Source organism: Humulus lupulus, chromosome 4 (assembly GCF_963169125.1).
Source record: "Humulus lupulus chromosome 4, drHumLupu1.1, whole genome shotgun sequence".
Classification (NCBI taxonomy): Eukaryota; Viridiplantae; Streptophyta; class Magnoliopsida; order Rosales; family Cannabaceae; genus Humulus; species Humulus lupulus.
Genome location: NC_084796.1, coordinates 249,083,766 through 249,155,854, shown reverse-complemented (window position 1 = coordinate 249,155,854; position 72,089 = coordinate 249,083,766). Strand labels below are relative to the sequence as shown.

The 72,089-nt window shown below is 32.1% G+C and overlaps 4 protein-coding genes and 1 pseudogene across 5 annotated transcripts; 2 read left to right on the top strand and 3 right to left on the bottom strand.

Annotated features, from left to right (window-relative positions):
* The first annotated feature begins 34,983 nt into the window (after positions 1-34,983).
* On the top strand, positions 34,984-35,906 carry LOC133831663 (phenylacetaldehyde reductase-like). Its single transcript, XM_062262037.1, has 3 exons — positions 34,984-35,140; positions 35,318-35,487; positions 35,611-35,906. The coding sequence occupies exons 1-3, from the start codon at positions 35,023-35,025 to the stop codon at positions 35,851-35,853; spliced, it is 531 nt and encodes a 176-aa protein (XP_062118021.1). The 5' UTR covers positions 34,984-35,022; the 3' UTR covers positions 35,854-35,906.
* A 12,051-nt stretch (positions 35,907-47,957) lies between these two features.
* LOC133831661 (DEAD-box ATP-dependent RNA helicase 38-like) lies at positions 47,958-52,395 on the bottom strand. 2 transcript variants are annotated; one of them, XM_062262034.1, is made up of 9 exons: positions 52,260-52,395; positions 50,341-50,596; positions 49,902-50,195; positions 49,324-49,551; positions 49,167-49,232; positions 48,624-49,025; positions 48,421-48,529; positions 48,232-48,317; positions 47,958-48,142 (listed from the first exon to the last, which is right to left on the bottom strand). In XM_062262034.1, the coding sequence occupies exons 2-9, from the start codon at positions 50,584-50,586 to the stop codon at positions 48,086-48,088; spliced, it is 1,488 nt and encodes a 495-aa protein (XP_062118018.1). In that variant the 5' UTR covers positions 50,587-50,596; positions 52,260-52,395; the 3' UTR covers positions 47,958-48,085. The 2 variants fall into 2 exon arrangements, with proteins under 2 accessions (XP_062118018.1, XP_062118019.1); XM_062262035.1 differs by lacking the exon at positions 52,260-52,395 and adding an exon at positions 51,015-51,033.
* A 39-nt stretch (positions 52,396-52,434) lies between these two features.
* Positions 52,435-55,396, top strand: LOC133831662 (lipoyl synthase 2, mitochondrial-like). The gene is made up of 4 exons (XM_062262036.1): positions 52,435-53,011; positions 53,119-53,330; positions 53,721-54,100; positions 55,054-55,396. The coding sequence occupies exons 1-4, from the start codon at positions 52,584-52,586 to the stop codon at positions 55,159-55,161; spliced, it is 1,128 nt and encodes a 375-aa protein (XP_062118020.1). The 5' UTR covers positions 52,435-52,583; the 3' UTR covers positions 55,162-55,396.
* Positions 55,397-56,889: 1,493 nt separating this feature from the next.
* Positions 56,890-57,508, bottom strand: LOC133833168 (uncharacterized). The gene is made up of 2 exons (XM_062263420.1): positions 57,165-57,508; positions 56,890-57,073 (listed from the first exon to the last, which is right to left on the bottom strand). Exons 1-2 carry the CDS (start codon positions 57,506-57,508, stop codon positions 56,890-56,892), a joined length of 528 nt encoding a protein of 175 aa, XP_062119404.1.
* Positions 57,509-57,701: 193 nt separating this feature from the next.
* Positions 57,702-60,040, bottom strand: LOC133833167 (phenylacetaldehyde reductase-like; annotated as a pseudogene).
* Positions 60,041-72,089: the final 12,049 nt, after the last annotated feature.

Sequence of the window (72,089 nt, the reverse complement as noted above, 5' to 3'; positions counted from 1 at the left end):
ACATGCCTCAACAACAACCATGCATGTCATATACACAGGGTGCAGTTTTCTTACCTCTGGTTCGAGCAAGAATGAATAAAAGAATGACCCTTGAGAACGATCGACCTTTTGATTCCTTAGCAGTTACCTAATCATAACCAATTATAACCTCCATTAATGAAAATCAACAATAATAGGATCTTAACCCAAACCCCATTTTTGGAACCTCGAAATGTACCCACACGGTGAGTAGATTCGATCCCGGGCCTTAAGGATTGAAACTCCGAGCCAAAAACCCTTTAAAGCACTCAAAACAGGATTCTGAAGAAACAGAGTAGCGCCCCAGCGCTCTACTCAGAACCAAAAATGCCCAAAGCCAACCCTGGGTAGTGCTATAGCGCCCCCTTGTGGGCGCTATAGCGCTACACCCAGCCTGATTTGCCCCTGAATCCTCTCCCTTTGACTCCTCCATTTCAAACTTGATTCAAATGCTTCCAAACCTCAAATTAAGTGTCAAATGAACCCAAAAACCACCCCCACATGTCCTAGGCATCACAACCCCAAGAACCCTAGCCAAAACCAATCAACCAACCTAGAAATCTCAACTGAAATCCATAACAAATACAGAGCAAACCAGAGATTTAATGGCTAGAATCTTACCTCAAGTTTAGATTATGATGCTCTTCTATGGTGGAACACAAACCCAAGCCCTCAAGACTTACTTCCCAAGCTTGAATCCTCAAGTTAGGCTCAAAAATCCAAAGAGAAATAGGTACGAGAGGAAATTTTCTATACTCTGTTTTCTTCAAGTTTCTACAGCCTTCATGACTTAAATCAATCATAGGGGTGAAAAGACTAAAATACCCCTAGGTCAAATAAAGGTTTCTAAAGGCTCCCAAGGGTAAAATCGACATTTTCCACCTATTTTGTTAATCATAATTAACACCCTCCAATTCCCGCTATTCTCGATATTCTTAAATACCAATAATTCATATCCCGTTACCCTTTAATTCCCAACAACGCTCAAATCTCCAAATTATCCCGAGACTCGCCCCGAGCCCCGAACTTAATCCCGTTATGACTAAACCGCTAATTTTCACTCAAAGATCATCTCATGTCGAATGGCTCGAACAAATCCACATTATAATGTGGCCTCAACAATATGTTACCGACATGCATACAAATATACAATTACGCCATCAACGTGTCATATTACCAAAACACCCCTGTAATGAAATGTGGATCCACATGCATGCATTTAACATCATATTATAATATAATTCACATAAACATGCATATAATCATTTAATGACATAATAAAACAATTATGGCCCTCCCGGCCTACTAATCCAGCCATTAAACTGCATTAGGGATTTCGAAGCATTACAACTATCCCATCCTTACAGAAATTTCGGGATACTGACTCTGCATATCTGACTCCAGCTCCCAGGTCGCTTCCTCAACCTTGCTGTTCTTCCACAATACCTTAACCAAAGGTATCGACTTATTTCTGAGGACCTTGTCCTTTCTGTCAAGTATATGAATTGGCTGCTCTTCAAAGGAGAGATCTGCCTCAAGCTCCAGATCTTCATAGCTCAAAATATGACTCACATTAAAAACATACCTCCGAAGATCTGAAACGTGAAACACGTTATGCACGGCCGAAAACGCCGGATGCAAGGCCAACTTGTAAGCCACTTAACCAATCCTCTCCAGGTTCTCAAATAGACCTACAAATATTGGGCTTAGCTTGCCCTTCTTCCCAAACCTCCTCACCCCTTTCCATGGTGGGACTCTAAGGAAGACATAGCCTCCAACTTGGAACTCTACGTTCCTACGCTTGGGATCTGCATAACTCTTCTGCCTACTCTGAGAAGCGAGCATCCGAGCTCTAATCTTCTCAATGGCCTCACTGGTCCTCTGAATTGCCTCAGGACCCAAGTATCTCATTTCACCTGTCTCATCCCAATGAATGGGAAATCTGCACTTCCTACCATACAACATCTCATAAGGTGCAACTTTAATGGTAGACTGATAACTGTTGTTATAGGAAAACTCTATCAAAGGTAGATACTTACTCCAAGATCCACCAAAGTCCAGCACACATGCTCGCAGTATGTCTTCTAATATCTAAATCGTCCTCTCAGATTGCCCATTTGTCTGAGGATGATAAGCAGTACTGAACTTCAACTGTGTTCTCATGGCCTTCTGTAGACTCCCCCAGAACTTGGAAGTAAAAGTGGGGTCCTGATCTGACACAATCGACCTCGGCGCTTCATGGAGGCGCATGATCTCTCTCACATAGAGATCTGCATACTGATCAACTGTATATGTAGTCCTCACTAGCAAGAAGTGAGCTGACTTGGTGTAGCGATCCATTATAACCCAAATAGAATCATGCTGACCAACAGTCTTGGGTAACCCCACCACGAAATCCATCGTGATGTCCTCCCATTTCCACTCTGGGATATCCAGAGGCTGCAATAACCCTGCCGACCTCTGATGCTCAGCCTTGATCTGCTGACATATCAAGCACTTAGCCACATATTCCACTACATCCCCGGCCACCAATACAACGACCTCACATCTTGATACATCTTCGTGGTGCCTGGATGCAAATTAGTGTAGTAGGTTCTAGAAAATTTGCGTGTTGCACTGGTATAAGGATGAAATTATGCATGTTGATTGTTGTGTTTCTTTGAATTGAAATTGAGATATGTTATAGAAAGATAGGAAACTCTGTCCAATTTTTTTTAGGATTTATTAATTGAACATGTTTTTTAATATGTAATATTTATTTATAGAGTTATAATTTAAACTTTTTAGGTTTGACGATAGGTTTTGAATAGGATATCGGGAATTTGTGTGTTGCGGTAATAACCATAAGCCCCTAGTTTGAAGTAACCTTATCATGCATTTTGACTGGATAAGGTTACTTTGAACTACATGGCTTATGGATACCATCAAAATTCAAGGCAAGCATTCAAGATGGAAAATGTACTAGCATGAGTTCTACTGTAATTGGAGACTAAGCTTTGCTTTTTGGTAGGAGGTATCCCTTCAATTTCTGATAAACTTGACATGATTATATGCTTATTTGTTCTGTGAACTGTTGCAAATTTTAGTTGTACATTGAATGTCAACAGGTTTGGGTAACCCTATTTATAGGGGAAATTTTACTAATTTTTTTTAAAATATTTAATATTAAAGAAATTTCAATATTTTAAATAATTACTTAGGTGAACTTCACGTGTTTAGTTGTATAAACACTTTAAATGTTTATGTGGTACTTAGTTTTTATTTATGTATGAATGTGTATATATATGTATATTAAGTCTATATAGTTTGTGAATTTTATTTAATTTTAAGTTTATTGGAATGTTCAAATATATTTATTAACATTAAAATAATTGCAAATTAGAATTAAAAAAATATTTATTAAAATATTTTATAAAAACCAAAATAATATTACAAATAAAATAAATATATATTTTTTAAGAGAAAATACCTTTAACTTCGGTTATTATGTAATAACTAAAGTTAAAGGGTAACTTTTAACTTCGGTTTTTACATAATAATCCAGAAGTTTGTGATCACCTCCATAAGCGAACAACCCCATCACTTCTCTACTTTTCTCGCTCTCTCTCTCTCTCATTTTTTCAGAAACCCAGTTGATGAGGTTTGAGGAGTGAAGGGAGAATGCAGGGAAATAGAAGAAAGAGGAGAGAGAAAATAAAAATAAATATAGGTTTTTATTTTATTTTTTAATTGTAATAATTAATTTTTAAAATTTCTTTTAATTAAATAATATATTTTAATTTGGGTTGTTAGTTATTTTTATTTTGAATAAATAGCACTTTTACTCCCCGAACTATGATCGTTGTATGACTATGCCCCCTGAATGATTCGCGATGTTAAAAATTTCCTCCGCACTATGCACGTTATTGAAATATGATACTTTTGTTAGATTTCGTCCTATGTGGCTAACAGATTGATGATGTAGCATTTTGTATGTTGATGTGGCAGTATTATGTGTAGAATAATTATCAATTTTGTCCCCCGAACTTTGACCACTAGCAAATAATACCCCTTTTATAAAAGATATATATATAAATTCTTAAAAATAATAATTAAATCTTTAAAAAATTAAAATTTTATTTTTCAACAAATAATTATTTTTTACTTTTTTCTCTTACAATGAACATTTAAAATAAATACTAATACAAAGAAGAAACTTTTAATTAAAGAGTAGGAAGAAATACTTAAATAAATAAATAAAACTTTTAATTTAAGAGGAGGAAGACAAAGAGGAAAAAACTTTGTTTTAGGATTTATTTTTATTTTAAGATATATTTATTTTATATTGTAAAAAAAAAGTTATTTGTTATTAATTAGATTTTTAATTTTTAGTATTGTTTATTTTCTTAATCTTTAAAAATGATTTTTTTAATTTTTTTATTATTTTTAAAAAGAAAAAAAATTAAATTACTTTTAATAAAAATGATACAATTTGGTGGTTGTCAAAGTTCGGGAGCAAAGTTGCTAATTATTCTACACATGACATTGTCACATCAACTAACAAAATACTACATCATCAATTCGTTAGCCACCTAGAACGAAATCTAACAGAAGTCTCATATTTCAGTAAAGTGCATAATTTGGGGAGAATTTTTAACATCGCGAATTATTCATGGGGCACAATCATACAGTGGTCATAATTCGGGGGGCAAACATGCTATTTATTCTTTTATTTTTATTTAAATAACTAATTTATAAAACTAAGAGTATTTTGTTCATATTAAAAATATTTTGACCAAAATTATATCCAGGACACTATTTTAATCAATTTTACAAAATATAGGATTTGAAATGTGATTTAACTAAACCAGAGAATCCAAACAAATAATTAAGCAAAATACAAATACAAATTGGTAATTTTTTCCTTGATATATTAGATATTTTGATGGATTTTTTTAATTCTAACATGGTGAATAAAAATATGTCATATGAAAATATAACACATGGTCTCAAGTTTTAACTGAAAATTGATTTCCTCATCATGACACTTTGCTTCCAACCCTAATAAAGAAAGTATTTGTATGATTTTGAGATATATTCCATGTTTAACCCGTATTTATGATTTAAAACCTTACTATTGTCAAAATTAACATTAGTTTTATTTAATTTAAACAAAATTACACAATATAATTAAATAAATACAATTGGAAGAAGATCACAAACAAACAAAAAACGCAGCAAAATTAATAAACACTACAAAACTTAATATATGGGAATACATATATTAAGTTAACACCTACGGTGACACTTCAAAAATAACTTTTAATTTAATTAATTAAAATTTTGATAATTAAACATAAAATGTATTTGGTAATTCTATTTTTATTTTTTATTTTTTTAATTTTAATTAAAATTCATTAAATTTTGAAAATAGAATTTTTTCACTTTTCAAAAAAAAAATTAAACCGTTTTCAACTTTTTTTTCTTTCATTTTCTTCTCTAAATTAACACATCATATTGTTAAACAAAAAATAAAAATAAAAATTATCAAACACGTTTATTATTTTTTGTTTTTAAAAACAAAAAACAAAAAACAAAAATAAAATAATATTTCTATTTTTGTTCAAAAGCAAAATTTTACCAAACATAACCATAATTAAGGGTTGTATTATGTAATTTCCTAAGCATTATTGTAATAATATTTTGTTGCCACGTTTGACATGAAAGAGTAATAAATTAAGTGGATCTTTTACCAGCTCACTGTTTTTTTTTAGTTATTATCTCTCAAATCTTATTTATAGAGTTGATTAATAATAATATTCTTACATGAAAAAAATGAATTACAACACTACAATTAAATTTAAAATTGTAATAATAACTAAACTAATTCTTTTATATAGAATTATTAGTGTTAAATGAGATTAATTTATGCTTCAATATTAGGCATGAATGAAATAGTTACTTACCAACCAAAATAAAACTGACACGTAGTTCTCAAAGAGAATATATATATCCTAAAATTTGCCCTAAAAATCTCATTACAATTGTCCAAAATAGGTACATATAGTTGTTATATATGAACAACAATGTAGCGACTAGCCTTTGTGTATTCCTAGAACATAAAATCCATTTAATTAAAACAATCAACACTACTATATATACACAAGTGGCACAAATTGAAAAGAGACGAATATATGGTGGAAATTATATATATTCATTCTTCTAGGGAGAAGAAATCTTACCATTACCATGCACATGAAACTATATGGGCTATAACGAAATCAAAAGTAGACAAGGACAAACGCATGAGAAGCAAAATGATATAAATATATATATAGATAATTAAGATCATATATACACATATATATATGTGTGTGTGGTACTATTATTTCACGTGGACACTATAACATCGTTCATTGGCACTTCCAAGAACTTAGTGCCAATGTTATTAGGTGGAAAATGGAGCCCATGCATGCAATTCCCAACATTATCACTCACTCACTCACTCACATATTCTAGAGAGGTCAAATCGTGCATATGTATAGGAAAATTTTATAGTAGTTGTCTCGATCGATAGGGACGGTTTTATTTTTAGCACGTAAAGAAAAAATAACTTAATTTTTTTTATACAAGTCTACGTTGTAGTTATCGTAAGCATTCCATTATTAGTTTTTAGGAAATTCCGAACAGTGTACGATGTTGAAAACATACTTCAAAACCATATGTTTCACGCGTGCATAAAACAAGCTTCAAAACAACATGTTTTTGTGTTTTCGTCATATGAATAGGTTACAATCTAATTTTTATTTTTTTTATTTTACGGTGTACAATATATTTATTTAGAATCTCCCACAAATTTTTGTGAAATTCCACATAATTTATTAAACCGATCGAAAACATGAAACATGTTGTTTTAAAGCATGTTTCATACACGTGTGAAATAATTTATTTTGAAACATGTTTTGGGTACTGTAAATTATTCAAATTTTTCTGAAAACTAATAGGATCGGAGGTCCTAAATAACTATATTGTACACCATCATATAAAAAAATTTGAATTATAATTTTTTTAACGTGCAAAAAATAGAAACATCCAAACTGATGAGGGACAGAAGTGATGTCGACACTAACTTCCATATATGTATATCCATAAATGATATATATATATATATATATATATATTGAACTGTTGGCTCAACCGAAAGCTATAGCAATTATGTAACAAGGTTTTCTATACACGTTGATTTTTATCTTTATAAAGTTGGTATAAACATTATTAGATGCTGCAAAAGATCAATAATATATCTCCTACATTTTCCTCAACATTCTCTTGGAAATGTATTGCCCAACACCTGCCTCTTATGTTATGAATGATGTGACATATATATATATATGTATAAATCATAAAAACCTATATATATATAGATGTGTATATAGTTACTCATTTTATACCTCTTCGTATATAATATAAGTAAATTTGACAAGATATACATATATATATATATATATTTACATATTATATGTTGTTCAAATCATTGATTCCATGCCATGATTAGTTTCATATTTTGCGATTCAATTTGCGTAAACAACAACAAAACAAGATTAGTTATCAAACAATTTAATTAATTATAATTTTTTAATGTGTAAATAATGAATAAATATGATATATATTATGAGAATTTAGTGAAAATGACATTTTTTTTCAGTGATTTTATACTCTGGTCTATTTTTAATAATATTTTACAAAATGATATCTGTCTAAAATTAATTAGTTGTCTAAATTTTTCGACCAGCTGTCTAATTTTGACCGACTGTTTGAATTTTTCGAACACCTATCTAAATTTTTGACTAACTGTCTAAATTATGAGAGATCATTTTGCAAATAATTATTAAAACTAAGTTAGAGTGCAAAATAACTTTAAAAAATAAACTATTTTGACAAAGCAACCCTATAAATTATTGACTATATAAATATATATTAAAAATATATTTTCAAGAGTACATATAATATTTGTGCTTACTCACTTTTTGCATCATATATAAACAAATTAAGATGTTAGCAATGACAATTAATATGACACCAATTATAATTAATTAATCAAAGAGTTTAATTTAAATTGATGAATTAATATACTAACAGCATTATTCTACATGGTTGGAATCTGAACCCTACACTACACTGTATATATACGCATATTCAAAGTGGAGTACTACTTTGGATCTTCTAAGATATGATTCTGCACCACATTTGATGAACCACAATATCTTCCAGTTTTATATTAAAAGATTCCATGGTTCCTATAAAATCCATATTTTTGATCAAATTTTCATATAAAATATTTATATATATATTAATATATGCTATAAAATAAAAATAACTTTCACCAACAAACAGAGAGTAAAATTAGCAAGTACCCAGGCTCCAAGTGCATGGTTTACTCTTTTTTAATGGCACTGAAAGGTTAACCTTTTTGGTGTCTTAAAGTCTACTTAAAAGGGAGTTAAAAAAAAAAAAAAAATTAGCCCAAAAAAGGGAAGAAAAACAAAACAATAAAGAGAGTAGCATCTCTTGTAATCACACACTATAACTAATATATATATATATATATAATTTTATTAGAGCATGTAATAATAATAATAAAAAAAATACATAGTTAAAAAGTTATAATGAAACAAGCAAAAAAAGTTAAGTGAGTTTATGCTATTTTTAACTATCGTTTCTTAAAGGGTTTATAATAAATTAATTAGCAGATGACAATGTTAACACACGTCAGAGTATCAGCCTTTACAAATTACGATATAGCTAGTTGATATAAGAGAATAAAATAAATAAAAAGATAGGGTATTTCTACGTGCGACTCACTTTTTTTTATTATTTTTTTGCACTCTGGGTATAGTTTTCAATGCAAATTTTTTATGACTGTATATATTATAATTATTTAGTGCATTCTACGAAGTTTTAGAAAATTCTGAATGATTTAGAATACCGAAAATAATGTTCAAACGTATTATTTTTCACGTGCATAAAAAAATAGTCACGAGTGCAACAATATATTTGAATATTATTTTCGGTATTGTAAATTATTCAAAATTTTCTAAAATCTTGCAAGATGCTCTAAATAACTACAATATATACCGTCATAAAAAAAAATTCTCGCCAAAAACCATTCACGAGTTGCAAACAAACAAAAAAGTGCGAAATATGTACATTAATATATAAATTTATATAGTCCACTGATCTTATAGAAAAAGTAATAATAGAATAGAAAGAAAAAAAACAAAAGCTTTCCGTCCATTCATTTCTTTCAAGAGTTGAAGATAATTTTATATATTGATTATGTGTAATTAATACTGACATTCTCACATATGATTGGTTTAGAATTAAAAAGGGTTTAATATTAGTAAATAACATAGATAAAAGTAGGGTTTCCTAGAAGTGATGAAAACGCACGCAGAGAAGAGAAGGCATGCTTTGAAGTTAATGATGGGATTAATTAGAGAAAGAGCTAATTAAGTTTTTTTGGTATTTGAAAAGAATGAAAGGGCAAAGGGAACACATGTTGGCGTGTCAGTGCCACAACTCACCTTGAAATTCAAAACCCTAACATGCACCAAACACCATGCTCATATTTGCACGCTCTGCTATGGGTATGTATGGGATGAGTGAGAGCTCTTTTATGCTTTCTAAGTGTGTAAATTAGGGCTCATTTTTCTTTTTTAATCTAAATTATTTGCACTTGGTGGAGAACTTGTGTGAATTCCATACAAGTAGGATAGAAATATTGAAATCTAGATTTGGTAATGTATTCCACTCACTCTGCAATTGTTGAATCAATAATTAGGGTTGGTGTAGCGGTTTTTCGTGGTGGGGTTTGGTTGAATTTCAAATTCAAGTACTCGAAGAGTTTGAGATTATTATTTTTTTAAAATAAACTAAAAATGGGACACGTACAAACATAAACCGTTTAGTAAAATCATACCAATAATAAACATAAGTTTGGTTTCACATTCTCATTCCTAAGAACCACCCGAACTCCAATAATAAACAATCTTTTAGATTAATCGGACGATTAATAATCATTAAAAGCTTAAATGTGTACATTAAGCTAAGCTTAGAAGAGTACACCGAATCATATAATCAACAAATAGATCTGATGATTAATAATCATTAAAATGTTAAGTGGTACTCTAAACTGAGTCTTGAGTACATCAAATCTTAATCAACAAATAGATTATTCGAACGATTAATAATCATTAAAAGCTTAAGTACATTAAACTAAGTCTAGAGTACATCAAATCTCAATCTAAGTACATGAAACAAATTTTTCAATACATAAGATGTTTTTTTTATTTTATTTTTTTTTTGCAAAAAGGGAACAAAATTTATTGCCAATAAGAGATTGTTAAAAAATATATATAATTTATAGTAAAAAAATATAAAATATATTATTATTTTTAATTATTATTTATTTAAAATATATTTAAAGTTATAGGTTGCCATTTATATTCGATACATTTGGAAAAAAAAAAGGCTTTTGAGGTTATTTTCTCTATGTTTTATAAGGTAGAAATTAGATCTAATAGCCACATTTATAAGGATTATAATTTTTACAAAAAAAATTCATTTTTACACACTAACAAAGGTTTTTTTTTTTCAATTTTTAGTTTTGAAGGAAATTTTTATATTTTTTACGGTTTTGCCTGTTTTTCTTATTTTATGTTATTTATTAGTTGTTTTGCAGTTGTACTATATATGTATAGTTATTTTTTAGTTGTCGATTAGTTGTTTAGGTATATATTTAGTTGTTCAGTTGTTGTATTGATATTTAATTGTTATTTAGTTGTTTTAAATTATATTTTGATTTTTTTTAAACGTGTTAGTATGTAATGAGTTGAGTTTAAGTTGTTGTTTAATGATTATTTTTTAGTTGTTTTTTAATGTGTTAGTATATAATAGGTGATGTGTAGTTGTTTTTTTTTACACCATAATTTTGTAAATAAAAAATTTTAAAAGTCCTATTTTTGAAAACCTAATGTAGTATTTTTTAATGAAAAAAATTAGAAATCTTAAAAAAGTGAAAAACGCGACAAAAGAAAAGTATATTTATAAAAAAATTCATATAATTTATTTTTGTTTGCTCGATTTATATCATTCTCCTTTAATAAAAGAAAGGGATAAAATGAAAGAAGGAAAAATATAAAAGATAGAAAGAAAAAAAAAAGGATATAAAATAAAATATTTAAAAAGCAGTTTTTAGTACGCAGGAAGGAAAAAAATTATTTATTATAAAATTTTAAGTTGTTCTTATATTATTAATCTAAAATTTGTGTGAAAATAATTTTATTTATATTTGCTTTTATAAAAAAAAAAAATATCTTAAATTTAGTGGACTCTACTCAATATTATTCCCTTTATTTTTCTCTTCTCTCTTTTTTATTTCCTACTAAATAATTTATTTTCTTCTTTTAATTTCATTCAGTTTTTCTCTCTAATACTTTATTTCGTCATCCTTGATAATCTTTTCTACCAAACATAGGTTAGTATTTGGCTACTTATGTTTGCCACTATTATATGTTTTTTTGTTGTTGTTTGAAATTCACTATTGTATGGTGGATTTGGCATGTGAGGAGTATATTGATTTTTTTTAGATATTAAAAGAGTCTTTTGGAAAAATAACTTATTTTTTAAAGTCATTTTACACTTTAACTTAGCTTTAATAATTTTTTGCAAAATAGTCTCTCACAATTTAAACAGCTAGTCGAAAATTTAGATAAGTAATCTAAAAATTCAAACAGTGAATCGAAAATTTTAAATAGTTAGTCAAAAAATTTAGACAACTGGTCAAATTTTAGACAGAGGTCATTTTGCAAAAAAATTCAAAAGTAGGTCAGAGTACAAAATCACTTAAAGAAAAAGATCATTTTCACCGATTTCTCATATTCTAATTCATTTTTATGTGAGGTCAACCAATATATATTTTTTGTTTAAAAGATACATTGTTCATGATCATTTTGAGATAGGTATTTTATAGGAAGTTTCTACTATGGGAACATACCTTTTGTCCTAGTATACAACACGAATTTCTTATTTAAAGAAGTTGACCTAGTAATTATATTTAGTTGAAAGTAATAGAATGAAAATCATTAATTTTTTTGTTTGGTTACTTTATAAAATATTGGAAAGACCATTTTAATACACAAATAAAACTCATATTAAATTTTATTCAAATTCATTCTTATTCTCATTGCTTACTCCCAACCAAACGTATCATAAGTAGTTAAAAGTGTTCATTGGCATCCTCTAATTTCTTAGTAGGTATGATGTCTTTTAAAATACAAGAGTATCTGATCGGAGTTATTTTTTTGGATTGGTTTGGGAAATCACGTTGGTTGAAAAAAATGAAAATAGAAGAATAAGAATGAGAATAGAAAAAGAAATAGAGTAAAAATAATATCTCCTTCAATTTTTAAATAAAATAGAAATTTTATCAAAATTGTAGAAAAATTATCTTATTAAAATAATATTTAAATACTTTAAAATCCAACTAGACAAAAAAATATAATAAAAATTGATTCATTTTCATTCCATTCCATATTGTTCAGAAACTATATATCTTTGGTTATCATTTCTATGGTGCTTCGATCAATGTATTTGTTGAACTGTTGGCCCCATTAATTATTGTCTCCATCTTTTGAAGAAGGGCAATAAACTTTGAGGTTTCACATATTTATTTTGAGGGTAAACAAACAGTGTATTCGTCGAACTTCGTTTCAGTAAACTCTTCTCCTTTTGTTTTTAAATAATTTTTTTCTTCGTGGTTATTATTTTTGCTTTAGGTGAGATATATATACATTTTTTTTAGGAAAAATATCAATTTGGTCCCTATATTTTTCCCGAATACTTGATTGATCTATGTATTTTGTTTAATGACAATTCATATCTTGTGTTTTACAAAATTGATCAAAACAGTACTCTAAACCCGATTTTGGACAATATATTTTCAAATATAATCATTCATTCTCATCTCCTCGACCACCTTCTCCGTTTCTACGAACCCATCACATCTTCAACGATCGAATAATTGATTTTATTATTAAAAATATTTTAATAAGAATCGGGTCAATGGCTAATAAAACACATAATATAAATTATCATTTAATAAAACACAATAACAAATCGTGTATTTAGAAGAAAAAAAATATAGAAGTCAAAAAAGCATTTTTCCTAAATATTTTTTTTATGGTTTAGGTGAGATATATATACTTTTTATTATTACTATTATTTTGAAAGAAAGTGAGACATATATACTTTGCATGACTAGTTATATTTTTCCGTCAATTTATGTTTTCTATTGGATTATTCACTTTTGGAAAAAAAACCATGAATATTACTCTTTGTTTTGGCATAATAAGTATATGCATCCTTATATAGTTTAGCATTCTCTTTAATTTATTTTTTTGGATAATTTTTGTACTTTGACCTTTGTTGACTTTATATTTATTTATATATTGGGTAAAAGAATATAGTTTTTATAATCTATGGTACATCATTTAATCATTTACTAATTACATGGTGAGTTATACTTACACCCAAATTCATATGAAAGTACACCTTACTTATTAGTTTTCATTATAAGCTATTTGAAGTTTAATAATTCTATTTTATAAAAGGGAAAAATATCATTTTAGCTTCTGTGTTTTTCTTGATTACGCAATCGGCTCATGTGTTTTGTTAAATGACAATTTGGATACTGTGTTTTACAAAATGAATCAAAATAGTACCCTAGACTCGATTTGAGTCAAAATATTTTTAATTATAAGATTAATTCTTGGGTCGTTAGTGATGTTATGGGTTCAGAGAAGTGAAGAAAGTGGTCAATGAGCTCAGAATAAAATATTATATTTGAAATTTTTTTTGTCCAAAATTAAGTATAAAGTACTATTTTGATCTATTTTGTAAAACACAATATTCGAATTGTCATTTAACAAAATACTTAAACCGATTACGTATTTATGAAAAGCACATAAGCCAAACTAGTATTTTCAATTATATATGTATTTAGATGGGTTATAGTATAACTAACACTATTTTTTTTCGTGAAGAAATTTAATCATTGAAAGAATCATATATTATTATAATTATTTTATTTTATTCATTAAATTTATAATTAAGATTGTATGACATTTATGTTTTTTTTTAAATAATTATTTTATTACTATTTTGATTTATAAAATAGAATAATTTTAGATTGGAGTGTATTCACCAAATTAATAGAGTATAGCTAGCCTTGTATGCCATATGTTCAAATCATATAATTAACAAAAACACCCTTCTATATACTTAGACATATCAATTTAATTACTCCTAACTAAATATATGAACATAACATAACATAATATCCTTTCTATTTATATATATTTTCTTAAAACAAAACATTTCATTTTATAATTTCTTTTTTTTTTTTTTTTTTTTTTTAAATCTAAGATCCTTTCTCGTTCTCATTCTATGTTTTTAATCACAAAATGTTTCAATTTCGATCACAAGTTAATTGCCACCAAACAAATAATTAGAAAATAAATAAGAGTATTCACATGCCAAATAAGAGTGAGTGCATATATAATAATAATAATTAGTGTTTTTGGCAATAACTTTATTGTAATAATTACTTTGCATAATAGTCCTTTTTTACATAATTCTTTATAAAATAACATTCCAAACACATTTGACAACTTATATAACACACTTAACTTCCTATTGAATATACACAACTTATCACTGAAAGATTATTTTGTAAAGAATTATCAAAATAAGGGGCCATTTTGTAAAATATGTAACTTAAGAAAAAAATCACTCATTATAATAAATGTTTCACTTTGCAATGAATAGCCAACATATAATTAATTTGATATTTTCAATGATTGTTTTTGAGTAATTGTTGAAAATAGATTAATTATTATTATTTTATAAAATAATTTTTTTTAAAAGTATTTTTTCACAAAATGGTATTCTAAATAGATGTCAAGTATTTTCTATAAAATGTCAACTATGTTAGATGGAAGAATATTAACTTTGCAAAAGAAATTCAACAAAGATATTATTGTACAAAATGACTATAAGAAAGGAAAAAAAATATATTTAGTCAAACAAAGCTAATGTTTTACTCAATTGTGCTTATTTGTCTCCCAGATAATTAACCTAATTATAATCAAAAGAAACATTTGAAAAATGGGTGGCACAGTCTTCACCATTATATTGGTTTTATATTAGGTAGAGTGATGAGATTAAGAGGGTAAAAGGCACAAGAAACTTTACGCACCAAATATAGGGACAAATAGTTTCTATCCAAATTCTATATTATTATTATTATTATTATTATTAGAGATATTAGTGGTGAAAGTATCCAATTTATTATGTTTGTAATACTTAAGTACCTAAGTTATTTTTTTAGCGGCGAAAGTGTGACAGTTAGTATCCCGTGATCCGTACGGAGAAAGATCGGGTAAAGCTGTGCAATCCCACACTGCCTGGGAAATGTTAAGTGTGATGATTCTAAGACTGTGTAGGTATGGGACTACACAGTTGAAGATGACTTAAATTGATTGATGGGTACTACCTATGCCAACAAGATGCATTTTCTTTTCGGTAGCACATCACTTGAGAACTCCAAAATTAAGCGTGCTTGACCTGAAGTAATCTCAAGATGGGTGACCTCCTGGGAAGTTTTCCCAGGAAGTGTGCGAGTGAGGACAAAGCACGCTGGAAAGACTCGATCGTGTTGGTTTGTAGGGCCAGTCATCATTCCAAAAAGCAGCCATAGTGACGTGGGGCATTACAGAAAGTACATTCCATCCATGTTTTGGTGCAATTTAGTACATCCGTCAATTTTCACCGTTAAGTTCGATTGTGACACGTAGGCAAAAGTACCTAATTAAATTGATATTTGCGGCAAAAGTACCTGATTTAAGATATATTTGCGGCGAATGTATTCAAGTTATAAGTAAATTTCATGTCATGGTGGCAGACTTAACGGTGAAACAAACAGATGCACTAAACTACACTCAAACATGGACGGAAGATACTTTCGCAAAAAAAAAAACAACTTAGGTACTTAAGTGCTACAAATACATAATTTATATACTTTCGCCACAAATATCCCTTATTATTATTCTCTTTTTCCTCACAAAGTGGGTGTTATTTCCTTCTATTCTAGGACGAAATCAAGGAATAAATTAGGGAGACAAATGATCGTAATTCATATTCAAGTGGAGAGTTAAAATAATCACTCTGAAATGTGTGAGTGTTCATAGGCTTTGGATATGTAATCATGCTCTTTATTGGTTTGCATTGGTTCCTTTTTATATTACAAGTAATTTAAGAATTATTTAAGTAGAGAATTACATGAATGATATATAGGAATGGCAATGGTGCGGACCGGGGACGGTTTTTCAATTACTATTCTCATCCTCATAGGTTAACTATCTAATCATACCCGCACCTTGTATTTTACCCGAATACTCGATCGACCCTTTGTTTTGTTAAATGACAATTTGAAGCTTGTATTTTACAAAATGGATTAAAATAGTACCCTAGACCCGATTTCGGTTAAAATATTTTCAAATATATATTTCATTCTCAGCCCCTCGATTACCTTCTCTGCTACAGTGAACGCATCTCATCTCCAATGACACAAGAATCAATCTTATAATTAAAAATATTTTAACAAAAATCGGGTCTAGGGTACTATTTTAACTCATTTTGTAAAATACAAGAACTGAATTGTCATTTAATAAAACACAAGAGTCGATCGCGTCTTCGGAAAAAACATAAGGGCCAAAATAGTATTTTCCACGTGTTGGAGAGTAGTGCTAGCTATTTTTTCATATTGTTCCACATGTCATTTTATTTATTTTTAGCTAGTGAATACATTGAAAATTAGTGGCGAATATCACTTCTTAATTATAATTCTTTCCTCCACTTTATTTAAATTCAGTCATATCATTTACCTCCAACATTTATTTCAATCTCATCCTCATCCTCATCCTCAGTTCCATAAATTTCAGCTATGCCTACTACTAAACTAATAATATAAACATTTTTTTTATTCTTGAATGGCTCCAATGTTTGTTCTTACATGGTTGTCGTCGGAATTGATCTTAACCATGATGATATCGCGAACAATCATTCTCTTAAATGACAGTATAAAACTAGTAAAATAAGTAAATAAAATTATTTTTTAAAAGTATGAAAACAAAAATAAAATTAATTATAATTAAATAATAATATAAATACGTGAAAATGACAACAGTAGCATTCAAATAATTTAAAATCTTAAAGACTATAAATCTTCCAAACAAAAAAATGAGAAATAATTTCCATATGCTAATACCATAAAAAAAAAAAAAGTAGACAAACTACCGATTCTCATTTTGTTAACACTTTTAAAAAAAATCTGTATGTATAATAAAAATGATCGACAACTTGCTTGAACAACTCTCAATGAATAATTGTACTTAGCATTGTAAATTTTAAAAAAAAAAAATTTAAATACTGATAATATAGTTACAAACTTGTAAACTTTGGTTACAAACTTTGTTCTAAAAAAATCTGTATTTACAATTATGTTCCTCTGTCTGTATTGTTGTAATTTATTTCCAAATTTTATATTTTTAATATTTTATTTAAAATCTTAGGTATTTTTGCAACCTGAGTCACATTACAGCAGGCCCATTTCAGCAAACAAACAGGCCACTTTCATTCAGCAGCTCTTCTGGCCCATATTTTGAGAAATGGGCCCATGACCACTTCAGCAAATACCAGCCCAACTGTTTTTACATCTTCTTCTCATTCTCATACAACCAAAAGTGAACAAGTCAACCTTCACTAATTATTACTTAAACTCAGTTCCATTCCATTATTTCAGCTATTTTCCATGAATCCACCAAGTGTTGATTTAATTAATTTATTTTGTTTAAAATCTAATAATATTATTTAAGAAATTAATTTACAAGAACTAAATAATTAATTTATTTTGACTAAATTTGAACTTAGAGGGTCATTTTTACTGAATTACAAAACATAAGGGTATTTCAATATTTTTTTAAATAGAAAGTTCAAACTGAAATTTTACTTAAATATAGTGGATCAAAGTGGTACATACCTTAGAACTAATAGTACTAAAATTATAAGTAGATAGATAAAATGACTTTTGACATAACTCTAATCATCAATAATGTGGATGGTCAAATCATATACAATAAGCAATTACATGGAGATTAATGAATATATTGTATTGTTCTAAATAAATATTTATAAAATTTTGAGAGTTCATAAATGAATATTTATTGAAATTAATTCTAGTAATTAAATTAATGGGGCATAAAATCATGGGTTCATTTAGTCCTCGTACTACCTTAAATAACACAAAAGGATGGACATATATAGCTAGTTTGGAATAAAATTGGTATAAGTGTAAATATTTACACAAAATGGTATTTTTCAAATGCCCAAATCGCTTTAAATCCAAAATAAAACAAATAGGCTGAATTTTTGTGTGGAAATTAGATTGTGTGCCCAGTTTTATAGTGTGTTATAAAATTTTACCCATGTTTCAACTTTTTTTTATTTGTATCCAGTTTTTTAATCAGGTTTCCCATAATACCCTTTTATATTATAAGTTAAGTTCTCTCCATTTTTTCCCACGTTCCCTCTCCTTCATTCTGTTTTCAAAGTGTTCATTCCGAGGCCCCCCCGATCACCATTGCTTTCTCTCTGCCGAGCCCTCCCCCGATCACCATCTTTCCCCCCATTCTAACGGCAACGCCAGAGGCCATTGCTTGAAGTTCTTGTCCAAGTACAGACCCGTTCTTCTTTTTTCAAGTACAGAGTCGTTCTTCCTAACGGCAACATTCATCTGTCTTGATTTTGTGGATCGTTTGAAGTTCTTCTCCAAGTACAGAGCCGTTCTTCCTTTTTCAAGTGATTATTGAAGCTTGTTTCTCTTGAGGTTTGTTTGATTCTTTCCTCCCCATTGGTTTGATGAAAGTTTCATTAATTTTTGTATGAATAATTTATGTTCTTATATAGTGTTTTTATTGTTTGTTTTGATGAAAGTCATCATTGTCTGAGCCGCTCACCCTGTGCAATTGATTGTTGAAGCTTGATTTTCTTTAGGTATGCAAATGAGTTTTGTTTAATTCTTTGATGAAAGTTCTATTAAATTTTGTATGTATATTTCATGCTCTTATATAGTTTATCTTGTAGTTAGGTATGTAAAATAAGTTGTTTAATATGTGGCACTCCATTTGTTTGATGAAATTCCTCATTAAACATCAAATGAAAAATTTCCCTTCTTATCTAGTGTTTTCATTGCTTGTGTTTATTTTGATGAAATACTCATTGATGTTCATTTTTTTTAATAAATTTTCTCTTGGTTTTGTATTATGTATACACATTTATGTGTATGGGAATGTATAGGAGTAGTACTACTCATTTGTGTCTTTGATGAAAAAGCAAAATATCAATAGATAAATTGATGTTTCTATCGTAAAAATTAGACGGAGTACCCATTGTTAGAGGACATCTTTAATTTTTAACCAGATTTTAAAATTCTTTCATTTATCCTCAATTGTGGCAATAAATGAGATGGAGTTGAACTAGAATTGGACAATGAAGGTTGTTATCAGGTAATAATGTGAAATTAAGGCACCATCTAATGGAGAGAGAAGATAGGCAGTTTAGGCTATTTAGTAGTGAGAAAGATTCCAGATTATTACAATCATGAACTTCGACCTTTTTAATATTGGGGAAGGATTCTAGAGGAAGCACTTTGAAAGAGCTAGATATATATTCAACTGGAAGCTTTTGGAGGGATTTACAATCACAGAGCGGTAGAAAGTCTAGATTGTTGCATTAGCTGAGATACAGGTTTTCCAAATTGATAGGAACACACCTTTCATCAAAATTTTGCAAATTACTACATGATTTGAATCCTGCAGTCTTCCCACACTGGTCAATTCTTACACTAGTGACAGTTGGCATCACTGGGAGTGAGGAAGCAAGCTCTGAACAGCGAAAAATATGAAGCTGTGTTAGAGATGGTAGGAGGTGAGGTAACTCTCCATTGAGTCTCCAACAACTGCCTATAGTAAGTGATGTTAGCTTTGGGAAAACTTCAACATTTGCTTTTGTCATGGACCATTCCCTCCATTTTGACATTTATTGCCAATTATAGTAATAAAGTAAATCAAAATGGTCAGCTTCTTCTTCAAATCTGAAACATTTGTTTCCCATAGAGTAGTCAGCATCTTTAAATAAACAAGACCAGTACATCGTCAACTTAAATACAATGTAGGTAATGCACCCCAAAAATTGCTCAAACTCATGGCCTTTGTACTACTAAGATGATACTAAGAGTTATACATACTTAGTTTTGAAAGTAAAATTCTCTGGAAAAGTCCAGGAAATGCACACCAGATACCATCTGTACCATCTAAATCAAGTGGCTTTCCAATCTTTTCAACCAATATGCAAGCATTCTGAATAATTTTCTCCCCAGTTTATGTAAGCACTCCAGCCATTTCCATATAGTACCATATTGCACTTCTATAAGACCAAGAAAATCACTAGCAAAAAGTATATATATTTTGTAGTTGGGAAACAAAGAAAATCGCTAAAACTCCCTTACTCATGACATATCCATAAAAGGAATTAAGAATGCATTTTCGAGTGAGTTGTAAAGAATGACATATCCGATGTAGCTAGCGTTAGAAATTGATTTAAAGTGAGGAGTTTTTTTTTTTTTTACGCTAAACTCCTAAGTAGTGTTTTTAAGGGTAGAATGAGAAATGTGACTAATAACCCGAATAATATTGAGCTAAATAGAATTATTAGCTAAGTTTGATTAACTATCCTACAAGTAGGTATTTTTCAAGTTATATTAAAAAATTTGTTTCTGAAATTTTTTAAGGACCATATTACCTGTTGAGATTATGTAAATAGATTTATTTAGGCGAGGCCTAGTTGAGTAAAGTTGAATGTATAAACATTTTAAATGTTTGTTAGCATTTCAATAAGGAATAGTTTGAGGGGGAAAAAAGCGAGCATTCTCTAGAAAATCGTAAGGATGAATACCAATTTTTAAAAGAAAAAAATTTGCAAATCGAAATGAAGGGAAACAAATTGAATGTCAAGTAGAAAATCATACCAGATTTGAGTAAAGGATTTGAAAGGCATTATAGAAGGTCTGATATGTCCATCAATATGGTTAGATACATGGTGGGATGAGATTTTGGACCATAAAAGTCCATTGCTTTTTGCTAGTTCCTTCCAGCAACAGATGCATACTACTTGCCCCGTACGAGAGTGTTGCCTTCACATTTACCAAAGTTACTTTTCTTGTGACCTGTCTCTATAAACTTCAAACTACAATCCCTCTGGTAGCAGGCTAGCTAAAAATAAGCATATGCAGCCTCTTGTTTGTCTAATTCTCCTAGTGATTCATACACAGACAATGCCTCCCTAATGGCATCATTAGCTAGCCTTGTAAAATAAAGATTGAACTTCTAAATTGGGCAATGAGTTTCAAAATAAAGAAATTGAAATTCTGAAAATCTCATTGACTTGTAAAAGGGCATGCAAAGTTGAGTGGCTAAAAAGTTAAGCGGTTAATATGAGATAGAGTTTTTAAACCTTTATGCTTTATAGGTCGTGTTTTAGATTTTTAGCCAAGTGTTTTTCATTTTAAGTTTTGTAGTTTACATTTTGAAGAGTTGTAGTTTAGATTTTAAGCGTTGCAGTTTACATTTTTAAAGGGACATGATTTGGACTTTAAGTCTTATACTTTAAATTTTAAGCATTATTTTAAATTTAAACCACTAAGCTTTAAATTTAAACAATAAGGCTTAAAATTTAAATCACTTGCCTTAAAATTTAAACCGCAAGCCTTAAATGACTTAAAATATGATCAACTAAACTTAAATGGCATCAAAATTTAATCCACAAGGTTTAAGTTTTAATCCTTTAGGCTTATATCATAAAAATACTCTTTTAATCTATATATTGTAATGTGTGTATCTAATACAAAATTTTTATAATTTTAAAACAAATGGCTTAAAATTTAAACCGCAATTTATAAATTTGAACCATAAGGCTTAAATGGCATCAAATTTAAACTACAATATATAAATTTTTATCCATTTAGGCTTAAATTATAGATCAAGTATATTTAAACCTCTAGTTTTGAAATTTTAACCACTAAGCTTTAAATTTAAACCACAAGGCTTAAAATTTAAACCACTTGCCTTAAAATTTAAACCGCAAGTCTTAAATAGCTTAAAATATGAACCACTCAACTTAAATGGCATTAAAATTTAATTCCCAAGGTTTAAGTTTTAATCCTTTAAGTCTCAAGAGATGATGCGTTCAACAAACAAGTTCTAAACAGGAAGAAGTGAGGTCAAAAGCAAGGAATGATCATCCTTTCTTCTTTATAATTGACAGAATAAAGAATAAAATAACTCATCCAATCAAAATAAAGAATATAGCCAACTAGATTCAAGGTTTAAAATACAAAAAATATCATATTAAACTAAAGTCACTAGTTCTTAATTCTTTCCTAATTTTTTCTGTTCTCCTCTGGTATACACATAGGACATTTTTATAATTATGGTTCCTGCCATAAGCTGTTGAGTGCACATATCCATTTCTGTTGCTTGCACTGCTTCTACTGCTTGCCCTATCACTCTTGCAGCAGCAGTTTACCAGAGAACATGAACTACAGTTCTTCATATACTGCCTGAGCTTCTTTTTGAGCCTTTTAACTTCTTTAACAACCTCAGATGCTACTTTCAACTCTCTAGTAGAAGATTTTGACTTAGAGTTTTGTCCCACCAACAATGTGTCTGTTGGTTCCTTAAAAATTTGCAGTCCTTAGGATAAAAATTTATATAGAGAAAGATGATAAAAATGAAAAGAAAAGGAAACTTACAATCCTTAGGATAGGCTGGCAAAGGTGTTTCTTTAGTAATATGGTTTCTTTCATAGAACTAGAAAGAACACCAAGCACATTGACAATATTAACATCATCTACTTCGTCTTCCAATCTACATAATACACTTTCCTTAATTTTAAGCCTTATCTCATTGGGGATGTCATTAGCTTCCATCCATTTTCTTACACTCTTGCGTTTCCTCCCCTCCTGGTATATGTTCCCGTCAGCTATGCATTTTTCCCACTCCCCAAATTTATGTCGATCCAAAAAACAAATGATTATTAAAAAAAAATATTTAGTTAATTTGTGAAGCCTGTATATAATATTATTAACTACAATTTAAACTCACTTCCTCTAGGTCTGATTCCTTTGCTTGTGGGTTGTCAGCCAAAAAAGCTTTGAGAAGATCGATCAGATCATTGAAATCAAATTTATCATCCTCTTTATTCAGTATTTTCCTAATATTTTTTCTTATGCATTCCTTCATTGCACGTTTGCGGTCATGGCTTTTCGTCATCTCATGTATTTCACCTTAAACATTAGTAGATTAGTAATTTTTTTTTTGGTAGTGATGGAGGGGTTTGGGGTGAGGCTTTTTAGACTAGATTAGTAGGTATTGGACATATGGAGGTGGAGATTACACAAGTCATTTTCCAACTTTTATTTTCAACTTTAGGTGGGAAACAAACATAATAAAATGCCTGATGACACTTTCAACTCCTCATTTTATTCAGTGCTTGTTTTGCTCATGTCAGAAGTGGACATTTATTGTCATCCATGTTTGACTGTTAATGCCTCTATGGAATGGAATCTCTACCTAGCCACACACTCAATCTCCTTCTGCTTCTTGCTTTGCCAGTGTAAAAAAAAACTCTCCCAATCTCATGAAAAATAAAATAAAACCCCTAAAAACCCTTCCCTCAATACTGTCTAATAGATGGAGCCATACTTGAATGAAATCAACAGAATAAGAAGAAGAAAATGAAAAGGGAGAGGCATATATTAAGTTATTAGAACAAATATTAATACTGTACTTAAATTGATTGTTCAGTTGTTAGTGATCATGCTCATGATTTGGTGGTTAATCTCCACGACAAGATAGAGACTTCATTTTGGATGTTTTGTTATTCCAATATTTGTATTGGATACACATTTTCTTTTGAACTCTATTATTTGCTTTTGAATACACACTAAAATTAATTCTAAGTCTTTGACCATAAATGTTGTTTTTTTTTATTACCTTTCGAGATTGAATGGTCAAGTTGAGGTCTTGAAAAATATGAACATTTTATCTATGAATACTTGTTTCTTATGGTTCATTTGTTCAAGTACTTTTATTATGCAAAATAAAGAAAAATTGAGTAGCTCAAATCATTGTACGTCCTTCTATATGTGCTTTAATTTTGATATTTTTCTACTAGCAAATTTTTTATTATTGTTTATGTTTCATGACATCTGTTTTGATTGAGCATTATTTATTCAGTAATGTTAGATACATATTTATTATTATTGTTATTTTTTTATTAATTGTTTATTTTTGTTTATGCATATTTCAGAAATGTCTTCCAAATCTTCAATTAACACAGATAAGAAATCATTATCAATTGTTCATCCAAAATCAAACGAAATGTTTCAAGTAAGTATTTTTTTTTGGTTTTTTACGTATTTAAAAGTTTTATCATCTGTAAATTTATTTATTTTTAAAAAAAAATTGTTGCTATTAATACTTCTTTCTATAATTAACATATGTTTTTCATTTTCATTTATTTGTGCAGTATTTAAACGAAGATAAATTACTTTTTGTGCATTCCAATATTCGAGCTCAATGCTATTGGAGTGATATTGGATGCATACAAAGTTTTCTCAGTAATGAAGAAGTACAACAGATAAAACAATCTTGCCTTGGGTTCATTCTAGATTTGGATGCATTGCTTGAGCCATCGCATATGATATTGCATTCTCTTCTTCTACATGAGGATGGCAGCTCTAATGGGGATGAGCTTCATCTAAATTTTGGAGGTAACAAAACAAAATTTGGCATTGAAGAATTTGGAATTATAACAAGTTTAAATTGCAATGAAATTCATGTTGACATGGGGGTTAGCAATGATAATAATCGATTACTTGTTAAATATTTCGGTGGAAAATCATCAATATCTAGAAATGAGTTGAAAGATTTCGTTAAATCTAGAAAGATAGATATTGATGCTGAGGATGCTGTGAAATTAGTGAAAGTATATATTGTGGAAAATATATTAGGTAGTAAAAGAGGAGATAGGTTAGTAGACAATTTTGTCATGAGTTTAGTAGATGATGATCAAAAGTTTGAGGCATATCCTTGGGGTCGTCGATCTTTTAACGAAACTATAAAATATCTCACAAGCGCCCTAGATTCATCAAAGACAGGATATGAGCTATGTGGCTTCCCTATAGCCTTCCAAGTTTGGGGTTTTGAGGTTATTCCTTTGTTGGCCTCATCGTTTGCAATTCATGTTGGTTCAAAGTTCCCCAGAATTTTGAACTGGAAGACAGGGAAGAAGAGTTGTCATTTAAAGACAATTTGGAATAAAGTTTTTAAAAAATCAAAGGTAAAAAATTTGTTTTTATTTCTTATTGTTTTTAACTTTCTCTCTTATTTTTTAGAATTGTTGTATTAATTTTTTTATTTTGTTTTATGTATAGGTTTATGCTCCTTTAAACTTTTCTGATGATGAAAGAAATTCATTTCATCATGCTATGCTTTGTGTCTCTTCAACTTCTAAAAGAGGGAGAGAAGAAGATTTTCATAATTCGAAAACCAAAAAAACAAAAAGTTATAGTTCAAGTAGTTCTAATGAAGAAATTATTTCTTTGTTGAAGGTTCGTTTTTTTTTTTTTTGTCTAGTTTGCATTTTGAAAATATGTTGTTTGCAATTTCTTATATATTTTAGTTTTTTCTGTGTTATTTATTATATATTTTTGCCATTCTCAGGAAATGAAAGAAGATAATATTTCCATGTTTAAGGTTCGTTTTTTATTGTTTCCAACTTATGTCATTGTTTTTGTTTTTTGTCTAGTTTGCATTTTGAAAATATGTTGTTTACAATTTCTTATATATTTTAGTTTTTCCTGTGTTGTTCATTATATATTTTTGCCCTTCTAATTTTTTTCAGGAAATGAAAGAAGAAAATATTTCTTTGTTGAAGGTTCGTTTTTTATTGTTTCGAGCTTATGTCTTTGTTTTTGTTTTTTGTATTGTTTGCATTTTGAAAATATGTTGTTTACAATTTCTTATATATTTTAGTTTTTCCTGTGTTGTTCATTATATATTTTTGCCCTTCTAATTTTTTTCAGGAAATGAAAGAAGAAAATATTTCTTTGTTGAATGTTTGTTTTTTACTGTTTCCAGCTTATGTATTTGTTTTTGTTTTTGTTTTTTTTGTATAGTTTGCATTTTCAAAATATGTTGTTTACAATTCTTTATATATTTTAGTTTTTCCTGTGTTGTTCATTATATATTTTTGCCCTTCTAATTTTTTTCAGGAAATGAAAAAAGAAAATATTTGTTTGTTGAAGGTTCGTTTTTTACTGTTTCTAGCTTATATCTTTGTTTTTGTTTTTTGTATAGTTTTCATTTTGAAAATATGTTCTTTACAATTCCTTATATATTTTAGTTTTTTATGTCTTGTTCATTATATATTTTTGCCCTTCTAATTTTTTTTTTCAGGAAATCAAAGAAGATCATATTGTAATGAAAAAAGATATTGCTGATATGAAAACAAAGATGAATGACATTGAGGAGGGAATGAAACGTTTCTTTGATTTTATGGAGGTTTTTATGAAGAAACATGATGCAAACAAGGAAGTTCCTGGTGAAGGGCAAGGAGAAGGAGAAGAGGAGAAGGTGAAGAACAAAGACCAGAAGTCTTCTTCTCAAGAGGAGAAATTCTTATTTGAAGATGATTTGCATCAAAGTATGAATGACTTCAACACTGTAGAATGTGTTGCTCCTTTAGCAATTATCCTGGTATGATTTTTAATCTATCTTTGAATTGAAAAACCTTTTATTATTTTTGTGTTTTATCTTTTTACAAAATGTTTGTTTATTTTTCTTAAGTTGTCTGTCTAATTCTTATTTTTAGGTTTCCAATGTCGAACCAATACAAAATGATCTTGAAGAATTTTCAACAAATAAATTTGATATTGGCCATGACAAAGATTTTGAGACCACTCCAACTTTCAATATTTTATCCCAATCATCAAATGACAATCATGAGGTTAAGAAAATATACTCAAGAAAGAAAAGGGAAAGGAAACCAAGTAAATTTGTTTCTTCTCCATATACTCATAATTTGTCAGCAATTGTTTTTGGTTTGTCCAATGAACGAAGAAAAAAGAAAGAACATTTCATTGGACGATTTCCTTTCGAGAGCGAATTTGATGATATGCCTTCAACGGAGTTGGAAGAAAGATTCATGTCATGGTACAAGCTTGGCCTTAAGAAGTATAGGTAAATTGGTTTACTTATTGAGTATTTACGTTAATTATATTGTTTTATATATTAATACCATTTGTTTTTGTTTTGTTTTTTTTAGGTCTAAAAAAGAACCCTTCCATCCATTTTATGCAACAATGCCTGGGTTTGTATATGGCGATCAATACATTAATTATAAGAAGTGGTTCTATGATCTATATGACAAGAATGGCCTCCTTGATGATAGTGTAAGATTAATTTTTTTTTTATCCTGTTTTATACTTTATGAAAATTTGTATTCTTTTTTATACTTTTTATGATTTTTCTTGTCCTTTGTTTTTTCTTATTGCAGCATATTTCAATATCACTTTATTATTTGAGAAGAAAGGCTATTTTTCATACTTGCTTGCCCTCATTTCAAAACTGTACTACATCGGACTATATTTTTGATGCATTTTTTAGGCAGGTAACAAGTTAGTGAAGAAGAAATAGAAAATTATAATTGGAATAAGGAAGTGATTATAATAGATAGAATATTTGGCAAATCAATGCCGTGTGGGAAGTCATGGTTAGAAGTCGATTTTGTATATCTGCCATTTTTGATTTTAGGTGAAACTCACCTAAATCATTGGTGCTTAGGTGTTCTTGATATTGATAAAAGAAAAATCTGTATTTATGATTCTTACTACCAAGATGGTGAAGAAAACGTAAGAAATCATGTAAAGAAATATTGCCAACTTCTTCCGTATATTTTCGACTTCTTACGTTTCCATGAAAAAAGAAAAGGATATACTTCAGGTTGTGAGGAGTTCGAGTATTCATGGGTACAATGTCCATTTCAAGTTAATATGTAAGTTTTAAATTATAAATTACTTTTATTAATTGTGGTTTTTATTTATTATTAAAAATCTTCTGATATGATTTTATTTTTTATGTTTGCAGGACTGATTGTGGGATTTATCTCATAAAGTTCGTTGAATTACTGATGGCGGGGAAATCAGTTTTTGAAATTGGACCAGATAATGCATTTTCTATGCGGAAGAAAATGGCAATAGAATTGTGGATTCATGGTAACGTCAAGCACATGAATGAAGGATATGAAACTCCCACTAATGATGTATGCATACATTAATTATAGAAATGCACCATTGGTTTTAATTTCAAAGATTATAGATTTTAGAGTTTTTCATTTTGCTAAAACTTAGAGCTTTGTAATTTCAAAATGTAAATAAACAAAACAAAAAATTCTTATAGTAATTCAATGGAAATTTTTGCCTATTTATCTTTCATTGAAAAGTATAATTGCTGTATAATAATTGTTTCTGAAAAAATATAATTATCTATTATAATTAAAGTATAATGTTTGAAATTTAAACCACTAAGCTTTAAATGTTGAACCACACGGCTAAATGGCATCAAATTTTGAAGCACAAGGCTAAATGACATCAAATTTAATCCAAGATTTATAATTTTTTTATCAATTAAGCTCCTTTTGTAATCCAAGTATCTTTTAACCCCAATGTTTTTCATTTAAACCCCTAAGCTTTAAGTTTAAACCACTTTTGCCTAAAAATGTTGAAACACAAGGCTAAATGGCTTCAAATTTTGAACCATAATTTATAAAAAAAAAAATTTCATTAAGCTCTAATTATAATTCAAGTCTATTTTAAACCACAATGTCTTAAATTTAAACCCCTAAGCTTTAAATTTAAACCACTTGCCTAAATATTTAAACCACAAGTCTTAAATGACTTAAACTATGAACCATTAATCTTAAATAGCAATTAAAATTTAATCCACAAGGTTTAAGTTTTATTCCTTTAGGCTTAAATCATAATAATAATAATCTAATTAACAGTTTCATTCAAAGTTTAAATCCTTAGCCTTTAAATTTAAGTAAATAGGCTTAAATTTTAATCCAAGTTTCTTTATTTGTCAAAAATTTAGAGCTCAAGTTCTGGTTGGCAATGAAAAAAAAAATTATATTAATAGAAGTTATATGCTCTGTGCGCCGCGGCCCTAATAAAATAGTGTCGCGGCGCGCAGAGAAAACAAAATCCAATCTGTCTTTTTTTCCTTGGGCGCCGCGGCTCTGATGTTTCATAGTGTCTGTGCGCCGCGCGCGCAACCATAGCCAGTTTTCCATATACATTTGAATATCTCATTTCTCTATTATTTCAAAACATCTTATTTTAAAATTCTCTTCTTTTTTTCTATACTTTTGATCATTCATCCATACAAATTTTGAACCGATTTTAAAAAAAATTATCCATTAAGTACTACTTTTAAATTAAGTCTTTTTTAAGTTCAATGTTTTAAATTTAATCCAATAAGCTTCAAATTTTATCCCTTTGCCAAAAAATTTAAACCACAATTAATAAATTTTTATTCATTAAGCTCTATTTTTAATACAAGTCTCTTTAAACCACAATGTTTTAAATTTAAACCCCTAAGCTTTAAATTTAAACCGGTTGCCTAAAAATTTAAACCCCAAGGCTTCATGGCATCAAATTTTGAGCCATAATTTATAAATTTAATCCATTAAGCCCTATTTATAATCCAAGTCTCTTTAAACCCCTAAGTATTAAACTTAAACCGTTAATCTTTAAATTGAAGCCACTTGCTTAAGAATTTAAGCCACAAACCAAATGGAATAAAATTTTGAACCCCTAGGCTAAATGACATCAAATTTTCAACCACATAGCTAAATGACATAAAATATTGAACCAAAATTTATGAATTTTTATCCATTCACCTCTCATTTATAATCCTAGTCTCTTTAAACCACAATATTTTCAATTTAAACCAGTAAGTTTTAAATTTAAACCCATAAGCTTTAAAGTTAAACCACTTGCTTAAAAGTTTAAACCACAATATAAATGGCATCAAATTTTGATCCCTAATGCTAAATGGCATCATGAATTTTGATCCACAAGGCTAATTGGCATCAAATTTAAACCAAAATTTATAAATTTTTATCCATTAAGATATATTTATAATCCAAGTCTCTTTAAACCACTAAGTATTAAACTTAAACCGTTAATCTTTAAATTGAAGCCACTTGCTTAAGAATTTAAGCCACAAACCAAATGGAATAAAATTTTGAACCCCTAGGCTAAATGACATCAAATTTTCAACCACATAGCTAAATGACATAAAATATTGAACCAAAATTTATGAATTTTTATCCATTCACCTCTCATTTATAATCCTAGTCTCTTTAAACCACAATATTTTCAATTTAAACCACTAAGTTTTACATTTAAACCCCTAAGCTTTAAAGTTAAACCACTTGCTTAAAAGTTTAAACCACAATATAAATGGCATCAAATTTTGATCCCTAATGCTAAATGGCATCACGAATTTTGATCCACAAGGCTAATTGGCATCAAATTTAAACCAAAATTTATAAATTTTATAATTATATGTGTGTTGATCTAAAATATTGGTTTATGTTATAAAATTGTTTACTTGATCAAACTCATTTTATATTGTGTGAGCATTGTTAAGTTATTCTCTACAAAGAAAAGAGAGCCGCGGCTCGCTAAAATTGCAATTAGTTTGCTGTCGCTGAGCGCCGCGGCGCCAAATTGCAATAAAAGTTTACCTTCGCTGGGAGCCGCGGCACTACATTTGCAATAACTTTCCTTGTCTGCGCGCCGCGGCTCAATAATAGAGTGCCGCGGCGCAACCCCGAGCCCTCTACTTTTTATATACTTTTCTAGATCTCATTTATTCATTATTTCAAAACATCATATTCCGTTTTAGGGTTTAATCATCTTTTCAGGGTTTACAACTTTTGTGTGCCATCTTGGAAGAAGATTTTCAAGTAAGTATATGTATTATAATTCTTATATTAAATCTTTTATGAAGAAGATTCTTTGTTTAGAAAAAATTTATGTTATGATGTTAGTTATTTTAGGGGTGTTTTGTTGTTAGTAGAGGAACTTTTATATTAGTTTAAATTGTTGTTTGTTTCTTAGTTTTTGTTGATTACTGCATTTTGTGTTTAAGTTTTTGGGCATTACATTGTTGGAAATCAAGTATTGAAGGTTGTTTTATTAGTGTGCTCACCAAGTGTTTGTGAAATTGACTCAATGATGTTCTATGTCATAATTTCATTATTTTTGGTCTCGTAATTATTTTTGGCCTAGATAGAAAAGGTTTAAAATGCAACGTTGTGGCATAAGGAAATGAAAAGAGACAAACATGCATTGAATGAGAAGAAGACATTTGAGTTTTCTAAATTATTTAAACCAAAGAAAAAAAAAATAAAAAAAATTGTTTGATTGAATCGTATAAAACAACATATATGATATGAGACTGTGAGTATTATTTGAGGTTGCTATAGAATCTCTTTCACTGATAAATTAAAAATATTTTACATGAATATATTCTTTAAACCAAAGAAAACATTGCTTCTTTGATTTCTAAGGTTCGAAGCATTGAAACTAATAAAAAGACAAAAAAAATGTTCATATATTATAATGAATAATAATAAACAGTCTTTTAGTGTAGAAGCTAAGAACCCATTTCCTGTATAAAGCTGCAATAGAGAAATTAAAAACATTAGTATTTCAAAGATCAATCATGATACATAAGAATTCGTAATATATGGTCAAATTTTCAAGAATCATTCTAGCAATCTACTTTCTTTACTTCCAAATTACATTTTATGATATTTTCTAAGCAGAAGATGATAATTGTAAATTATATGAAACATAATTATGTTTAAGAGAATTATATGTTGTGAGCTCATTGATTGCTTGTAGAATTATATGTATTGGAGAATTATATGTTCTGAGCATACGATCTGTCTCCACCTTATAATTACACATTAAAGCCCATTGCTTGCTTTTTATGTCTTGGAGAATTATATGTTGTGAGCTTATTGCTTGCTTTTTTGATCACCCCTAATTTTTTTTAGGCAATTCAATATTATATATATATGAGTTATTATAAATATAAATATATGCCTATTTGATGATTATACAATGTTTTGACATCATTGTTTTTGGTATTGTATTTTTTAGGTAATTTTGAAGAAATATTTTTTGTGTCTTATCTTGTGCAAATGGCTCTTAAAAAGAAATCAAAGGTATCTACTGAAGCTTCTACTTCTAGGGATAAAAATCCAAAGTTTAACTCAGATAAGTTTGTTAGTGAAGAAGCTGAGAAGAGATTTGATAATATGCGAGCAAAGAAAATATTGGGTGAACGAGGCATGGAATTCGATTCTAGGCTAAAGCATGATCCAATTTACAATAGTATTCTTGTTAATATTGAGCAGAGGGGGTGGAAGACTTTAGTTCAAGTACCTTATGGAGGAATAAAACAATTGGTAATAGAATTTTATGCTAATATTCCGGAGTGCCGCAAAAATAAATGTTTTGTTCGTGGAAAATGGGTGCCTTTCGATATTAATACTATAAATGGTATTTTCAAGTTGGTTACCTTAGATCCTGAGGAGGATGAGTATGTAAAATTTATAGAAGGACAAATTGATTTTGGTGCAGTGATAAATCGCTTGTGTAAACCAGGCTCTCAATGGGTTATGTCTAATGGGAAACCTCGACATTTGATGAAAGCAGATATGACAAAAGAAGCCACTGCTTGGACATATTTTGTGTGTGCAAATCTTCTTCCAGTTTCTCATGTATCCTCTATTACTGTTGAGCGTGTACTACTTATTTATGCCATTTTGGAGGGGTACACAATTGACATTGGCAAATGATCAATAGTAGCCTCAAACGTTTTGGACGAGGAGGCACAACAGGAGGTTTAGGACATGCATCCACTGTTACAACGTTGTGTCAAAAAGCTGACACTCCATCATGGACAGATGACCTCTATGTTAGGGCTCTTCCTACTATTACTGCTGTTATGGTGAATGCATATGGTGAACAAACTGTTAAACGGTTAGCAAGAGCTAATTTAGCAGGTGCCATACCAGAGGAGAATGAGGAAGAAGAGATTGAACCTATGGCAGAGGATGCACATGTTCGTATCACTCCCCCTACAGAACCATATATGCAGTTCTTAGCTCAACAAAACTCTCATATCATTCAACAAAATGATTTTATATATCGGCAAAATTCGCATTTGATGCATTACTATGCCCAACGTAGTCAATATGATGCGGATCACACTACCCATATCAACTCTTTGCTTGGGCGTTGGGACCAAAATCAACAAGATCCTATCTTCTTTCAGCAACCACCACTTTTCCCACCATTTGATTCCCAGCCACCATATCCTCAACATCCACCGCAGCCCCCATACTAGTTTATTGGTCAGCTCGTTGATTTGTTTTATTTACTTTTTATAACTAACGTAGGTCTCTCACTTTAGATGCCTAGGAGGGCAGAAGCTAATGTAATGACCTGAATTTAATATTTATGATATGAACAATTTATGCTTGTTCTTAAATATCCTTTTTAACTGTCTAGTAACGGTTGGTCCAAAATTCTCTTTCTATTTTTATGAGTTGCCAAGAAGATCAATTCCCAGAGACCCCTGAGATTTTTCCCATTCACTTGTTGTGTTATTATTTTACTTCTCTTGTTAGGCCAATTCATTTTCAACTTTCTTTTTCTCTTATCTAGTAGTACTACTATACCCTTTTGTTTCAAGATTAATTAGAGTTTTGAGATACCTAGATAAACTTAATATGAATCCCAATACCAAGAGTATAAACTTATCGGTACTATGTTTTTGCTTACTTAGCAAACCCGAGAACCCCTTTTTCAACCACACTCAATGCTCACAAAAGTCTCAACTAAACAATGAAGATATATGAACTAAAATCCACTAAAGATCAATGAACATACCATTGTAAAACAAAAGACAAGAAAGATCAAACTAGTTGTTCTTGAACTTGTTATTACCTGAACAACAAACATGAGTTTGGGGTGTTCTTCATGTAGTGGACTGATTTGAAGTCACCAAGGAACACAAGAGCTTCTGGCATGCTAATATAACGACTGACATGTCTTGAAGGCCACATTAGAAAGAGGCCTCCCAGGGTATATATATGTAACCAATGATCCACTCTGTAATGAATAACAAGTTATATTCAAAACCAGATCCATGGTTAATTTTTTCAAGTCAAGAGTTTTGAGCATGTCTTTACCATGTTTGTTGTGGCTTGAATAATCCCAATCTGTTAAGTGAATAAAAAAGCAATTCCACAAGCCATTAAAAAATCTACCAGCATGGGAGTTGAATCTGATTGCCAAAACCTTCACAAGCAAAGATTGAAAGACCAAATGTATCAGTAAACAAGACAAATCCTCTACAGCAACCCCAGCAGTTGTGGGACACATTCTTGGCCAGAGTGCAGTGATTATCAGCATCCAAACCTCACCAGATTGGGCCAAAGGCATCATAGGATTATCATGAAGACAAAACGAACATCAAGTATATACCAATATATAGCTCCCAATATGATGTAGTTCACTGCTTTAACAATTATAAAACAAAACAATTAAAGTTATAATTTACCATATTTGATGGAGTTGTCAATACCCAAGATAACCTAATTTGTAAGGCTCTGAATAAACACATTACAGAGAGAGAGCAGAGGATGAGTGGAGTAGGGAAAGTGGTGTGTGTTACAGGAGCTTCAGGTTACATAGCTTCATGGCTAGTGAAGGTCTTACTACAAAGTGGATATATTGTCAAAGCCACTGTCAGTAATCTAAGTAAGTTCTCTTTATAGTTCCTTTTCAAATTGATTCAATTTTTTTACCAAAAAGAGAAGACAAAAATCACTGCCAAATTCTAGGGATAAGTTTGTTTGGTTTTTTTTTGGGCTGAAAACAAAGATGTTAATCTCATAATTCTCGAAGTCCTATTTGATCTGCTTATAATATATGTAGGTGATTCAAAGAAAACAGACCACTTACTTGCACTAGATGGAGCTAAAGAAAGACTTCATTTATTTGAAGCAAATTTAATGGATGAAGGCTCTTTTGATTCTGCTGTCAGTGGATGTGATGGTGTTTTTCACACAGCCACTCCTTCATTTCTCTCAGCTCCACACCCTCATGTAAACACACACACATATATATATCTATATTTATTTATATTATATATATTGAAATAATGATTTGGTAAGTTTTTCATATTGACTCCTGCAATGATTGTTGAGTTTTTGCAATGTATATTTCAGGCAGAAATAATAGAGCCAGCAGTGAAGGGAACACTGAATGTTCTGAGGTCATGTGCTAAAGTTCCTTCTGTAAAGAGAGTGATTATAACATCTTCCATGGCTTCAGTTGTATTCAATGGAACACAATGCACCCCTGATGTGGTTGTGGACGAGACATGGTTTTCTGATCCTGCTGTTTGCGAGAGTATGAAGGTTTATACTCTTGTTCTCAAGCTTTGTAATATTGCTTTTTGTGAGGATTAAAGCCTCCAAATTCAGCTAAACATGAGATCTAAGAACAGAAAGAAAGCAAGTACTACCAAAAGAGAAAGAGCACAACCAGGTTTTAATTGGTTCGTGTGGATTGCATTATTTCACTTCACTAAGCAATTAATGAAAAGAATTTACAGCTTGATTTTCTACAACTAGTGTAAAGGACTTTCTCTTATAGTTTCCCAGGAAACTAACACACCCCAATAACCCCCGTTACAGCCACATAACTGATAGACCCAACCTGTCAATAATAACAATAACAGTAGCAAATGATATAAACCAGATAGAAATCTGGGTAGCTTTTCATTGAACTACAAGAATTTGAGAGCCTGTGTCTCTCCAAATACAAGTCTTACTCAATACATCGATACCCCTCAAGTCTCATTTCCTCTCTCTTATTTCCCTACTGCCCCATACACCCAAGCATTCCCTGCACTTGCCCGTAGGCTACACAAATCACTTAACCACAATTAAAAACTAATTCCCTATACTACCCTCGGCTGACTTGGCAGCCAGTCCACTCTTTCCCTTCCTTCTAGCATACACAAAAGTCAGTGGTGGCCTATCAATACCCCCTGCACAAAGACTAACCTTGTCCTCAAGGTTAAAATCTAGAAATTGATGTTGTATGGCTGGAAAATCTTCCCACGTTGCTTCAAATGCCGGCAGGTTGGTCCATTTGATCAAGGCCTGTGGGGGTGTCTTATGTGTGCCTGGGCGCACATCCATGACTGCCTCGGGTGTTACGGTCCATTCCCAATCCGCTGCCACCTCTGGCGGTAAGTTGGATGCCTGCTGCCGTGGTCCCAACGAAGGTCGAAGGAGTGAGACATGAAAAACTGGGTGTATGGCGGAGTCGGGAGGCAGCTGAAGACGGTACGCAGCCTGGCCAATTCGTGCCAATACTGGAAAAGGACCAAAGTAACGAGGTGCCAACTTCTCATTGCGACGTTTAGCCACCGATCGCTGCCTATATGGCCGTAATTTCACATAAACCAAGTCCCCAACCTCATACTGAATCTCTCTTCTTTTTCGGTCAGCTTGGGATTTCATTTTTTGTTGGGCTCTGTGAAGGTTCAGTTTGAGTAACTCTAATACTTCATCCCGACTCTTCAATCTTTCCTCCACCGCTGAAACCTTAGTGCTTCCGTGTTCAAATCTCACCACCGGGGGCGGTTCTCGATGATATAGAGCTAGGAAAGGGGTCATTCCTGCGGATGAATGGTACGATGTGTTGTACCAGAATTCTGCCCATGGAAGCCACGTTACCCACTGTTTGGGTTTAGTGCCAACAAAACATCACAGATATGTTTCTAGGCATCTATTGACCACTTCCGTTTGGCCATCGGTCTGCGGGTGGTAAGATGTACTATGCTTGAGTTGAGTCCCTTGGAGGCGAAATAACTCCTTCCAAAACAGGCTGAGAAAAATTTTGTCTCTATCCGAGACTATGGACCTCGGTATCCCATGTAAACGTACCACTTCCCGCACAAATACAGATGCAATTGTGGTGGCTGTGAACGGGTGACGTAGTGGTATAAAGTGGCTGTATTTGGTCAATCTGTCAACCACAACAAATATTATATCGAAGCCATTGGACAGCGGTAACCCCTCGATAAAATCCATAGAAATGTCCTCCCAAACCTGCTCCGGTATAGGCAGTGGCTGTATTAAACCCGCTGGAGATTGGGCGAGATATTTACTTTGCTGGCAGATAGTGCATTCCGCGACATATTTCTGCACATCTTTTCGCATACCCGGCCAATATAAGTCCCTTGCAAGTCGCTGAAAGGTATTGAAGACCCCCGAGTGCCCTCCTATGCAGCTGTCGTGGTATTCCTGTAAGAGAATGGGAATAAAGGGCGAGGATGAGGGAATGACCAAGCGTCCCTTGAATTTCAAACACTCTTGCACCATTGAGTAGCCGCCTGTGTCCTGCCCGTGGCGGATAGCCTGTATTATTGGAGCTAAACCCAGATCGGTCTGCACATGAGCCTGTAAATCGGGCATGGAAATCAATGTTGGTACCGTTATGACAGCCAATGACACCTCTTGATGAATTCGGGACAGAGCATCAGCGGCCTTATTTTCCAAACCTGGTTTGTAAACGATCTCAAAGTCATATCCCAAGAGTTTCGTTAGCCACTTTTGATGTTCGGAAGCAACTAATCTTTGTTCCAGCAAGTATTTTAGACTTCGCTGGTCCGTTCGAACTATAAATTTGCGCCCCAATAAATAAGGACGCCATTTCTGGACAGCGAGCACAATTGCCATCAATTCTCGCTCATAGACCGATTTAGTACGGGCTCTAGTAGATAAAACTTGACTGTAGAAGGCTATAGGTCTCTGATTTTGCATAAGTACCGCTCCCAAGCCGCTGCCTGAAGCATCCGCCTCCAATATGAATGGAATAGAGAAGTTAGGCAGCGCTAAAACGGGCACAGAACACATTGCGTGCTTCAGATGAGTAAAAGCCGTTTGAGCCTCGTCTGTCCACCCAAAAGCATCTTTTCTTAGCTGGTCGGTTAGTGGCCGTGCAATCTGCCCGTACCCTCTCACAAACTTACGGTAATACCCCGTAAGACCCAAAAAACCCCTCAATTCTCGCAGGGTCCTCGGAATAGGCCACTCGGCCATGGCTCGAATCTTGTTTGGGTCTGCCGAAACCCCGTCTTCGGAGACAATGTGACCCAAATATTATAGCTATCGTTGCGCGAATAAGCATTTCTTGCAATTAGCGTACAATCGATGCTGCTGTAATCTCTCCAAAACCATGTTCAAGTGACGTTCATGGTCCTCCAAAGTGGCACTGTATACTAAAATATCATCGAAGAACACAAGAACAAACTTCCTCAAAAAGTCTCGAAATACCTCATTCATCAATGCTTGAAAGGTGGCGGGGGCGTTTGTAAGGCCAAATGGCATGACAAGAAACTCGTAGTGGCCCTCATGCGTCCTAAAAGCTGTCTTCTCCACATCTTTGGCAGCCACCCGAATTTGGTGATAACTGGACTTTAGGTCCAACTTGGAAAACAATTTTGCACCATGGAGCTCATCCAATAGCTCATCAATGACCGGTATTGGAAACTTATCTGCCACGGTAGCTCGATTAAGGGCTCTATAATCCACACAAAATCGCCAACTCCCGTCCTTTTTCTTGACTAGCAAGACCGGGCTGGAAAATGGGCTGGTACTCGGCCTCACAATACCCGCCTGCAACATCTCCGTCATCAACCTTTCAATTTCGTCTTTCTGTGCTTGAGCATATCGGTATGGACGTACACTAATCGGGCCCTGCCCTTCTTGTAGGGAGATGGTATGCTCGCGTGCGCGGGGTGGTGGCAGCCCTTGCGGCATATCGAATACAGCCTTGAAACTGTCAAGAATCTTCCCTACCGATGGTGGAATTGGGCTGTTCGTCGATCCGTCTTCTGTTGTGATTGCACCCAACTCAACCCAGAAGCCCTCACCCTCTTGTTGTACCGTGTATATCATTGCCTTGAGAGAGATTTGCGATTTGCACAGACTGGGGTCTCCTTGTAGTGAAACCCATGAACCGCCCACCTCAAACTTCATAAGCATAGTGCGCCAGTTTACCTGCATATTACCCAAAGTTTCCAGCCACTTAATGCCAAGAATCACATCAGCCCCGCCTAGTTCTAGTGGTATGAAATCGGTGACCACCCGAATAGACCCTAAATCCAACTGCACCGAGCTGCAAACCCCATCCGTGCGGACCTTTCCACCCGTGCCCAATAACACCCCGTAACATGATGTTGCTGTAATGGGAATGTTCGCTGCCTTCACTGTGTCTGTCGAAATGAAGTTATGCGTTGCACCACTGTCAATAAGAACCGTAACTCGCTGCTGCCCAATTTGGCCTGCCAATTTCATTGTGTTAACTGAAGTGATACCCACCAAGGAGTTCAATGACAGTGTGGCCAAAGTTTCATCGGTGACCATGTCTTCAATCGGTTCAGGCGTCTGGGGAGGAGATTCAACCGGTGTGCTGCTTTCTTCCTCATCTAGAACCAGAATCATTTGCAGGGTCTTCAATTCACATTCATGTCCACGATGCCATTTCTTCTCACACTTAAAACAAACACCCCGAGCTTTGCGATCTTGGTACTCAGCCTCGGATATCCTTCAGACCTGCGTGTTTCTTGCTGCCAGAACCGTGTTGGTGGCCGTCGAAGTTGGGGCCAGAGTTGACGAAGACGATGAGGCTCCACTGTACGACGACGGCGGCGGTGGCGGTGGTCTGGGTGTCCAGGCAGAGATGGATGACCTTGCTGGAAAAATGGGACTGAGATGTTGCTTGAGAGTGGCAGGCCGATGGTTCGGGTTTGGGCTGCCCAGTAGCTGGTGGCCTTCTTCAATCCGCTGGGCCATATCCATGACTTGGGCCAGGCCCAAGGGTTTCAGAATATGGATGGCTCCTCTAATTTCATCCTTCAGCCCTTTTACAAAGCTACCCTCTAGAAGGTGTTCTGGAGTATCGGGTACCCGAGAAGCCAAGGCCTCCCATCTTAGCCGATAGTCCTTGACTGTGGACTCCTTCCGGACCGAAAGGAACTCCTCGGACAGAGACCCAACTGGTTGAGCTCGGAACCGCGCCAGAAGCAAGGTTTTGAGAGTCGCCCATGATGTTATCCTCCTTCTTTGGTTTTCCCATTGAAACCAAGTCAGTGCATCTCCTTCTAAGCCGATTATGGCTGTTTCCAGCATGTGAGCTTCAGTCAATCTGGATAGTAAAAAGTACCTCTCAGCCCTGTAAACCCAGCCCTCTGGATTCTCCCCCGAAAATAATGGCAATTCCATCCTCGGAGGACGGAAGTCACGGCCAAACACTGAATCGGCAGTCGTATGGTGGAATTGCGAAGTTGGCGGAACCGGCATCGATCGAACCTCTGGCGAGCCCGCGGGTTGGCTACCCCTCATCGTATCGCCGTCGACAGCTCTGCGAGCCTGGTCAGCGCTCACCGCCGACGAGTCTCCAATGTCTCTCGGCCCCGATTGATGCAATTGTGCCACTATTAGCTGCAAAGCCTGCTCAATTGCAGGTAAGCGAGCTACATCGTCTTTCAGCGAGCCCAAATCTAGTTTCATCGCACTCATTTCCGATTGCACTTCCTGTTGAAGTGTTGAAAACTTGCCTTCCAACCCCTCGACGACTACTTCCAGCTTCTTTGCCATGGAGGAACGAAAGGGCTCTGATGCCAATTGATAGACCCAACCTGTCAATAATAACAATAACAGTAGCAAATGATATAAACCAGATAGAAATCTGGGTAGCTTTTCATTGAACTATAGGAATTTGAGAGCCTGTGTCTCTCCAAATACAAGTCTTACTCAATACATCGATACCCCTCAAATCTCATTTCCTCTCTCTTATTTCCCTACTGCCCCATACACCCAAGCATTCCCTGCACTTGCCCGTAGGCTACACAAATCACTTAACCACAATTAAAAACTAATTCCCTATACTACCCTCGGCTGACTTGGCAGCCAGTCCACTCTTTCCCTTCCTTCTAGCATACACAAAAGTCAGTGGTGGCCTATCAATAACCTTTCCCATAGAAGTTCTAAACACAAGGACAAAAGTTCTATTAATCAGTCATTTACATATTGAGTTTTCATCAAGTCTTCAAGCAGTTAGTTTTTAAACTGTATTAACTGTCCATTAGTCGAGTCATAACTCATCACCATGTCTTTATAACAGTGGCATTGTGTTTAGCTTCTGATTCTTATTATCTATTGGGAATTAGAATTTTAAGCTTGTGGTTTTGACTTTAGACATTTTTCTTTGCAGCTTTATTATCCACTTTCGAAAACTCTAGCTGAGGAGGCTGCTTGGCTTGGAAATTTGCAAAAGAAAATATGTTCGATTTGGTCACTATTCATCCAGCAGTAGTACTTGGTCCTCTCTTGCCACCAGTTATTAATGGTAGTGTGGAGCTGGTTATTCAACTTTTAAAGGGTACAGTTTAGCATTCTCTCACACACTCATTGTGATCATATTATGTTCATCTTGTCATCAAGATAATTTGATACATAGGTTGTGTTGATTCTGCTTGGTCTTTGAGTGCAGGGAATCAAATGTTTCCAAATGAAGATTTTGGACACATTCAAGCAATGGAAGTTGCTTCAGCTAGTGGAAGATACTGTCTAGTTGGATGTGTTGCACGCATGTCTGATCTCTTAAAGATTTTAAAAGACCACCTCTACCATTCTCTGAATATTCCTGAAAAGTAAGTTAACACAGTCGCTACTCGCTATAGAGTTTCGATTTTTTCATATAATTTTTGCAATTAAATGTCACTTTTAGTCACAACTAATGAATGCTTATCACTAAATATATGATAACATTTAATTAGAAGTTGTCAGTACAAATTGCATTTTTTGTATTTAATAACACTTTTAGCTATCGGACTTTTAATTATAATAGAGTAATTTTTGTTGTTTGGTAGATGTGAAGATGAGCAGCCGCAAATGCCAAAGTATCAAGTATCAGTTTTGAAAGCAAAGAGTCTGGGAATCAATTTCATCCCATTGGAAGTGAGCTTGAGAGACACTGTAGAATGCTTGAAGGAAAAAGGCTTTATATATATCTAATGTATGTCATTGACAAGGACAACTATATATTTGTATAGCTTCATGCTATTTTATTCTTAATTTTAAAAGGAATGAAAACAAAAGAAGACAGCTATACTTAATTGGGGTACTTGTCCTGCTTCTATATCATAAGCCTTTTTATTTAAATGGTCATGTTAAAATATAGTTAATTTGGCCATGTTAAAATATATTTGTATAGCCTAGCCTTTGTATAGCTAGGCTCATTTAAGGAAGATGATTTCAGATGTAAAAAAAAAATGATCAACATAAAAGGATAAAGTATCCATGTCCCAAAATGAAGGCTATTATTGATTTCATTCTCGGAAAAATATTGAAATTTGGAAAGTCATGGTTTGAAGTTGACTTTGTTTTCATGCCATTTCTTATTCCACAAGGAAGGGGGATTTATTTAGATCATTGGAGCTTAGGAGTTTTACATATAGATAAAAAGATTATCTATATCTATGACTCATTTAATAGTCCAAATAACGAAGATGTTGAAACACACGCGAAGAAATATTGCAGAATTCTTCCATTCATTTTGGATTATTTGGGATTCCATGAAAAACGTAAACATTATGCACCTATGTGCGAGGATTTTAGGTTCTCGTGGGTTGAAACTCCTTTTCAGAATAACACGTGAGTTTGTTAAGATTCAATTACTTTGTATGCTGAGTTTTTCTTTTCTCCTCAATTTTTTCTGTTGAATTTTGTTTTTACCAATTTGCAGGTTTGATTGTGGTATTTACGTAATAAAAATGGCTGAGTTGTTAATGATGGGGATGTCTCCATTCAAAATTGGTCCAAACAATGTTGTTGATATGAGAAGGAAGATGGCCTTAGAATTTTGGGATCATGGGTACAAGAGGAAGCACGGTCATGAAACTCCAGCAGAGAACTTGTGTCATGTATGATCACAACAACAAAATATGATTCTCAATACTTTTTGTTTTAAGAATGTTTTTATGGCTCACTGACCCTCGAAATCAAGAGTTGTGGAACTCTGAGTTTTTGTGCTTGATATCATAAACTTACCATATGAGTTTAGCAATGAGAATTACTTCCCAAGTGGTACTAATCTTTACCATATGAGTTATAATTCAAGTCTCTTTAAACCACAATGTTTTAAATTTAAACTACTAAGTTTTATATTTAAACCCCTAACCTTTAAATGTAAACCGTTTGTCTAAAAATTTAAATAGCAATTATTTTTCTTGAACAAGAAACATTGTAAACTCCTAACCTTTAAATTTAAACCACTTTCCTATAATTTTAAACAACAATCCAAATTGCATCAAACTTTGAACCACAAGACTAAATGGCATCAAATTTTGAACCACAATGCTAAATGGCATCAAGTTTTGAAAAATAAAATATAAATTTTTATCTGTTAAGCTCTACTTATAAATCAAGTCTCTTTAAACCACAATGTTTTAAATTTTGAACCACAATTCTAAATGGATTCAAATTTTGATTCATAATTTATAAAGTTATATCCATTAAGATATATTTATAATCGAAGTATCTTTAAACCACAATGTTTTAAATTTAATCCAATAAGCTTTAACTTTAAAACCCTAAACTTTAAAATTAAACCTCTTATTTAAAAATTTAAACCCCAGACCATATGGCATCAAATTTTGAACCACATGGCTACCATAATTTATAAATTTTTATCCATTAAGCTATATTTATATTCCAAGTCTCTTTAAACCACTAAGCTTTAAATTTAAAACACTAAACTTTAAAATTAAACCTCTTTAATCGAGATTTTAAAAAATTTATCCATTAAGCTCTATTTATAATACAAGTCTATTTAAACCACTAAGCTTTAATTTTAAACCGTTTTGCTTTAAAGTTAAACCACTTACCTAAGAATGTAAACCACAAACCAAATGGCATCAAATATTGAACAACTAGGCTAAATGGTATCTAATTTTGAACTCAAAATTAAAAGTTTTATCCATTAAGCTATTTTTATAATCCAAGTGTCTTTAAACAACTAAGTTTTAAATTTAAACCGTTAAGCCTTAAATTTAAACCACTTACCTAAGAATTTAAACCACTAAGGTTTAAATGTAAACCACTTTCATAAAACTTTAAACCACAATGCAAATGGCTTCAAATTTTGAACCACATGGCTAAATGGAATTAAATTTTGAACCACAAGGCTAAATGGTATCAAATTTTTATCCATTAAGCTCTATTTATGATCCAACTCTATTTAACCAACTATGTTTTAAATTTAAACCCCTAAGCTTAAAATTTAAACCCCTATGTTTTAAATTTAAACCACTAAGGTTTAAATTTAAACCACTTGCCTACAACTTTAAACCACAATAAAAAAGGCATCAAATTTTGAACCACATGGCTAAATGGAATCAAATTTTGAACCACAACTCTAAATGGAATCAAATTTTGAACCACAATTTATAAATTTTGAACCCCTAAGCTAAATGACATCAAATTTTGAACCCCAAGGATAAATATTATAAAATTTTGATCCAAAATTTATGTATTTTTATCCATTCAACTCTATTTATAATCCAAGTCTCTTTTACCCTCAATGTTTTAAATTTAAACCACTAAGCTTTAAATTTAAACCACTTGCCTTAAACTTTAAACCCCAAGGCTAAATGATATCAAATTTTTATCTATTAAGCTCTACTTATAATCAAACTCTATTTAACCAATTATTTTTAAATTTAAACCTAATTTCTTTACTCGTCAAAAATTTTAGACCAGAAGTTGTTAGTGGCAAAAAAAAAAAAAAAAAAATTTTATTTTTAGGTGTGATTGTGCGCCGCGGCCCATATCAATTAGAGCCACGGCGCCCAGTGACAAATAATTGCTATTTTTTGTTTCATTCTGAGCGCCGCGGCTCTAATGTCTAAAGGTTCTGTGCGTCGCGGCGGGGAAAATGGCACTTGCCTAAAGGGTTTATAATCCAAGTATCTTTAAACAACAAAGTTTTAAATTTAAACTGCTAAGCTTTAAATTTAAACCACTTACCTAAGAATTTAAACCACTAAGCTTTAAATTTAAACCACTTTCATAAAACTTTAAACCACAATGCAAATGGCTTCAAATTTTGAACCACATGGCTAAATGGAATCAAATTTTGAACCACAAGGCTAAATGGTATCAAATTTTTATCCATTAAGCTCTATTTATAATCCAACTCTATTTAACCAACTATGTTTTAAATTTAAAATAAGGCCAAATAAGTTTAATGCATTAAGCTCTATTTATCATTACTCTCTTATTAATATTTGGGTGCATATTTTTGGTGCACATATCATTACTCTTATTAATATAAGTGGTGTCCATTCTCTATAGCATTAATTTTTTTTTTAAGAATTGCTAAGGCGCACCATCGGTGCCCAACACCACAAGGAGGTGTCATACCGCTATTGGTGTAATTCAATATCAGGTCTCATTTATTTGAATTTTATAAGTATTATGGGATATCGCTAACCAATTATGGGATGCCACCTCATATGGTGTTTGACACTTTAAGGTACCAAATAGCAACATTCTTTTTTTTTTAGGGTTAAAAGTGTATCCATTGCAAGTATGGTCATTCCCAATCCAAATTTGTTTAGTGTCTAAGCCTAAAGCATACTTAGATAGGTCATGAGCAATGTGATTTGCTCATTTATGGACAAAACTAAGATGAACTTGAGGGAACGAAGACAGATAAATTTTTATAAGTTTCACATTCTCTTTAGCATTATTACTGTTATAAATTAGCTATTCTTTAATTTTAATTAATTAGTTTTAACGCAAACAAAAGAATTGTGACAAATAAGTTGTGTTTCTATCTTACTATCTACAAAAAAGAAAAAAAAAATTATAGATACACAAATGGAAGAGGACTTTTAAAAAAAAAATGGAATGAAATTGTAATAGAATTTACTCTTTTAATAATATGAGATGGTTTTATTATGTGATTTCATTATATAATTAGATAGATAGCATTTTTTTTAAAGTTGATAGTATAAATTAATATTTGTAATATATTAGATAATTATGTCCTAATTGAAAAGAAAAGAAAAGAAAAAAAGACAATTTTATGATATCTTACTTAAATCTTATATCTTCATGCATATTGAAGATAACATAAAAATTTAGAAATCAGCAATTATTCTTATATATAAATAAGTAACTTATTATTTTTTTACTGACAAAAAAAAAACCTTATTATTTTTTGTAAAATTTTTTATTCACATCTAATGCTATCATATCTTACTCATCAAACCCTACCTTTGAAAATAATGATAATAAAATAAAATATCTACATTTTCTATTGATCATTTTCCTTCTCTTTTTTTCTATGGGTTTATACCTTTTTAGACCCTGTGTTTTTCTTCATTACCTGTTTGGACCCTGTGTTTTAACAAATTATTTTTTTGACTCTGTATTTTGTAAAATAGTTCAAATAGGCCCCTAAACTGATTTTGATGAACAAAAAATTGAATATAACAACACAGTTCTTAGGCAGAATGACTATATTTTTGTTCTGAGTTATTAGTTTGATAAATTATTTGTGATTTTAGTTCAAAAAACTTTGATCAAAATTGGGTTTAGGGATCTATTTGAACTATTTTAGAAAACACAGGGTCCAAAAAGTAATTTGTGAAAATACAGGGTCCAAACATGTAATGAGACAAAACACATGGTCTAAAAATGTATAAACCACTTTTCTATTGATAGTTTTTCTTTGATCAAATCAGGTCCAAATGGAACTTTAAATTAGGGATAACTTTGGTAGTGTTGAACATTTTAATAATGTAATATCTGCATTTACATTTTATGGGTATTATGGTAATTTGGGCATATGAGGAAAATTTGGTAATTTATGTTCATTTATATGTGATTTTTTTTAATTTCGTGATAATGTGTGATTTATTTTATGACAAGAGACGGTTCCTTCAAGTGTTGAGGGTTTAATTTAAGTGCCAATTATATTGGAAATAATGGGTGAGAATAGAAATATGAATCTTGTGGTAGAAATTGTAATTTCCATAAGTTAAAACTATTAGCACAAGGAGGAATTACTAAAATGGGCTTAAGTGGTTTTAGTGTTATCATTATTATTATTTTACAAAAAAAATAAGCTACAAAAGACATTGCTGTTATGGATGGATATTTTTGTTTAGATATTAGATATATATATATATATAGATAGTTTAGATATTTTAGTTTTTTCTTCTTTAATTATTAACTAATAATCATAAATTTGAAAGAAAAAAAAGTAGAATAAAAAGTTAGAAAAAAAAAAGAGAAATAGATTGAGTAGTTTCGAGAGATTTTAAAGTTGTAGCACTCATTTATATATTTATATAAATATATAGATTATGTTGAAATATGAGAGAATTCACCTATTCAAAACTGCATTAAAAAATGAAAGATGTATTTGAGTAATTAGATACATCTGTCAACTCAAAACACAGCATACGTTATGCCACACCAGCTCCACAAAACAATTGTATATATTTATTTTCCTTTAAACGACAAAAGCTTTTAAATACAAAATGGGAATGTGGGAAGACTGTCTAATACTCGTACAAGGGAAAAAAAATAATCATAATCATATAAATTTCAATCAAAGTAGACCCGATTGCTTCAATGCCTTTTCAAAGTCTTCATCAGTATTCTTAACCTGCAATTAATAGAAGTAGCAAACAAAAAATTAGACTGAAAACATATACACTCTGTTAGAAACATATCAATCATCAAAGCCAAACTTACCACAGTCACTTCACTCTGAAAGTAGAGCTCGATCTTTCTCATTGTTGCTTCATCTCTATCACCACAAATTAAGTTAAATACAGCCCCTGCAACACAAAACACAAACCAGCAATCACTGTCAATTGTTGGTTGGTATTCTCAAAAACTCAACATAACAATGACTAATGCAAAACATGGTTTCAAACTTACCCTTCCTCCCAAACCGACCAGCCCTTCCAATTCGGTGCAAGTAAACCTCATAATCAGGCTCTTGGGTATCATACTTAATCGGCAAATCATAGTTGATCACCAAATTAATCTACAAAGACAAATATTATTCAGCACTCGTGGGCACAATACCAAAGGAATAACTTAAAGAAAGAAGAAAACAGGTATATTCATGAGAGCGGAACCTGTTGTTGGTCGAAACCCCGAGCAAGAAGGTCAGTTGAAATAAGAACTTGAGTCAAACCATCTTTAAACTCTTTAACAATTTTGTCTCTCTCTTCTGGTGTGTTGGCACCTTGGATGGTCGTAACAGCATACCCATCGTCCACAAGCTGTTTATGCAGCATGCTTGCACTGTTTCGTGTTCGAACAAAAATAATCCTTTGTCCAAGGTTTTCACCCAGATCAAATATTCTCTCTTTAATTATTTTAATCTTGGTCATCTCATCTGGACAAAAGACCTTGTACTGCTTGACAGACTCCAGAGATAAGTCTTCTTTCTTCACGAAGAGCTGGTTGTAATCTTTAACTATCTTCGAAACAAAATTCTTGACTGTTTCATTAAAAGTTGCAGAAAACAGAAGCACCTGACAAAGTGAGATATTAGTTGATCACCATTCCGAAAACCCTGAAAAGCAACTGCATAAACAGTTTCAGAAGATATCATGAACGAAAAATGAGGATCGTTCTAAATAAGGCTAGTGAGAAACCTGAGAGATTCAACAAACCTGGCAGTGAGGACTGCTTCTCTCAATATCCTTCTTTATTCTCAAAGAATCATCTTTAAAGCCATCCTGCAGGAAATTTTAAATAAGCTATCAAGCATAAGTGACATATAAAACTTAACTCTATCAAACATCAACTTATTTCGGAGATTTTAGTTACCTCTGCGAGCATGTGATCAGCCTCGTCAAAAACAAGAATCTTCACATTACTAACCCCCAATTTCTTGGCAGACATCCATTTCTTAATTGTACCAGGTGTCCCAATTACTATTTGAGACGACACAGGTGGCCGTTTGTTAATGGATATATAGTTTGTGCTGTCCATCGGAACGGCACACTCCGAACTTATTCCCGAGTACCTCCCCATTTTAAGAAGAACTTCCAAATTCTGCCATTCATTCATTTCATCAACCAAAGGTAAAAGACGTTCAAATTTACTTGGTCATAAAAACAAAACATAACCAAAGTTTAACCAAAAGGGCACCAAGAAAATGATTCATTGAAAACAAATCACTATTTGGATAACCGATAATTTCTTTAAAACCTAAAAATAATTTCTATAGTTTCACTGACACTGTATCCTTTCAACTAAGCCTACAACTCAATGACACCAATGTATCTGTCCTGTCAACTAAATTTTGTGGCAAATTTGCTAACTTGCTCACACCGAATGCTTTCTTCCAGATACAAGTCAATTACAAATAATAAAACATATAAAATAAATAACTTGATTGGTACCTGAATAGCCAACTCTCTAGTGGGACAGATGCAAATGGCTTGAGGAGCCTTGAGCTGGGGATCAACACGACTTAACATTCCAAGCACAAAACAAGTGGTCTTACCAGACCCATTATGTGCTTGGGCAATCAAATCCTTATGCGGAGGGGTCAAGATCATTGGCAAACTAATAGCTTGGATCTTACTGGGTTTCTGAAACTTCATCTCCACGTACAAGCCCTTGAGCAACTCCTCTCTAAGTTCCAATTCCTCAAAAGTTTTAGCTGAAGTGTAAGGCGTCTCCCCAGATACAACCTGTTCCCCAAGGAGAAAAAAAAATTATCAACTGACTTGGCCTCAAATTCCTAAACCCTCAATTTTGTATCCAAATAAAAAATCAAGCATTAACTTTAGTCCAAAACCAAAATCCAAATAAGGGGTGGGAATGAATCAATCTTACAGCTTTGATATTGGAATCTTCTGGCTCATCTAGGAACTTGTTTATCTTCTTGTCCTCGTCGATTTTCAAATTATCAATGTTTATCTCTGAATTTGAACTAGACTCGGGGTTGTTTGACTCCTCATCTTCCATATCAGCCCAGCGTTTTGTCTCCTTCACTGGAGATTTGGTAACTGTCGGTGGTTGGGCGATGGTGGCGGCAATGGTAGTAGTGGCAGCCGCAGCATTAGAATCAGCATCCGACATGGTTGTCAATCTGAAAACATAACAGAATATTATGGCTTGCGATTAGGGATGGACATTGGTTGGGTTGACTGGGTTGAGGGCATTTTAATCAGCCAACAAAACTACATTGGCATAGAGAAATTATAACCCATTCAAAATATTTTTATTCTACAACCCAATTCTACTATCTATAGTGTTGTTCGGGTTGCGTTGAACCTACTTCGTAAACTTCAAAAATTTTAAATTCATGTCAAATTTAACTTTGAAAATCAATAAATCATATTCCTCAATCTAATAAAGAAAATTGAAAAAAAATATATCATCAAGTTAAAACCTACAATATAAATCACTCAAAATTAATGGCTTATAAAACTGTAAACAAAATAAATCTTAAAATATTAGCCATCTAAACATAGATCTTCAAGATATTATAGTCATCCATATAATACCAAACCAAATAGACACAATCATTAGTTTGGATTCTTCTTCTCTGCTCTGTCTTCAGTTTGATTGTCTAACAACTCACACCTGGTCTGGTCTGGGTTTGGTGTGGGAACAGGCGAGGTGAGGTGGCGCTAGGGTAAATTCGAAAATTTTAATAAAACCATAATCAGATTACATTCACCAGCATAATTCTTTTTAACTGCAACATGTGGAAACTTTTCGTTTGAGCAGTAGTTTTTATTCCCCTACCCCATACGTTATTCTCATAATAGAGTAGATTTAGAGCAGTGATTGGTAATCCACTGCTACAAAATAAAGCCAAGACTTTCCCATTAGTTAGTTACAATGCCAACACTCGAACTTTCTCTCTCATTCATCACCACTATTCTACCTTTGTATTACTTCTTTGAGTTATTTTCATTATCTTTTTAAATGGCGGTGTTACTTACGAAGGAAGGGGTCAGATTCCTCGTGATGACATCTATCGTGACATATATGTCCACATTCAACTTATTATCCCTCACAATTTTATCCACTTCCGTAGGATGTCACTTGTGCATGCCTAGCCTACTAATCAATAGTCTTATTACCATTTTTAATTAGTATTTTAGAATTTTAATATGTGCATATGCTTTTTTTTTTAAAAAAAAACAGGCATGTACTTTCTTATAGGCCTCTAATGACCACTGGTCTCAAGAAAAGTCCAAACCTAACAGTCTAGCTCCCTAAAAATATTTAGGCAAAACTTTTGGAACTGTAAAGGGCTAGGAAGAAGGCCTTGCCACCATTCTGCTTCCCAATCTTGTTAAACAACTCCACTAGAAACACCTGATACACTCTAACAACAATCGCTTATATATACATATATATTTACTTTAAAATATTTAATCAAACACCTTAACGACAATATCAGATTCAATATACAAGTAACATAACCAATATATATCTGAGTCAAAAATAAAACAAAATAAATAACAGTCCATAAATCAAACACACTGTAATAACAAAACTAACACAATCTACGAATCCAACACAACACAGGACCCTCACACAGAAATCAGAGACACCCCAAATAAAGATACATAGTATTGATTCAACCACAACACATGAATCTCACATACAAATCATCAAAAACAACAGAGAGCATTATCATCGTATCGTGCAGAGCCCAAAACAGAGAGCTGCCTATAGTTTTAAAATTAAAAATATTATGTATATTTAAAGCTATGATGGAGGTCGAGGGGCATTACCAAAAGTCGTTGAAGGAAAGTAGAGAAGTCTCCGTCGTCGACCATAAAGAGTACAAATCCACCACCGTGAGCAGCGACTCTAAGACGTCGGACACGGAGGAGGGTATAGCAAACGAGAGGAAACAGAATGATTTAGGGGTTAGACTGGGTATTTTTCAAGATTAGATGGCCCAAATTAAAGCCCAAATAAGGCCCGTCATAATCTATTCCAAAATTGTCTGGTCCAACCACTAACTTCATCCTCTTCTTCATCCGAATCCGACCACCACCACCGCCTATCCTTCTCTCTCTAAGTTACTCAGAGACGAAGAGAGAGAAAAAAAGATGAACTCCCGCTTCACGACCCTAGGCCGAACCCTAAAATCGACCTCAAAAAAGCTCTTCTCATCTTCCACCCAATCCACATCCACCAGTTCCCAATTCCCTCAAACTCTAGCGGGGCTCCGAGCTCGATTGGCCGCCGAATCCCCCTCACTCACCGATTTCGCCGAGGATCTCAAATCCAATAGCCCTTATTCCGTCGAGGTTGGGACCAAGAAGAATCCCCTTCCCAAGCCCAAATGGATGAAGGAGGCCGTCCCCGGAGGCCAGAAGTACGTCCAGATTAAGAAAAAGCTCAGGGAATTGAATCTCCATACCGTGTGCGAGGAGGCTCGATGCCCCAATCTCGGCGAGTGTTGGTCCGGCGGTGAGACCGGCACTGCCACAGCCACGATCATGATTCTCGGTGATACTTGTACTCGGGGTTGCAGGCGAGCTTTTTTTTTTTTTTTTTTTTTTTTAAGCTGAGATTTATTTGGGTTTGGTAATGTGCTTGGGATGTTTTCTCAGCTTTATTTGATTGAATTTGGTGGTACAGGTTCTGCAATGTGAAGACTTCAAGAACGCCGCCTCCACCTGATCCTAATGAGCCCACCAATGTGGCAGAGGCGATTGCGTCGTGGGGGTTGGATTACGTGGTGATCACTAGTGTGGACCGGGATGATTTACCTGATCAGGGGAGTGGTCATTTTGCCGAGACGGTGCAGAAGTTGAAAGAACTGAAGCCAAATATGCTCATAGAGGCATTGGGTATGTTTTTATTTTCTTTCTTTGTGGTGTTTTGAGAATCTAATGAATTCATGCGCTGATATATGTCTTAAGTTGTTTTCTTTTTCCTCCCATGAATGTTGTTTAGGTTATGAGTTTTAATTTTGCGGTTAGGTTACAAATTTGTGTGCTGAAAGCCTGATACAGTACGTATATGAGTGTATATAACCTTGGAAGAGTCTGATGAAGACTGTATAATGCATTTTAGTTTTTAGTGAATTTCATCACCGTTGAACACAGATTCATGTGTATGCAACTCTGTTTTCATATGGTTTGGATTAGTGAGCGTCAACTGTTCTATCTGATTTATGCTCATCCTTTTCAGTTTGGTCATATGCTTTTGTAATATAGTTTTGCTTCTGTATTGTGTAGTTCCTGATTTTCGAGGAGACAGCACGTGTGTTGAGAAAGTTGCAAGGTCCGGGCTAGATGTATTTGCTCACAATATTGAAACAGTTGAGGAGCTTCAGAAGGCAGTGCGGGATCATCGGGCAAATTTTGAGCAATCTCTAGAAGTTCTCGTGATGGCTAAAGACCAAGCTCCTGCTGGAACGCTTACAAAGACTTCAATAATGTTAGGCTGCGGGGAAACACCTGATCAAGTTATGAAGACGATGGAGAAGGTGAGAGCTGCTGGTGTTGATGTGATGACATTTGGTCAATATATGCGACCTTCCAAGCGTCATATGCCTGTTTCTGAATATATTACCCCTGAAGCTTTTGAGAAGTATCGCGTCCTCGGCATGGATATGGTATGGCTTTATCCTTTTTGTTTTCGTAATCTGGACATGCTATAGGCTCTATATGTTTCATGCTATCACATTTTTCTCTTATAATATTTTGTCATTATGTTTGCGGGATTTACTTATGTTACTTTATAGTATAATTTTGTGGCTTGAGTTGATTGTGAACTTGATGTGGTTGATAATTATCTGAATTCTCGTCAGCTCCTTAATGGTCAATGGTCAATTAGTTAATTGTCTTTCTTTTCCACTTCAAGTGCATGTTGGAGCTTGGAACCGTTGTTTTTCATGCATTTTATCTGTTCCTGTTGTGAAAGATTATCAATCTAGCTGGAATTGATCTTCTTCAGTTTGAAATTAATTGAAACCATATACTCTAGCTGCCACTGAATTTGTTTGCTTATTAATATCATATACTTGGTTGTTGACTAGCTTGTCACCAGTGCTCTGGCTCTGCTAACAGTAATTTTACCTAATTTAAGAATACCTTTCTGCATTAGTTTCTCTACGGCCCTATACATATGTATTTCTCTGCTCTTGGTGCAACTGCAGCCGGCAATTGATGATTTTTCTGATCCAAGCAAGGTTGCATAGCTGTTCTCAATTCAGCTCTGGCATTTGTTTGCTCCTGCATTGTCAAATGTTGGAAGTATTTGACCTGTACTCATTATTTGATTAATGCAATCACCTTTTCAATTTTCAAATTTTCAACGACCATGAAGATGCACATTTCTTGGTTTCTCATGTAGTCATGATTAAGAAATTAGGTTAGCTTTGCAACGTGACAGCATTCATCATGCAGGACATAATCAATGCTCAACTATTACTATTTAATCATATGCTGTAATAATTGTCGCATGCATCAAAACCTCACCTCATTATTTTCAAACATTTGTTGATACTCACAGATATAGCATCTACCTCATATTAGTAACATTAGTTTGTTTGATTTGATGAAACAGGGATTTCGCTATGTGGCTTCTGGTCCTATGGTCAGGTCATCATACAAAGCAGGTGAATACTACATCAAGTCCATGATAGAATCTGATCGAGCTGCATCCTCTTCTTAACTTTTCTCAAGTGACTAAGAGGTTCCTCACCCTTTTCTACCCTCTTGTACGTAATTTTTTTATTGTATCAATTCATAAATGGTGCCCCTCGGGTCTATTTGTACAACCAATGATTTACACAGGCTCGAGATCAAAATTTGATGTCATTTAGCTTAGGGGTTCAAAATTTATAAATTGTGGTTCAAAATTTGATTCCATTTAGAGTTGTGGTTCAAAATTTGATTCCATTTAGCCATGTGGTTCAAAATTTGATGCCTTTTTTATTGTGGTTTAAAGTTGTAGGCAAGTGGTTTAAATTTAAACCTTAGTGGTTTAAATTTAAAACATAGGAGTTTAAATTTTAAGCTTAGGGGTATAAATTTAAAACATAGTTTGTTAAATAGAGTTGGATTATAAATAGAGCTTAATGGATAAAAATTTGATACCATTTAGCCTTGTGGTTCAAAATTTAATTCCATTTAGCCATGTGGTTCAAAATTTGAAGCCATTTGCATTGTGGTTTAAAGTTTTATGAAAGTGGTTTACATTTAAACCTTAGTGGTTTAAATTTAAAGCTTGGTGGTTTAAATTCTTAGGTAAGGGGTTTAAATTTAAAGCTTAACGGTTTAAATTTAAAACTTAGTTGTTTAAAGACACTTGGATTATAAAAATAGCTTAATGGATAAAATTTTTAATTTTGAGTTCAAAATTAGATACCATTTAGCCTAGTTGTTCAATATTTGATGCCATTTGGTTTGTAGTTTACATTCTTAGGTAAGTGGTTTAACTTTAAAACAAAACGGTTTAAAATTAAAGCTTAGTGGTTTAAATAGACTTCTATTATAAATAGAGCTTAATGGATAAATTTTTTAAAATCGCGATTAAAGAGGTTTAATTTTAAAGTTTAGTGTTTTAAATTTAAAGCTTAGTGGTTTAAAGAGACTTGGAATATAAATATAGTTTGATGGATAAAAATTTATAAATTATGGTTCAAAATTTGATTCCATTCAGCCATGTGGTTCAAAATTTGATGACATATGGTCTGGGGTTTAAATTTTTAAATAAGATGTTTAATTTTAAAGTTTAGGGGTTTAAAGTTAAAGCTTATTGGATTAAATTTAAAACATTGTGGTTTAAAGATACTTCGATTATAAATATATCTTAATGGATATAACTTTATAAATTATGAATCAAAATTTGAATCCATTTAGAATTGTGGTTCAAAATTTAAAACATTGTGGTTTAAAGAGACTTGATTTATAAGTAGAGCTTAACAGATAAAAGTTTATATTTTATTTTCCAAAACTTGATGCCATTTAGCATTGTGGTTCAAAATTTGATGTCATTTAGTCTTGTGGTTCAAAGTTTGATGCAATTTGGATTGTTGTTTAAAATTATAGGAAAGTGGTTTAAATTTAAAGGTTAGGAGTTTACAATGTTTCTTGTTCAAGAAAAATAATTGCTATTTAAATTTTTAGACAAACGGTTTACATATAAAGGTTAGGGGTTTAAATATAAAACTTGGTAGTTTAAATTTAAAACATTGTGGTTTAAAGAGACTTGAATTATAACTCATATGGTAAAGATTAGTACCACTTGGGAAGTAATTCTCATTGCTAAACTCATTGGTAAGTTTATGATATCAAGCACAAAAACTCAGAGTTCCACAACTCTTGATTTCGAGGGTCAGTGAGCAATAAAAACATTCTTAAAACAAAAAGTATTGAGAATCATATTTTGTTGTTGTGATCATACATGACACAAGTTCTCTGCTGGAGTTTCATGACCGTGCTTCCTCTTGTACCCATGATCCCAAAATTCTAAGGCCATCTTCCTTCTCATATCAACAATATTGTTTGGACCAATTTTGAATGGAGACATCCCCATCATTAACAACTCAGCCATTTTTATCACGTAAATACCACAATCAAACCTGCAAATTGGTAAAAGCAAAATTCAACAGAAAAAATTGAGGAGAAAAGAAAAACTCAGCATACAAAGTAATTGAATCTTAACAAACTCACGTGTTATTCTGAAAAGGAGTTTCAACCCATGAGAACCTAAAATCCTCACACATAGGTGCATAATGTTTACGTTTTTCATGGAAGCCCAAATAATCCAAAATGAATGGAAGAATTCTGCAATATTTCTTCACGTGTGTTTCAACATCTTCGTTATTTGGACTATTAAATGAGTCATAGATATAGATAATCTTTTTATCAATATGTAAAACTCCTAAGCTCCAATGATCTAAATAAATCCCCCTTTCTTGTGGAATAAGAAATGGCATGAAAACAAAGTCAACTTCAAACCATGACTTTCCAAATTTCAATATTTTTCCCAGAATGAAATCAATAATAGCCTTCATTTTGGGACATGGATGCTTTATCCTTTTATGTTGATCATTTTTTTTTACATCTGAAATCATCTTCCTTAAACGAGCCTAGCTATACAAAGGCTAGGCTATACAAATATATTTTAACATGGCCAAATTAACTATATTTTAACATGACCATTTAAATAAAAAGGCTTATGATATGGAAGCAGGACAAGTACCCCAATTAAGTATAGCTGTCTTCTTTTGTTTTCATTCCTTTTAAAATTAAGAATAAAACAGCATGAAGCTATACAAATATATAGTTGTCCTTGTCAATGACATACATTAGATATATATAAAGCCTTTTTCCTTCAAGCATTCTACAGTGTCTCTCAAGCTCACTTCCAATGGGATGAAATTGATTCCCAGACTCTTTGCTTTCAAAACTGATACTTGATACTTTGGCATTTGCGGCTGCTCATCTTCACATCTACCAAACAACAAAAATTACTCTATTATAATTAAAAGTCCGGTAGCTAAAAGTGTTATTAAATACAAAAAATGCAATTTGTACTGACAACTTCTAATTAAATGTTATCATATATTTAGTGATAAGCATTCATTAGTTGTGACTAAAAGTGACATTTAATTGCAAAAATTATATGAAAAAATCGAAACTCTATAGCGAGTAGCGACTGTGTTAACTTACTTTTCAGGAATATTCAGAGAAGGGTAGAGGCGGTCTTTTAAAATCTTTAAGAGATCAGACATGCGTGCAACACATCCAACTAGACAGTATCTTCCACTAGCTGAAGCAACTTCCATTGCTTGAATGTGTGCATTTGCAACATCTCTGACATCAACGTATCCAAAAACTTCATTTGGAAACATTTGATTCCCTGCACTCAAAGACCAAGCAGAATCAACACAACCTATGTATCAAATTATCTTATCTTGATGACAAGATGAACATAATATGATCACAATGAGTGTGTGAGAGAATGCTAAACTGTACCCTTTAAAAGTTGAATAACCAGCTCCACACTACCATTAATAACTGGTGGCAAGAGAGGACCAAGTACTACTGCTGGATGAATAGTGACCAAATCGAACATATTTTCTTTTGCAAATTTCCAAGCCAAGCAGCCTCCTCAGCTAGAGTTTTCGAAAGTGGATAATAAAGCTGCAAAGAAAAATGTCTAAAGTCAAAACCACAAGCTTAAAATTCTAATTCCCAATAGATAATAAGAATCAGAAGCTAAACACAATGCCACTGTTATAAAGACATGGTGATGAGTTATGACTCGACTAATGGACAGTTAATACAGTTTAAAAACTAACTGCTTGAAGACTTGATGAAAACTCAATATGTAAATGACTGATTAATAGAACTTTTGTCCTTGTGTTTAGAACTTCTCTGGGAAAGGTTATGTGGCTGTAACGGGGGTTATTGGGGTGTGTTAGTTTCCTGGGAAACTGTAAGAGAAAGTCCTTTACACTAGTTGTAGAAAATCAAGCTGTAAATTCTTTTCATTAATTGCTTAGTGAAGTGAAATAATGCAATCCACACGAACCAAGTAAAACCTGGTTGTGCTCTTTCTCTTTTGGTAGTACTTGCTTTCTTTCTGTTCTTAGATCTCATGTTTAGCTGAATTTGGAGGCTTTAATCCTCACAAAAAGCAATATTACAAAGCTTGAGAACAAGAGTATAAACCTTCATACTCTCGCAAACAGCAGGATCAGAAAACCATGTCTCGTCCACAACCACATCAGGGGTGCATTGTGTTCCATTGAATACAACTGAAGCCATGGAAGATGTTATAATCACTCTCTTTACAGAAGGAACTTTAGCACATGACCTCAGAACATTCAGTGTTCCCTTCACTGCTGGCTCTATTATTTCTGCCTGAAATATACATTGCAAAAACTCAACAATCATTGCAGGAGTCAATATGAAAAACTTACCAAATCATTATTTCAATATATATAATATAAATAAATATAGATATATATATATATATGTGTGTGTGTGTTTACATGAGGGTGTGGAGCTGAGAGAAATGAAGGAGTGGCTGTGTGAAAAACACCATCACATCCACTGACAGCAGAATCAAAAGAGCCTTCATCCATTAAATTTGCTTCAAATAAATGAAGTCTTTCTTTAGCTCTATCTAGTGCAAGTAAGTGGTCTGTTTTCTTTGAATCACCTACATATATTATAAGCAGATCAAATAGGACTTCGAGAATTATGAGATTAACATCTTTGTTTTCAGCCCAAAAAAAAACCAAACAAACTTAACCCTAGAATTTGGCAGTGATTTTTGTCTTCTCTTTTTGGTAAAAAAATTGAATCAATTTGAAAAGGAACTATAAAGAGAACTTACTTAGATTACTGACAGTGGCTTTGACAATATATCCACTTTGTAGTAAGACCTTCACTAGCCATGAAGCTATGTAACCTGAAGCTCCTGTAACACACACCACTTTCCCTACTCCACTAATCCTCTGCTCTCTCTCTGTAATGTGTTTATTCAGAGCCTTACAAATTAGGTTATCTTGGGTATTGACAACTCCATCAAATATGGTAAATTATAACTTTAATTGTTTTGTTTTATAATTGTTAAAGCAGTGAACTACATCATATTGGGAGCTATATATTGGTATATACTTGATGTTCATTTTGTCTTCATGATAATCCTATGATGCCTTTGGCCCAATCTGGTGAGGTTTGGATGCTGATAATCACTGCACTCTGGCCAAGAATGTGTCCCACAACTACTGGGGTTGCTGTAGAGGATTTGTCTTGTTTACTGATACATTTGGTCTTTCAATCTTTGCTTGTGAAGGTTTTGGCAATCAGATTCAACTCCCATGCTGGTAGATTTTTTAATGGCTTGTGGAATTGCTTTTTTATTCACTTAACAGATTGGGATTATTCAAGCCACAACAAACATGGTAAAGACATGCTCAAAACTCTTGACTTGAAAAAATTAACCATGGATTTGGTTTTGAATATAACTTGTTATTCATTACAGAGTGGATCATTGGTTACATATATATACCCTGGGAGGCCTCTTTCTAATGTGGCCTTCAAGACCTGTCAGAAGCTCTTATGTTCCTTGGTGACTTCAAATCAGTCCACTACATGAAGAACACCCCAAACTCATGTTTGTTGTTCAGGTAATAACAAGTTCAAGAACAACTAGTTTGATCTTTCTTGTCTTTTGTCTTTTGTTTTACAATGGTATGTTCATTGATCTTTAGTGGATTTTAGTTCATATATCTTCATTGTTTAGTTGAGACTTTTGTGAGCATTGAGTGTGGTTGAAAAAGGGGTTCTCGGGTTTGCTAAGTAAGCAAAAACATAGTACCGATAAGTTTATACTCTTGGTATTGGGATTCATATTAAGTTTATCTAGGTATCTCAAAACTCTAATTAATCTTGAAACAAAAGGGTATAGTAGTACTACTAGATAAGAGAAAAAGAAAGTTGAAAATGAATTGGCCTAACAAGAGAAGTAAAATAATAACACAACATGTGAATGGGAAAAATCTCAGGGGTCTCTAGGAATTGATCTTCTTGGCAACTGATAAAAATAGAAAGAGAATTTTGGACCAACCGTTAATAGACAGTTAAAAAGGATATTTAAGAACAAGCATAAATTGTTCATATCATAAATATTAAATTCAGGTCATTACATTAGCTTCTGCCCTCCTAGGCATCTAAAGTGAGAGACCTACGTTAGTTATAAAAAGTAAATAAAACAAATCAACGAGCTGACCAATAAACTAGTATGGGGGCTGCGGTGGATGTTGAGGATATGGTGGCTGGGAATCAAATGGTGGGAAAAGTGGTGGCTGCTGAAAGAAGATAGGATCTTGTTGATTTTGGTCCCAGCGCCCAAGCAAAGAGTTGATATGGTCCCATCAAATGCGAATTTTGCCGATATATAAAATCATTTTGTTGAATGATATGAGAGTTTTGTTGAGCTAAGAACTGCATATATGGATCTGTAGGGGGAGTGATACGAACATGTGCATCCTCTGCCATAGGTTCAATCTCTTCTTCCTCATTCTCCTCTGGTATGGCACCTGCTAAATTAGCTCTTGCTAACCGTTTAACAGTTTGTTCACCATATGCATTCACCATAACAGCAGTAATAGTAGGAAGAGCCCTAACATAGAGGTCATCTGTCCATGATGGAGTGTCAGCTTTTTGACACAACGTTGTAACAGTGGATGCATGTCCTAAACCTCCTGTTGTGCCTCCCCGTCCAAAACGTTTGAGGCTACTATTGATCACTTTGCCAATGTCAATTGTGTACCCCTCCAAAATGGCATAAATAAGTAGTACACGCTCAACAGTAATAGAGGATACATGAGAAACTGGAAGAAGATTTGCACACACAAAATAAGTCCAAGCAGTGGCTTCTTTTGTCATATCTGCTTTCATCAAATGTCGAGGTTTCCCATTAGACATAACCCATTGAGAGCCTGGTTTACACAAGCGATTTATCACTGCACCAAAATCAATTTGTCCTTCTATAAATTTTACATACTCATCCTCCTCAGGATCTAAGGTAACCAACTTGAAAATACCATTTATAGTATTAATATCGAAAGGCACCCATTTTCCACGAACAAAACATTTATTTTTGCAGCACTCCGGAATATTAGCATAAAATTCTATTACCAATTGTTTTATTCCTCCATAAGGTACTTGAACTAAAGTCTTCCACCCCTCTGCTCAATATTAACAAGAATACTATTGTAAATTGGATCATGCTTTAGCCTAGAATCGAATTCCATGCCTCGTTCAACCAATACTTTCTTTGCTCGCATATTATCAAATCTCTTCTCAGCTTCTTCACTAACAAACTTATCTGAGTTAAACTTTGGATTTTTATCCCTAGAAGTAGAAGCTTCAGTAGATACCTTTGATTTGTTTTTAGGAGCCATTTGCACAAGATAAGACACAAAAAATATTTCTTCAAAATTACCTAAAAAATACAATACCAAAAACAATGATGTCAAAACATTGTATAATCATCAAATAGGCATATATTTATATTTATAATAACTCATATATATATAATATTGAATTGCCTAAAAAAAATTAGGGGTGATAAAAAAAGCAAGCAATAAGCTCACAACATATAATTCTCCAAGACATAAAAAGCAAGCAATGGGCTTTAATGTGTAATTATAAGGTGGAGACAGATCGTATGCTCAGAACATATAATTCTCCAATACATATAATTCTACAAGCAATCAATGAGCTCACAACATATAATTCTCCTAAACATAATTATGTTTCATATAATTTACAATTATCATCTTCTGCTTAGAAAATATCATAAAATGTAATTTGGAAGTAAAGAAAGTAGATTGCTAGAATGATTCTTGAAAATTTGACCATATATTACGAATTCTTATGTATCATGATTGATCTTTGAAATACTAATGTTTTTAATTTCTCTATTGCAGCTTCATACAGGAAATGGGTTCTTAGCTTCTACACTAAAAGACTTTATTATTATTCATTATAATATATGAACATTTTTTTTGTTTTTTTATTAGTTTCAATGCTTCGAACCTTAGAAATCAAAGAAGCAATGTTTTCTTTGGTTTAAAGAATATATTCATGTAAAATATTTTTAATTTATCAGTGAAAGAGATTCTATAGCAACCTCAAATAATACTCACAGTCTCATATTATATATGTTGTTTTATACGATTCAATCAAACAATTTTTTTTTTTTTTCTTTGGTTGAAATAATCTAGAAAACTCAAATGTCTTCTTCTCATTCAATACATGTTTGTCTCTTTTCATTTCCTTATGTCACAACGTTGCATTTTAAACCTTTTCTATCTAGGCCAAAAATAATTACGAGACCAAAAATAATGAAATTATGACATAGAACCTCATTGAGTCAATTTCACAAACACTTGGTGAGCACACTAATAAAACAACCTTCAATACTTGATTTCCAACAATGTAATGCCCAAAAACTTAAACATAAAATGCTAAGAAACAAACAACAATTTAAACTAATATAAAAGTTCCTCTACTAACAACAAAACACCCCTAAAATAACTAACATCATAACATTAATTTTTTCTAAACAAAGAATCTTCTTCATAAAAGATTTAATATAAGAATTATAATACATATACTTACTTGAAAATCTTCTTCCAAGATGGCACACAAAAGTTGTAAACCCGGAAAAGATGATTGAACCCTAAAACGGAATATGATGTTTTGAAATAATGAATAAATGAGATCTAGAAAAGTATATAAAAAGTAGAGGGCTCGGGGTCGCGCCGCGGCACTCTATTATTGAGCCGCGGCGCGCAGACAAGGAAAGTTATTGCAAATGTAGTGCCGCGGCTCCCAGTGAAGGTAAACTTTTATTGCAATTTGGCGCCGCGGCGCTCAGCGATAGCAAACTAATTGCAATTTTAGCGAGCCGCGGCTCTCTTTTCTTTATAGAGAATAACTTAACAATGCTCACACAATATAAAATGAGTTTGATCAAGTAAACAGTTTTATAACATAAACCAATATTTTAGATCAACACACATATAATTATAAAATTTATAAATTTTGGTTTAAATTTGATGCCAATTAGCCTTGTGGATCAAAATTCGTGACGCCATTTAGCATTAGGGATCAAAATTTGATGTCATTTATATTGTGGTTTAAACTTTTAAGCAAGTGGTTTAACTTTAAAGCTTAGGGGTTTAAATTTAAAACTTAGTGGTTTAAATTGAAAATATTGTGGTTTAAAGAGACTAGGATTATAAATGAGAGGTGAATGGATAAAAATTCATAAATTTTGGTTCAATATTTTATGTCATTTAGCTATGTGGTTGAAAATTTGATGTCATTTAGCCTAGGGGTTCAAAAATTTATTCCATTTGGTTTGTGGCTTAAATTCTTAAGCAAGTGGCTTCAATTTAAAGATTAACGGTTTAAGTTTAATACTTAGGGGTTTAAAGAGACTTGGATTATAAATAGGGCTTAATGGATAAAATTTATAAATTATGGCTCAAAATTTGATGCCATGAAGCCTTGGGTTTTAAATTTTTAGGCAACCGGTTTAAATTTAAAGCTTAGGGGTTTAAATTTAAAACATTGTGGTTTAAAGAGACTTGTATTAAAAATAGAGCTTAATGAATAAAAATTTATTAATTGTGGTTTAAATTTTTTGGCAAAGGGATAAAATTTGAAGCTTATTGGATTAAATTTAAAACATTGAACTTAAAAAAGACTTAATTTAAAAATAGTACTTAATGGATAATTTTTTTTAAAATCGGTTCAAAATTTGTATGGATGAATGATCAAAAGTATAGAAAAAAAGAAGAGAATTTTAAAATAAGATGTTTTGAAATAATAGAGAAATGAGATATTCAAATGTATATGGAAAACTGGCTATGGTTGCGCGCGCGGCGTACAGACACTATGAAACATCAGAGCCGCGGCGCCCAAGGAAAAAAAGACAGATTGGATTTTGTTTTCTCTGCGCGCCGCGGCACTATTTTATTAGGGCCACAGCGCACAGAGCATATAACTTCTATTAATATAATTTTTTTTTTCATTGCCAACCAGAACTTGAGCTCTAAATTTTTGACAAATAAAGAAACATGGATTAAAATTTAAGCCTATTTACTTAAATTTAAAGGCTAAGGATTTAAACTTTGAATGAAACTGTTAATTAGATTATTATTATTATGATTTAAGCCTAAAGGAATAAAACTTAAACCTTGTGGATTAAATTTTAATTGCTATTTAAGATTAATGGTTCATAGTTTAAGTCATTTAAGACTTGCGGTTTAAATATTTAGGCAAGTGGTTTAAATTTAAAGCTTAGGGGTTTAAATTTAAGACATTGTGGTTTAAAATAGACTTGAATTATAATTAGAGCTTAATGGAATTTTTTTTTTATAAATTATGGTTCAAAATTTGAAGCCATTTAGCCTTGTGTTTCAACATTTTTAGGCAAAAGTGGTTTAAACTTAAAGCTTAGGGGTTTAAATGAAAAACATTGGGGTTAAGAGATACTTGGATTACAAAAGGAGCTTAATTGATAAAAAATTATAAATCTTGGATTAAATTTGATGTCATTTAGCCTTGTGCTTCAAAATTTGATGTCATTTAGCCGTGTGGTTCAACATTTAAAGCTTAGTGGTTTAAATTTCAAACATTATACTTTAATTATAATAGATAATTATATTTTTTCAGAAACAATTATTATACAGCAATTATACTTTTCAATGAAAGATAAATAGGCAAAAATTTCCATTGAATTACTATAAGAATTTTTTGTTTTGTTTATTTACATTTTGAAATTACAAAGCTCTAAGTTTTAGCAAAATGAAAAACTCTAAAATCTATAATCTTTGAAATTAAAACCAATGTTGCATTTCTATAATTAATGTATGCATACATCATTAGTGGGAGTTTCATATCCTTCATTCATGTGCTTGACGTTACCATGAATCCACAATTCTATTGCCATTTTCTTCCGCATAGAAAATGCATTATCTGGTCCAATTTCAAAAACTGATTTCCCCGCCATCAGTAATTCAACGAACTTTATGAGATAAATCCCACAATCAGTCCTGCAAACATAAAAATAAAATCATATCAGAAGATTTTTAATAATAAATAAAAACCACAATTAATAAAAGTAATTTATAATTTAAAACTTACATATTAACTTGAAATGGACATTGTACCCATGAATACTCGAACTCCTCACAACCTGAAGTATATCCTTTTCTTTTTTCATGGAAACGTAAGAAGTCGAAAATATACGGAAGAAGTTGGCAATATTTCTTTACATGATTTCTTACGCTTTCTTCACCATCTTGGTAGTAAGAATCATAAATACAGATTTTTCTTTTATCAATATCAAGAACACCTAAGCACCAATGATTTAGGTGAGTTTCACCTAAAATAAAAAATGGCAGATATACAAAATCGACTTCTAACCATGACTTCCCACACAGCATTGATTTGCCAAATATTCTATCTATTATAATCACTTCCTTATTCCAATTATAATTTTCTATTTCTTCTTCACTAACTGTTACCTGCCTAAAAAATGCATCAAAAATATAGTCCGATGTAGTACAATTTTGAAATGAGGGCAAGCAAGTATGACAAATAGCCTTCCTTCTCAAATAATAAAGTGATATTGAAATATGCTGCAATAAGAAAAAACAAAGGACAAGAAAAATCATAAAAAGTATAAAAAAGAATACAAATTTTCATAAAGTATAAAACAGGATAAAAAAAAATTAATCTTACACTATCATCAAGGAGGTCATTCTTGTCATATAGATCATAGAACCACTTCTTATAATTAATGTATTGATCGCCATATACAAACCCAGGCATTGTTGCATAAAATGGATGGAAGGGTTCTTTTTTTAGACCTAAAAAAAAACAAAACAAAAACAAATGGTATTAATATATAAAACAATATAATTAACGTAAATACTCAATAAGTAAACCAATTTACCTATACTTCTTAAGGCCAAGCTTGTACCATGACATGAATCTTTCTTCCAACTCCGTTGAAGGCATATCATCAAATTCGCTCTCGAAAGGAAATCGTCCAATGAAATGTTCTTTCTTTTTTCTTCGTTCATTGGACAAACCAAAAACAATTGCTGACAAATTATGAGTATATGGAGAAGAAACAAATTTACTTGGTTTCCTTTCCCTTTTCTTTCTTGAGTATATTTTCTTAACCTCGTGATTGTCATTTGATGATTGGGATAAAATATTGAAAGTTGGAGTGGTCTCAAAATCTTTGTCATGGCCAATATCTAATTTATTTGTTGAAAATTCTTCAAGATCATTTTGTATTGGTTCGACATTGGAAACCTAAAAATAAGAATTAGACAGACAACTTAAGAAAAATAAACAAACATTTTGTAAAAAGATAAAACACAAAAATAATAAAAGGTTTTTCAATTCAAAGATAGATTAAAAATCATACCGGGATAATTGCTAAAGGAGCAACACATTCTACAGTGTTGAAGTCATTCATACTTTGATGCAAATCATCTTCAAATAAGAATTTCTCCTCTTGAGAAGAAGACTTCTGATCTTTGTTCTTCACCTTCTCCTCTTCTCCTTCTCCTTGCCCTTCACCAGGAACTTCCTTGTTTGCATCATGTTTCTTCATAAAAACCTCCATAAAATCAAAGAAACGTTTCATTCCCTCCTCAATGTCATTCATCTTTGTTTTCATATCAGCAATATCTTTTTTCATTACAATATGATCTTCTTTGATTTCCTGAAGAAAAAAAATTAGAAGGGCAAAAATATATAATGAACAAGACATAAAAAACTAAAATATATAAGGAATTGTAAAGAACATATTTTCAAAATGAAAACTATACAAAAAACAAAAACAAAGATATAAGCTGGAAACAGTAAAAAACGAACATTCAACAAACAAATATTTTCTTTTTTCATTTCCTGAAAAAAATTAGAAGGGCAAAAATATATAATGAACAACACAGGAAAAACTAAAATATATAAGGAATTGTAAACAACATATTTTGAAAATGCAAACTATACAAAAAAACAAAAACAAATACATAAGCTGGAAACAGTAAAAAACAAACCTTCAACAAAGAAATATTTTCTTCTTTCATTTCCTGAAAAAAATTAGAAGGGCAAAAATATAAAATGAACAACACAGGAAAAACTAAAATATATAAGAAATTGTAAACAACATATTTTCAAAATGCAAACAATACAAAAAACAAAAACAAAGACATAAGCTGGAAACAATAAAAAACGAACCTTCAACAAAGAAATATTTTCTTCTTTCATTTCCTGAAAAAAAATAGAAGGGCAAAAATATATAATGAACAACACAGGAAAAACTAAAATATATAAGAAATTATAAACAACATATTTTCAAAATGCAAACTAGACAAAAAACAAAAACAAGGACATAAGTTGGAAACAATAAAAAACGAACCTTAAACATGGAAATATTATCTTCTTTCATTTCCTGAGAAGGGCAAAAATATATAATAAATAACACAGAAAAAAATAAAATATATAGGAAATTGCAAACAACATATTTTCAAAATGCAAACTAGACAAAAAAAAAAACGAACCTTCAACAAAGAAATAATTTCTTCATTAGAACTACTTGAACTATAACTTTTTGTCTTTTTGGTTTTCGAATTATGATAATCTTCTTCTCTCCCTCTTTTAGAAGTTGAGGAGACACAAAGCATAGCATGATGAAATGAATTTCTTTCATCATCAGAAAAGTTTAAAGGAGCATAAACCTATACATAAAACAAAATAAAAAAATTAATACAACAATTCTAAAAAATAAGAGAGAAAGTTAAAAACAATAAGAAATAAAAACAAATTTTTTACCTTTGATTTTTTAAAAACTTTATTCCAAATTGTCTTTAAATGACAACTCTTCTTCCCTGTCTTCCAGTTCAAAATTCTGGGGAACTTTGAACCAACATGAATTGCAAACGATGAGGCCAACAAAGGAATAACCTCAAAACCCCAAACTTGGAAGGCTATAGGGAAGCCACATAGCTCATATCCTGTCTTTGATGAATCTAGGGCGCTTGTGAGATATTTTATAGTTTCGTTAAAAGATCGGCGACCCCAAGGATATGCCTTAAACTTTTGATCATCATCTACTAAACTCATGACAAAATTGTCTACTAACCTATCTCCTCTTTTACTACCTAATATATTTTCCACAATATATACTTTCGCTAATTTCACAGCATCCTCAGCATCAATATCTATCTTTCTAGATTTAACGAAATCTTTCAACTCATTTCTAGATATTGTTGATTTTCCACCGAAATATTTAACAAGTAATCGATTATTATCATTGCTAACCCCCATGTCAACATGAATTTCATTGCAATTTAAACTTGTTATAATTCCAAATTCTTCAATGCCAAATTTTGTTTTGTTACCTCCAAAATTTAGATGAAGCTCATTCCCATTAGAGCTGCCATCCTCATGTAGAAGAAGAGAATGCAATATCATATGCGATGGCTCAAGCAATGCATCCAAATCTAGAATGAACGCAAGGCAAGATTGTTTTAGCTGTTGTACTTCTTCATTACTGAGAAAACTTTGTATGCATCCAATATCACTCCAATAGCATTGAGCTCGAATATTGGAATGCACAAAAAGTAATTTATCTTCGTTTAAATATTGCACAAATAAATGAAAATGAAAAACATATGTTAATTATAGAAAGAAGTATTAATAGCAACAAATTTTTTTTAAAAAATAAATAAATTTACAGATGATAAAACTTTTAAATACGTAAAAAACAAAAAAAAAATACTTACTTGAAACATTTCGTTTGATTTTGGATGAACAATTGATAATGATTTCTTATCTGTGTTAATTGAAGATTTGGAAGACATTTCTGAAATATGCATAAACAAAAAGAAACAATTAATAAAAAAATAACAATAATAATAAATATGTATCTAACATTACTGAATAAATAATGCTCAATCAAAACAGATGCCATGAAACATAAACAATAATAAAAAAATTTCTAGTAGAAAAAATATCAAAATTAAAGCACATATAGAAGGACATACAATGATTTGAGCTACTCAATTTTTCTTTATTTTGCATAATAAAATTACTTGAACAAATGAACAGTAAGAAACAAGTATTCATAGATAAAATGTTCATATTTTTCAAGACCTCAACTTGACCATTCAATCTCGAAAGGTAATAAAAAAAAACAACATTTATGGTCAAAGACTTAGAATTAATTTTAGTGTGTATTCAAAAGCAAATAATAGAGTTCAAAAGAAAATGTGTATCCAATACAAATATTGGAATAACAAAACATCCAAAATGAAGTCTCTATCTTGTCGTGGAGATTAACCACCAAATCATGAGCATGATCACTAACAACTGAACAATCAATTTAAGTACAGTATTAATATTTGTTCTAATAACTTAATATATGCCTCTCCCTTTTTCATTTTCTTCTTCTTATTCTGTTGATTTCATTCAAGTATGGCTCCATCTATTAGACAGTATTGAGGGAAGGGTTTTTAGGGGTTTTATTTTATTTTTCATGAGATTGGGAGAGTTTTTTTTTGACACTGGCAAAGCAAGAAGCAGAAGGAGATTGAGTGTGTGGCTAGGTAGAGATTCCATTCCATAGAGGCATTAACAGTCAAACATGGATGACAATAAATGTCCACTTCTGACATGAGCAAAACAAGCACTGAATAAAATGAGGAGTTGAAAGTGTCATCAGGCATTTTATTATGTTTGTTTCCCACCTAAAGTTGAAAATAAAAGTTGGAAAATGACTTGTGTAATCTCCACCTCCATATGTCCAATACCTACTAATCTAGTCTAAAAAGCCTCACCCCAAACCCCTCCATCACTACCAAAAAAAAAATTACTAATCTACTAATGTTTAAGGTGAAATACATGAGATGACGAAAAGCCATGACCGCAAACGTGCAATGAAGGAATGCATCAGAAAAAATATTAGGAAAATACTGAATAAAGAGGATGATAAATTTGATTTCAATGATCTGATCGATCTTCTCAAAGATTTTTTGGCTGACAACCCACAAGCAAAGGAATCAGACCTAGAGGAAGTGAGTTTAAATTGTAGTTAATAATATTATATACAGGCTTCACAAATTAACTAAATAGTTTTTTTTAATAATCATTTGTTTTTTGGATCGACATAAATTTGGGGAGTGGGAAAAATGCATAGCTAACGGGAACATATATCAGGAGGGGAGGAAACGCAAGAGTGTAAGAAAATGGATGGAAGCTAATGACATCCCCAATGAGATAAGGCTTAAAATTAAGGAAAGTGTGTTATGTAGATTGGAAGACGAAGTAGATGATGTTAATATTGTCAATGTGCTTGGTGTTCTTTCTAGTTCTATGAAAGAAACCATATTACTAAAGAAACACCTTTGCCAGCCTATCCTAAGGATTGTAAGTTTCCTTTTCTTTTCATTTTTATCATCTTTCTCTATATAAATTTTTATCCTAAGGACTGCAAATTTTTAAGGAACCAACAGACACATTGTTGGTGGGACAAAACTCTGAGTCAAAATCTTCTACTAGAGAGTTGAAAGTAGCATCTGAGGTTGTTAAAGAAGTTAAAAGGCTCAAAAAGAAGCTCAGGCAGTATATGAAGAACTGTAGTTCATGTTCTCTGGTAAACTGCTGCTGCAAGAGTGATAGGGCAAGCAGTAGAAGCAGTGCAAGCAACAGAAATGGATATGTGCACTCAACAGCTTATGGCAGGAACCATAATTATAAAACTGTCTTATGTGTATACCAGAGGAGAACAGAAAAAATTAGGAAAGAATTAAGAACTAGTGACTTTAGTTTAATATGATATTTTTTGTATTTTAAACCTTGAATCTAGTTGGCTATATTCTTTATTTTGATTGGCTGAGCTATTTTATTCTTTATTCTGTCAATTATAAAGAAGAAAGGATGATCATTCCTTGCTTTTGACCTCACTTCTTCCTGTTTAGAACTTGTTTGTTGAACGCATCATCTCTTGAGACTTAAAGGATTAAAACTTAAACCTTGGGAATT

Excerpts from the sequence above, each read along its gene's own strand:
- LOC133831663 (XM_062262037.1), top strand. The coding sequence starts at position 35,023 with ATGAGTGGAGTAGGGAAAGTGGTGTGTGTTACAGGAGCTTCAGGTTAC. Across the intron at positions 35,141-35,317 it reads AGCCACTGTCAGTAATCTAA|GTGATTCAAAGAAAACAGAC; the intron begins GTAAGTTCTCTT and ends TAATATATGTAG. Across the intron at positions 35,488-35,610 it reads TCTCAGCTCCACACCCTCAT|GCAGAAATAATAGAGCCAGC; the intron begins GTAAACACACAC and ends TGTATATTTCAG.
- LOC133831661 (XM_062262034.1), bottom strand. The coding sequence starts at position 50,586 with ATGTCGGATGCTGATTCTAATGCTGCGGCTGCCACTACTACCATTGCC. Across the intron at positions 50,196-50,340 it reads AAGATTCCAATATCAAAGCT|GTTGTATCTGGGGAGACGCC; the intron begins GTAAGATTGATT and ends CTTGGGGAACAG. Across the intron at positions 48,530-48,623 it reads GGGGTTTCGACCAACAACAG|ATTAATTTGGTGATCAACTA; the intron begins GTTCCGCTCTCA and ends TTGTCTTTGTAG.
- LOC133831662 (XM_062262036.1), top strand. The coding sequence starts at position 52,584 with ATGAACTCCCGCTTCACGACCCTAGGCCGAACCCTAAAATCGACCTCA. Across the intron at positions 53,012-53,118 it reads ACTTGTACTCGGGGTTGCAG|GTTCTGCAATGTGAAGACTT; the intron begins GCGAGCTTTTTT and ends TTGGTGGTACAG. Across the intron at positions 54,101-55,053 it reads GCGTCCTCGGCATGGATATG|GGATTTCGCTATGTGGCTTC; the intron begins GTATGGCTTTAT and ends TTGATGAAACAG.
- LOC133833168 (XM_062263420.1), bottom strand. The coding sequence starts at position 57,508 with ATGAAGGCTATTATTGATTTCATTCTGGGAAAAATATTGAAATTTGGA. Across the intron at positions 57,074-57,164 it reads ACTCCTTTTCAGAATAACAC|GTTTGATTGTGGTATTTACG; the intron begins GTGAGTTTGTTA and ends ACCAATTTGCAG.